The 56,757-nt window shown below is 46.7% G+C and overlaps 1 non-coding gene and 1 pseudogene across 2 annotated transcripts; one reads left to right on the top strand and one right to left on the bottom strand.

Moving 5' to 3' along the window:
* Positions 1 to 19,256: 19,256 nt before the first annotated feature.
* On the bottom strand, positions 19,257 to 33,483 carry LOC122678235 (annotated as a pseudogene). The gene is made up of 3 exons (XR_006336043.1): positions 32,661 to 33,483; positions 24,277 to 24,279; positions 19,257 to 19,266 (listed from the first exon to the last, which is right to left on the bottom strand). The product of XR_006336043.1 is annotated as a clathrin light chain A-like (transcript).
* Positions 25,291 to 25,362, top strand: TRNAC-ACA. Its single transcript has one exon. It is a non-coding gene; the product is annotated as a tRNA-Cys (tRNA).
* Positions 33,484 to 56,757: the final 23,274 nt, after the last annotated feature.

The following is a 56,757-nucleotide window of genomic DNA, read 5'->3' as shown; positions in this document are numbered from 1 at the left end:
GAGTGGATTTAATGTTTCAAACTTGGGTAGGAATCTAATGGAAAAAGAATTTTGCCATGAGAATTAGTGTTCTTGAGTTTCTCATCTAGGCACTATCTTATGAAGACAGTACATTGAGGCAGTACATTTCAATCACTCTGTGCCTTGGTTTCCCCATTTATAAAGTGATCATGACAGGAAATTCCAGAAAGAAAAATACTGTAACGTTAGACTATTTACAGTCGTCCCTGGTGGCTCAGATGGTAAAAAATCTGCATGCAGTGCAGGAGACCTGGATTTGATCCCTGGATCAGGAAGATCCCCTGGAGAAGGGAATGGCAACCCACTCCAGTATTCTTGCCTGGAAAATACCATGGACAGAGGATCCTGGTTGCCTACAGTCCACGAGGTCCCAAAAAGTCTGATATGGCTAACACTTCAAACTATTTACACTGATGAGGGCAAAGACTGAAGGGTATATATAAAATTAACTTATTCCCATTCATTGTGGCTCAGTTTCTTCTTCGGTAAAGTGAAGAGAAATGATAATAAGAGAATAAATTTTGACTAAGTATTATTTGCATTTTACCACATTGGACTCAAGTGTCTCATAGGATTTTGTGTTTTGGTTTAGTTTTCCCATCAACTCAAGGTTGTTGTGAGGCTAGAGGAGTTAATGTCAGTAACATGAGTGGGGATCCCCAGATTAAAGGTTAAGTGAGTCCAAAGCAGAAGTAACTTTGCCCAAAGTCACAGCTCAGCCAGAAGGAGTAGAGAGCCTGATTGTTTATTTAGCAGTGACTTAGGGACTCAAGGACTCTCCCCGATTCCACGTCCATCACAATCCACAAATACCCCTTCCTCTCATTTCCCTTTTCTAGGTCTTGGTTCCTTCATGTCAAATCAGCACTGTGGAGAAGGTAGTGAGAGATCAAGAAGGAACAGATCAGGAGAACAAGATTAACACGAGGAAATGGCCACTTAAGTTATTCTGACTTTCTTGCCCCCTGACAGCCTAGGAGAAAGGTTGCCCTAACCAAATGTTTGATTGCCAGAATCATGCTGCATGGCTTGTGGGATCCTAGTTCCGGGACCAGGGAGTGAACTCATGTCCTCCAGTAACAAAAGTGGGGAGTCCTAACCACTGGACCACCAGGGAATTCCTAGAATCCATCTATTTCTGAAGGTTCATTTCTTTCAGAAAGCCTGCTGAAGTTAACTGGAGCAGAGGGCTAGATTCCCTGGTCTTAACTTATATAGGATGTTTTTTTCTAAGACCCTAGGATATTTGTTCCCCAAGCTGAACCTTGACCTGTTTGCCATATAAACCTTTTGCTATCTTTTGTATTTATTCACTGTTCATATCCGGCTCTCACTATATTCTCTTTATGACTGTCCACATCGTTTGTCATCTTAAGTGGGCAAAGACTGTATCTATCTAATTCTCATTATATAATGGCCAATAAAAGTGATAATCACTGTAATAGACTTGGAGAGCATAGTCTAACAAACACCAATAATAGTTGTAGTGAAAATGGAGTGAGGCCTCAGACCTAGTTAATTAACAGGTAATCACTTTAAGAATATTTTTTAAAGCATTCCTTTAATAATTGTGCACATATATTTTATATGTGTAGAATCTTAGAGATGGAATGAGTGTCAGAGGTCATCTATCACATCCTTTCTCTCAGTGCTCCCAGCCTCTTCTTGGACCCTCATGATGATAAGGAGGTCACTGCTTTGCTAGACACCTGTATTTTTTCAAAATTTTAAAAAGTATATTACATCTACAAAAGAGCATATGAAAATATACATGTATCAGATGCAGAACAATAATAAAACAAAGTCCTTAAGTACCTACCACCCAGGCAGAGAACAGAAATTACCATACTCTAGAAGTCCTCTTTTGTACCTCCTGATTCATCCAAATTCAATGTTTAGATCACCGTCATTATAGAAAGTTCTTCCTTATATGGAGCTGAAATGTGTTCCACTGACATGACTAGCCATGACTCCTGGTTCTGGGCACTGGGGCTATGAAGATTAAATTTAATGTTTCTTCTGTGTGACAGTTCACCAAGTTATTTGAAGACAAGTATTATGCCTCCATTAGCCATTGCTGGAAAAAAAAAAAACAAACCTCCTTAGTTCCTTTTCTCTGCAAATGTGGCTTCAATAACTAGACACTGTCCTTCACAGACCTGGTCTGAGCAAAGTAGAGAGTAAAACTATTCTGCCGCCTTTATTCATATGCTCTCCACCCTCCTTTTATTGGCGGGGGGGAGGATAGGATTGACTTTTTCAGAGGCCACAGTACACTGCTGAGGGGGTGTGTGTGTGCTCACTCAGTCGTGTCCGACCCTTTGCGATCCCATGGACTGTAGCCCACCAGGCTCCTCTCTCCATGGAATTTTCCAGGCAAGAATACTGGAGTGGGTTGCCATTCCTCCTCCAAGGGATCTTCCTGACCCAGGGACTGACCCGTGTCTACTGCATTGGCAGGTGGATTCTTTACCACTAAGCCACCTGGGAAGCCACATTGCTGAATAGGACAGTCAGAATACTCATGGCTTTCTTTTGGGAACTGTTACCCAGGACTCTTCTGTTAAGTAGTTTTAAAATCTAAATGCCAGACTTTAAGTTACATTAATTCTTGTCAATCTTTATTTGACCTGTTTTGATCAGCCTGTCTACATCATCTTGATTTATTAGAGTATATTATGGTGTCATTTGTTGATAAACTGTATTTGGGGCAACTGTATCTGCATCTGAAAAAATGCAGAATATGCTGAAAGGCCAATGTTAAGCTATTCTAAACATAATCAAGTATTTTCTAAATGGTTCAGAAGTCACTGCAGTGTCTCCTCAATTATGATACCTTTGATCTGTGAGATGCCAGTTAGCAGAGTTGCAGGTAATGGGATTCCAAACAGCAGAGTGCCTAGTGCATGGGAGTCTGGCAGAGAGTTAAAGCCCCTGTGAAAGCAGAGAGCATCAAAGTGAAGCTTGTCATTATGTTGGCAGCAGGGAGGTGGGGTGGGAGTTCATGTACAGTAGTTGGACAACATAAGGAACTGGAAATCTATCATATTTTGGCATCAATTCAGAAGGCGGACTTCTAGATACATGTACTGCCAGGATATTTTTCTCTCAACAATAGATTATTGTAATGGGCTTGGCTAATGTGCTTGCAGTAATGCATTAAGACCAGGTTCATTGGCACAATTAAAAAAAATCACCATCATTATAATAACAGGTCTTGATTTTGCAGCAAAAATCTGGGCTGCTAATACTTTAAGGAAAGAAGAAAAAATCACGACTTGGAAGGAGAACACCCTAGCACACACCTTCTTCTGGCTGTTAGGAAAGCACCTGGGGCACAGAGAATAGGCACTGCAGAAGCACACACACGCACACACAAGTGCCATCTTGTTCACCTTCTACATTATGCAGATGCTGTTTGCAGACCAAGTCCTCTCCTGCCCCTGCATGTCAGTGAGGCCCAGAACAGTGCTAGTTTCTCTTATATTCCTCGTGGAAAATATTTTGTTCTAAAACTGCCCCTGAATCCCTGAAACTCTAATTGAACCTGAATGTTTTAATTGAACCTCATTACTTGAACTGCATGAGGGAGATGTGGGTCCCTTGCGTCTGAAATAGTGAGGAGACAGAACTCAAGGTTACACAAGTGAGTCTCCTGGTGCCAAAATCCACTGCCTCTGGGAACCCAGTTACTTGTGGCAACTTTGAGCTTTCGCCTCCCCTGCTCCTCCTTGACTCTGTGTAATTCCACCCTTAACTGCCTTCCTTTTCTTTTTTAAAGTTAAATTTTTTTTTTTTTTTTTGGCCACACCGCGTGGCATGTAGGATCTTAGTTCCTCGACCAGGGATTGAACCCATGCCCCCTGCTTTGCAAGTGTGGAATCTTAACCACTGGATCACCAGGGAAGTCCCTCTTGATGCAGAGAGGGAAGTTGGAATTAGATGGAAATCGTGAGAGCCTTTCTAGCATTGGGGAACTGCCACCAAATAAGTCACTTATCCCCATAACTAATGCCATTCACTGGCTAGGGTGCCTGATTCTTCCTTATTCTGTAGAACATGGATGATCAAATCATGGGGTTTTGTGGACCAAATGTAACATGCAGCAGCACTTTCTGTGGATCTGTGACATCCTTCCTACAACTCCACAGAACCAAAATCAAGTATCACATAAAGAGCTCAGCCTTACAGTTGTTAGTCTATCTTTCCTTCTTAGATGAAATTGGTCTAAGCATTGTAGGCTGCCTGGCCAAGCTCATGAGGATCATTCTTTGTTAGAAGAGAATAGGATAGACATTTTTGTTGCTGTTCAGTCGCTAAGCCATGACCAACTCTTTGTGACCCCATGGACTGCAGCACGCCAGGCTTTCCTACCCATCACCATCTCCTGGAGTTTGCTCAAACTCATGTCCACTGAATCAGTGATGCTGTCCAACCATCCCATCCTCTGTTGCCTGCTTCTAGGAGGTGTCAATACCAGGTGATATACCACCTTTACAAGTACCAGTAGGGCAGAAGGGATGCCCATTTCTGGAAGACATTTTTCTAGAAAACATAACTTCTTAAGTTTACATATTTTTCAAAGCAGTGAATCTATTTTAATTTTTTTATCCATCCATCATTCATTCTACAGTCTGTGCAGCTGTTACTATATACCATGTCCTATGCTAGACTTTGGGGAAGCAAAGTTCATGGAATGTGGTCTCCTCTGACAGAAATAGCTGTTTCATTAGCTGCACTCCAAATATGTGTATGCTCAGTCACTTCAGTTGTGTCCTACTGTTTGCGACCTCATGGACCGTAGCCAGTCAGGCTCCTCTGTCCACGGAATTTTCCTGTCAAGAATATTGCAGTGGATTGCCATGCCCTCCTCCACTGGATCTTCCTGACCCAGGGATCGAACTCACATCTCCTGTGTCTCCTGCATTGCAGGCAGATTCTTTATATGACTGGGGAAGCCCAGTCATATACTGTACAAATAATTAAAGGTATGAACCACAGATGAAGCAAGCCAAATTTGTTAACAGAGTTTAATGCAATAAAATATAACATAAACAGTTTCATCTAATTCATTAGATTCTATGTGTTAATTTGCTCAGTAGATACTGGCTGAGCACTTAACTATGAGACAGGCACTGTGCTAGTCATTGGGGATACACAGATGATTGAAACACTGGTCTCTGCTTCAAAGAGCCGAGAATCTAGTGGGAGAGGTAAAAACATAAGCAGACAGCCTTCACACAGTGCAGGGGCACAGTGCAACAGACAGTTTGGTAATCTACTCAGTAATTCCCAACTCTGTCTGTCTGGCCAGCAGAACCCTCTTCCCATTATAAAATCAAAAATACTTTCCTACAAGGAGATCCAACCAGTCCATCCTAAAGGAGATCAGTCCTGGGTGTTCACTGGAAGGCCTGATGCTGAAGTTGAAACTCCAATACTTTGGCCACCTGATTCGAAGAGTTGACTCACTGGAAAAGACCCTGATGCTGGGAAAGACTGAGGGCAGGAGGAGAAGGGGACAACAGAGGATGAGATGGCTAGATGGCATCACCGACTTGATGGACATGAGTTTGGGTAGACTCTGGGAGTTGGTGAGGGACAGGGAGGCCTGGCGTGCTGCGATTCATGGGGTCGCAAAGAGTTGGACACGACTGAGCGGCTAAACTGAACTGAATGTAACCCTCCCCTTGTAACTAGGAAGAGGGCATGCTACCAAATCCTACTCTGAAAGTCTACTGGAGGAGTACTGGAAAGGATTCTTTATATGGAAAGAGATATTCCCAGAGGGGCTCTCCTATACCTTCATCTTCTGTTCTGGACTGAACTGTATCCTCCCGAGTCCCACAAATTCACGTGTGGAAGTCCTAACACCCAGTGTCTCAGAATGTGACTGTATTTGGAAATGGGGTCTTTAAAGAGATAGTTATATGGGCTTCCCTGGTGGCTCAGTGGTAAAGAATCTGCCTGCCAATACAGGAGATACGGGTTTGATCCCTGATCCGAGAAGATCCCACATGCTGCGGGGCAACTAAGCCCGTGTACCACAACTACTGAACCTGTGCTCCAGAGCCTGGGAGCTGCAACTCCTGAAGCCCACTCACTCTACAGTCCATGCTCCAAAACAAGAGAAGACACTGCAATGAGAAGCCTGTACATCGTAACTGAAGAGTAGCCTCCACTCCCTGAAACTAGAGAAAAGCCCGAGCAGCAAGGAAGGCCCAGTGCAGCCAAAAATAAATAAAATAAAAGATATGATTACATTAAAATGAGACTGTTGGCGTGGATCCTTATCCAAGGTGACTGATATTCTCATAAAGAAGAAGAAATTTGAACACACACACAGAGGAAAGACCATGTGAGGATACAGGGAAAAATGGCCATTTAAGATGGAAGAGAGAACTCAGAAGAAATCAACCCTGCCAACACTTTAACCTTGGACTTGTAGCCTCCAGAACTGTGAGAAAATAAAGTCCCATTGTTCAAGTACTCCCTTCTGTGGTACTGTTATGGCAGCCCTAGAAAACGAATAGATCTTCCCTGAATTTGGATGTTGTCATGAGTTTGGATCCGCTGCAGTCATCTTGCAGAAGGTCCAAAAGAATTGGTAAGATGCTAACTTAGTCCCTGACATCACTGAGCCAACTCAGGAACCACCTACTTCCGGACATCTTGTAAAGAAACAATAAGCCCCTATTGTTTAAGCTGCTTTATGTGTGGGAGTTCTGTTACACAAACCCACAAAAGTTGTAGTTGATACATTCATGGATAGAGGCCTTGTGTGGAAATAGGGCACTGTAAGGCCAAGGAGAGGAGTCTAGATAACAACCAAGCTTGGGTCTTTAAAGATGTGCAGAAATTGATCAAGTAAATGACCGAAGGGCACTTCAGAAAGAGAGGATCATAAAAAGAGCAGAAGCCACCAACTATAAGGGAGAAACTTGGTAGCAAGAAGACTTTGGTGCTGTAGGAACCCAAAAGTAGAGTCAGGAGGGGCAAGACTTTACCTGTGGAGGTTGGCAGGGGTTGGATCGTGGAGTAAGTCTTTTTTGTTTTTTGTTTTGGTTGCACTCTGTGGCATGTGGGATCTTAGTTCCCTCACAAGGGATGGAACCCACGTCCTCTGCAGTGGAAGCACAGATTCTTAAACACTGGACCACTTGGGAAGTCCCATGGAGTGGATCTTTGATTGCTGCTAAGAGCTGTGACTTTCTTCCTGTCAGCTTGGCTAGAAGGATATGAGTGGAGGATAAATTTGAGGGGTCATAACTGGAAGTGGGGATCCCAATTGAGAGTTTTATGAAAGTTCGGGAGAGAGAGAGAAGAGAACAGAATTAGGGCAGTAGAGTTGAGATGGAGAGGAGGAGCTGATGCCAGAAAGCTGAGGAGACAAAGAGTGATGCTGCTCAGTCAGTGTGCTGTCTGAACAACTAGGCATAGACTACTGTCTAATGATTAGAATTATGCTGCAGCTGAGAATAGAAAGCTGATCTTTATCCTAAATGCCAACCTTTGTCTAATTTGTATCATTTTTTAATTAAAAAAAAAAAAAGCATATTACCTACTTCCCTGTTGTCTTCAACAGAGTCTGCTTAGTTGCAAACTAACCTCTTGATGACTCATAGTCATCATTATCAGGCATCCTGGTGTAGAGGAAAAGGGCTGTGTTAGACATCATAAAATCTGGGTTTATTTATCAGTGTGACCATGGATAAGTCACTAACCCTCTCTGTGTATTTTTTTTCCCCTTGACACCTACTTCATAGGCTTGCTGTGGAGTTGAAATGAGATAATGTGTGTGAAAGGGCTTGATAAACCATCAGGCACCAGACAATGAGGCATTATAATCCTTTCTCTAGAGTGAAGTGATATACAACACAATACTGTGTCTATTTTTGAGTCCTATTGTCCTTGGCTCTTAAGCTGTTTGCTGTCTCTTTGCTCTCCAAGCACTTCCCTCCTTAGAAGGCCTTTCACCCACACCCACCTGGTCCCCCTGGGACCATGGGCTGGGAAGCCAGAGGTCAGCCTCTCAGGAACTGTGTTCAGTGTAACTCAGTAAGGCTCCGTGTGTAGCCCTAAGGATCTGACTTTGGTTCAGGAGCTCTGTGCTCGCTACTCTGTGCGCTTAAAGGCCTTTTTCACTTCTGAATTTGGTACTGTGTTCCACAGAATTGACGGTGTCAGAGGCTGATTTCCAGTTAAGCGAGGTGTAACTCTGGTGCTTTTATACTGCCAGATGAACGGTTCAGTTTCTCTCTTCTTGCTTAGTTAGTTCTCTTTTGTCTCTCTGTAACTAGTTTTCTATGGTATCACTTACAGATTTATCCTCACCACTGACTCACACTATATGACATAAGTTAAGACAGAAACCTTGACTATAACTTTTCAACAGAGAATATTCTTGGCATGCCCATTTTTAAAGACTTGGGGTCCCTGAGTTTCCTCCTCCCCTCCTTTGTCATCTAATGGGGGGGTCTTTGTTTTAGCATGTTGGGGGACTTCCAGCCCTCACATCTCATAAAGACGTGGATGGGTCATTTAAATGGTGTACAACTGGAAGACTGTTAGTCACTCAGTGGTGTCCTACTCTTTGTGACCCTGGGGGTTTCCCTGGTGGCTCAGACGGTAAAGAATCCACCTGCAATGCAGGAGACCTGGATTTGATTCCTGGGTTGGGAAGATTGCCTGGAGAAGGGAATGACTACCCACTCCAGTATTCTTGCCTGGAGAATTCCATGGACAGGAGACCAGTGGGCTACAGTCCATGAGGTGGCAAAGAGTCGGACATGACTGAGCAACTAACACTTTGGAGGAGTGGATGTATAATGTGGTAATTAAAGCCTGCACTTTTGAGTTGGCGCACACAAGATCAGGTGTGTTGCACACTTTCTCTGAGTTTCAAATTCCTTATCTGTAAAATGAGAGGTGTGCCTTGTTGTGAGGAGTCAATGTAGTAATTCATTTGAAGCACTTAGCATAGACTCTGGTACAAAGGAAGTGCTCATTAAATGCAAGGTGGTGGTTACTGATTAGAGAAACTAGTCCTGGGAGATAGTAAGTACAGGGTCTGACTTCCTTGGGAGAAAAGGAGAAGACAGGAGGTGATAGAAGATGGGGAATAAAGGATCCTAGAAGAGGGTTCTGTGTTTGGGTAGAGTGGGTTTTGACCCATTGGATTTCAAATTAACCAAACTCCTGGGATCTGACCAGGCTAGGCTAGGTTTGGGGTGTAGAGAGAAGAGATATCTGGGAAGTTGAGGTATTTATTACCTTTGTCAGGGACCCTAGTCACGTCTGAAACTTCAACTTTTATATCAAGAAACTCTCCATTGCATTTTTTTAAATCCCAGGTCCTTCACTTCCTCTCCCACACATCTTTCCTTCTGAGTCCCCATCTGGTTACTCTGTGTGGTGGATTAAAGATGACCACAAATTCTTGGATACTCCTCCCTGGAGAGATGGGGTCTATTTCTCCTTCTCCTGAGTGCTAGCTGGCCTATAACTGCTTTGACCATCAGAGTGTAGCAGAAGTGATACTGTGAGAGTTCTGGGCCTGGACTTTGAGAAGATTTGCAGCTTCTACGTTTTTCTCTTGGACCTCTGAGCTACTATTTAGGAAGTCCAGTCCCTCTGCTAGAGAAAACATGTGCAAAGACCCTGAAACTACATGGAAATGGAAAGGCTCCCAACTAAGATCAGTCTTTCCAGCATCTCTGGCAATATACCACACATATGAGAAAATTATCTTGGACCATTGAGCTGAGCTGAGCCCCCAGCTGAATACCACTGGGTAATGCCATTCAATGCTTTGTGGAGCAGAAGAATCACCCAGCTGAGCCCTGTCCAAGTTCCTGATCCGTAAAATTGTGAGATATAATAAAACGGCTCTTGTTTTAGACAGCTAAATTTCGGGGGGTTTTGTGTGCTAAGTTGTTTCAGTCGCGTCTAACTCCTTGCAACCCTATGGACTGTAGCCCACCAGGCTCCTCTGTCCACGGGGATTCTCCAGGCAAAAATACTGGAGTGGGTTGCCATACCCTCCTCCTGGGATGGTTTATTATATAGCAATAGATAACAAAATCAAATACAGACAAAATGTTAGTATAGTTTATTTGCAATATTTTGAATGGGCACAAGGAATTTCAGGGATAAAGGGCTCCCTAGGATCTTTCCATCTAAATATTCTTGGAGATCATTATTAGAATATGGAATACAGTCAATCACATACTGTTAGTGATTGAAGGCCTGAAGTTCAACTGACCTGTGAAAGGCAACTGACTGAAACTCACCTCACTTCTGCAAGACTCTACTACTCAAATCGTTTCATGTTTAGGTGGAAATAAATGAGGGAAATATATGGGAGAGAGGAAGTCCTCCTCTCTCTACCCGCTGACTACCGGAAGCAGGGGGAAGGGATCTGGGCTGAAAGAGCAGGAAGGAGGACTATAAAACATAATCTCAGATCTTGACAGTGTCATTTAGGGTCAGCTCTGTTTTCCTACTTAAAAGTAAACAAATAAAAGCTTCACCAAGCCCAGGGAATCTTGAAAGGGCCAATCATATGCACAGTCCAGGATGGATAGGCACCAGCCTCAACATTCAGAGCCCCAAATCAGGAAAAGTAAGTCATGGAGAAGTTCTTTGCTCAGATTACCCAACATGTCAGGAGTAGATCTGACTCTCTTGGGCTCTTTTCAAAGACAGAGTTTTCTACTGCACCATGATGTTCCTTCATCCTTGCTGCTGAGGACAGAAACACATTTAAATCATGATTATCTTGTGGTTTTCTGGAACCCTGATTCCCAGAGAGTCAGCCTTCTTTTCTGGGTTATGGTCTATCCCTCTAAGAAAGTGAGAAGGAGCAGCTGTGTTTCACTCTCTTTGAAAATGCAGCACAGAGGAGTGGGCTTACACAGAGCTCAAAGCTCAGAAAGAGACATTCTAATGAGGCGGGGAGAATTTCAAAGGGGCCAGGTGTCTGTCCTCAGGCATTTATATTCAAGATGAAGACATGGCATCTGCTTCCTTCAGTGAGTGGGGGAGGCAGGAAGCCACGACTAAGTGAGGTCTGAGCAATTGCAAGGTAAGGTTGCCCCTGGAATCAAGGAGAGGAGTAGAGAGGCCTAGTGAAGAAGGGCTCCTGGAGGAGGTGATAGGCACGTATGTGGGAAGGCGGAGAGAAGGAGACTATCTAGCAGCAAATGTTTTGTGCAAAGTTTCGGAAGCAGATACAAGCAATGCTTATGTTCAAGACATGATAAGAAAACTGCTAGAGATAGAGCACAGCCCTTGCCGAGGAGGCAGGAGAGGTGTGATTAGAAAACCGGAAGGAGGGAAAGGGTAATTAATGATGGCAGGAGGCCTGGACCCATAGAAGCTCTGTTCCTGATCTCTGGACCATGGGTGTGAGTTGTCTGGTCACAAGGCCAAACCTCCAGTTCTTTCCAGCTCAGTCTACATTCCCAACTCCCATTGGGATCTCCTGCCTCAGCAATAGTCACAATAGCACCCACAATGGCTGCCAGGTGTTGAGCGCTTGCAATGTGCCAGGCACTGCATTGTGGGCATATCCTGTGACCCCCGCTGGAAACACTAAGGGGAATCTGCACTTCATACATGAGGAAACGGTGAAACTACAAGTAGAGCTAAGAGCCTGTTGAGAGAGGCTGACAAATTTCCCCCTAAATCCCTTGTCTCCCGTAGGTGGCAGAGCCAGCAAGGAGCCCCGGCTGTGTTTTCACCTTCATCTGGGGAGACCTTCTGAGGGCTGGACTCTGTGCCACTGTGCGGGTCACCTACTCACGAAACCCGGTGATTGCGTGGGTCACTGCGGAGACTCAAGAGTGGCACAGCAGGCTTAAGAGCTGACGGGGGCCCTGTGTGCCCTCCCTGCTCCTCCACGACTCCTCTCCTACCTCAGGTAAATCTCAGTGCCCTCATCCAGGGAGAAGAGGGAGGGAATGAAAGGACAAGGAGCCGGCACTGCCAGTGGAGAGGGAAGAGTAACGCTGTGCTCTGGCTGATCTGCCCTCAAAGGATCCCAGCTCCCAGAATCTGAGGAAGAATCTGCCTTCAGGTGAGGTTTATGCATGTCTGCCCAGGGTTATGTGTTGTATAGATATGCATCCATACAGTAAGATACAAAGATGATTAATAATCTAGGAATTCCTGCCTCTTCAATGCCTTTCACATCTCGATTTATTTAAGGAGCACTTGCTGTGTGTCTAGCAGTCTGCTGAAGTGATGAGGGGAGGAGACAGAATAAGTGAAGGGAAAGTTAAGTTTCTTGCCCTCAAGGAAGTTTTGTACTGGTTGGGGATGTATGATTTCTAAATATTAGATAATTATAAGACAATGCCAAATAATATATAATTACATTCTCAGTTAAATATGTGCATGTGTGCTAAGTTGCTTCATTTGTGTTTGACTCTTCGCAGCCCTATGGACTGTGGCCCACCAGGCTCCGCTGTCCACTGAATTCTCCAGACAAGAATATTGAAGTGGGTTGCCATACCCTCCTCCAGGGGTTCTTCTCAACCCAGGGGTTGAACCTGTGTCTCTTACGTCTCCTGCATTGGCAGGCAGATTCTTTACCACTAGCACCACCTGGGAAGCCCCAATTAAATATGGTCAAATGTCAAAATACATGTCACAAACATACTGTCTGGGAGAAGCCAGGGTGGGCTTCAGTGACTCAGTGTGGATGGCTTACAGAGACGCTGAGCCTTTAATGGTGGGTGGGAATCCGAAAAGTGGAGGGGGGTTAATCAGAGGTGATGTGGAGAGTTGGTGGGGAGTGGGCATTAACAAACATGGTGAACAAGTGTGGTGACTGTGTGAGCTTGGGAGGTGAGCAGATAGGCTGAGCCACGGGAGAGTGCTGGGCAGAAAAGAAAACTCTGGGGTTGGACAGATCTGGGTTAAAGCCTGACTATCCAGGGAACTGGCTTGTAAGACTGGGACATTACTTAACTTTTCTGAGCCTTGATTTTCTCACAATATGATAATATCTGCCATTCAAGGTTGTTCTAAGGATTAAATGCAAGTCATCATCATAGAGCCTGGCACAGAGTAGAGCTCTCAAAAAAAAGTTATTATTACGATTAATTATTATTAACAAAATAATTATTATTACAATTATTTTGAAGATAAACTTGCACAGGTGAGAATGACCAAATTATGAAACAGTGTCTTGCCTCAAATTCTGGCATCAGTCCTTTTTAGTTGGGCTCACTTGGGCAATATACTTAACGTCCGTGAGCCTTAGCTCCTTCATCTGAAAATAGGAATGACTGTGGCCTCTGTCTCACAGGGGGCTGTAAGGATAAGATGACCTGTTACCTATAGAACACTTAGGAGAGCGCTTGGTACCTAACAAACACTAATAAATGTTGGCTATCATTACAGCTAATCCTCCCAAATCCAGCAAGGGTTTACCATCCCCATATTGTTGCTGTGGAAACAAAGGCTCAGAGGTGAAGTAACTTGTCCAACGTCCTCCAGCCAGTCACTGGTGAGCAGAACTTTGCCTTTTCCATGAAGGAAGCACAGAAACAGTCCAGGTTGCCTTCCTCATGTCCCCAGTGGAAATGCAGCTCTCCGACTCCAAACCTCTCAGGGCTTCCAGTATGGAACTTACTACAGTGAGACTAACACCTCGGTGACGCCCTTGAGGGCAAGGCTGCTGCCTTACTCATCTTTTGTGTACACACACCTGACATCAGTCAGGCCCTGGCAGGTGATCAAGAATGCTTGCTGACTTGAGATGAGGTGAAGTGACCTGGGTTGGAGCCCTGGAAAAGGCAGGGCTGGATGTGAGCCTGTATCTGGGCTGTTGGAGGAAAGAATCAAGATGACTCCAGGTTTCCAGCTTCAGTGAGTAGGAGAGGGGTAGACCAGTTGGCCGAGAACTGGAAGTCGCCAGAAGCTGATGGTTTGGGTTTGAGAAGAAAGTAGGCAAAAGGGAAGATACAAGGTCAGGTTTGGGCAGGTTGTGATGGAGAAAGAGACCCTTTAATTAGGATTTGGAGCTATGAAAATCCACTGGTGGCTCCCCCACCCCGTCTCCACATGGACTGGCTTGTGACCTGATGTCAAGGTCCCTGCCCTGGACTTGTAACTAATGGGAGACATGAGGCACACCCAGGAAACCACAGTGTTTAGAACACTTATGCAGCCACCTTTCAGAGCCCAGAAAAGGGTTTCTGGCCATTGTGGTGGGGATGAGGAGCCCTGGAATGCCAGGGATGGGGGAGGTCAGTCTAGGTGAGCTTCCTGGAGGAGGAGGCAGCGGCTCAGGTTTGGTCAGGAGGGGCAGTTAGCTGCAAAGGAGGGAGACAGAATGTGGGGTGGGGTGCTCACTGCAGGGAAGATTCTGGGCCTGGTCCCAGCAGGGGAGCTGGGGGAGGAACATACCACAGCTGTTGTGAGGGGGCCCGAATGAGATCTCTAGGGAAACAGGACGAGAATAACCACTGTAATGCCCAGCACCACCCTCTGCGTGCTGCGTTCTCTTCTGCGGGGGCTTGGCTTTCTGCCACGTGGAAACCCCTCACTCTTACTACCTCTTTCCTCCCTTCCCTATCTTCCCACAGGACCACCAGTGGGGGAGAGTGGGCCTTGCCAGCTGTCTCCTCCCCACCTCAGCCCATCACGATCAGATCCCCTCCTCCTAGGCCTGACAGGCAAACCAGGCACCCACTTCTCCGTGTCTCCTGGCTGCCCCCAGCCCTCACCCTCTCTCCTGAGCAGGATGACAGTGATAGAGCCAGATACCCAGAAGTGAAGGGTGTCCCCTCTCCCTCCTTCCGGGGCTTCTGGCCCTGCTCCCCGGTCTCCCCAGCTCCTCTCTCCTCTCTCACCCAGCCCTGCCCCGCTGAGTGCCCTCAGCTCTCCGCCTGCCTGGCACTCCCTCTGCTGTGGGAGGGCCCAGCAGCTCCCTGCCGTGGCCTGGCCGCTGGGAGCCCCTGTGGGGCAGGGGAAGCTCGGCTCCTGGGATTTCCCCGGCCCCTGGCCAGCAGGAAGTCTGCCCTTGGAGAGGGAACCTTGCTCTTGGCCTCTGGCCAGCTACTCAGCCAGACCAAAGTTCAGGGGAGGTGCCTGGGGACTCCCGCTGATCTCTCCTCTTCAGGTTCGGGGTTCAGGCCTCAGAGGCCCAGAGAGCAGCCCCAGGTCAGGGTGGGGACCGGACGGAGGCACTGGAGGGCGGTGGGGGGAGCCCCGCATCAGCCCACGCTGGCTTCGGTCCCCCAGGCTGCGGAGCAGTGGGGAGGGGGCTCCCTGGACGTCTCTCCTCTCCAGGCTGGCTGTGTGTGCCAGGCGGGTGCGGCCTGGGCACAGAGCCCTGATAAGGGGCCGCAGCCCCGCCGCCCCAGCCCGTGGACTCCTGGTGGCCCGGAGCAGAGCGGCGTGCGCGCCGAGTCCGCCCCACGCTTGTCCTGGTCCTGACACTTCCAGGAACCAGAGGCAGGAAAGGAGGTGCCTGGAAGCCTTTCTCTGGTGCCTCAGTCTCCCTCCCGGGGCTGTGGCTGATGGAATGGGATAAACCCTGAGAGTGAGGTTAGGGGGAGAGCGGCCTCCTTTCCCAGGGGCTCTGGCGGGCAGAGGCCCCCTCTCCTCTGGGAATCTCTCTTCAGCCCTTGCTCCCAGGTTGCCCTGTTCCCTGGCTCCAAACGAGCCCCCGGGGACCCCTCAGCAGCAAACACAACAGGGAAAGAGCAAGAGCCAGCCCCGGGGGAGCAGGGTGGACAACACGGGCGACTGTGCACACTCCCCCCGCCCACCCCTCCGCGTCCCCCACTCCTCCGCCCCTCAAACCCGGGGGGCGGGGGCGGCGTGCCCTTTCCAGAGCTCTTCTTCGGGCCGGGCGGGCTCAGCCCGCAGCTCGGGCAGAGGTAGGAGCGGGAGGGGAAGGCGGAGAGAGAAGAAGGAGGAGACCAAGCGGGCAAGCTTGGGGGGAAGGAACCACCGCGGGGCCGGCGCAGGGGTCGGAGTCAGGCGGGGCAGTCCTGAGGGCCGAGACCGGGGAGTTTCCAGGGATGAGGGGAGAAGCGGAGCGCTGGGCCCGCGCCCCCTGGTGGTCAGTGCTGCAACGGCAGCCACGCGGTCTCTGACCCGCGGGTGTGGCCACCTGGGTGGTCTTTCCTGGACGTTTGGACGGAGTGGCGGGCACAGCCCTGCACGCGACCCAGGCAGGGTCCTCACTAGCAAGAGCCGGGCTTGAGAAACTGCACAGGAACCAGGGTCTATTCCAGTGCCCGTCAACCCTGTCCACCTCATTTTCTCATCTGACCAGCAAGTGGTGCATCATCATGCAATCTTCGAGGCCCCTTCTGGCAGGGGCCTTGCGACATCCCAGGTCTAGATGGACCTGATCTGGCTCCCTGTTTCTGCTCTGATCTCAGACTCTCTTACCGCTCTTGCCTCAGCCACACTGGCCTCCTGTTCCTGGAACACACCAGGCACAGTCCCCCCAAGGGCCAGGATAACTATTCCTTAAGATGTCCATTCCATCACCTCCTCCCAGTCTTTTCTCAGAGGTCTTCTCTTTGATGAAGCCTGCTCTGACCTCCTAATATTAAATTGAAACCACTCTCCAGAGCTCTTATCCCCTAACACACTGTACCATTTCCTTATTTATCATGACTACTGTGTCGTGTCCTTCTCCTTCTATTGGAATGATGAGGGTAGAGGGTTTGTTGGACTCATGCATGGATGTATCCTGAGTACCTGGAGCAGTGACTGGCAGGCAGTAGGAGCTCCTTAATCGCTTGTTGAATATACCACTGAGGAGGGCTGAGGCCAGACAGGTTTGGATTGAACTGTGTCCCCCAAATTAATATATTAGAACCTCAACCCCAATTTGATGGTATTTGGAGATGGGGCATTTGGGAGGTAATTGAGTTAGATGAAGCCATAAGGGTGGGGTTTTCATGATGGGATTAGTGCCCTCATAAGAGGAGGAACCAGAGAGCTGCCTCTGACTCTGCTGTGTGAGGATGGAGCACAAAGGTGGCCATCAAAAGCCGAGAAGAGAGCTCTCACCAGGAAGTGAATCAGCTGGCACACTGGTCTTGGACACTCTGGCCTCCAGATCTATGAGGATCTCGTTGTCTAAGCCAGTCTAAGTTGTCTAAGCCAGTCTCTGGCTTGCCCCCGTTCCCCCCTGAGTGGCTTGTGGGATTTTAGTTCCCTGACCAGAGATTGAACGTAGACCCTTAGCAGAGTACAGAATCCTAATTCCTGCCAGGGATTTCCCTCTGGCATTTTGTTATGGCAGCCTAAGTAGACTAAGACAAAGGTTTGCCTTAAGAGCTCCTAAAAAACTAAAATAGGGTTTTATCAAAAGGATTACATTGTTGATGAGCTTTTATAGCTGGTAGATAAGGTGAGGAGAAGGCAAGGATTGTGGAGAGAGTACAACACAGCTTGGTTCCTGTGCTCACTGTCACTCAAGTTACCTACATCAGAAATTCTGAGTGTGCTCCTGGGAACGGCAGTTCTGAGAAATGCTCCTCAAGAAAGGCAGAGATCAGAGAAATTTAGGAAATGTAGAGACTGACCCCTTCTGAGGTATTCATGGTTCCTACTCCAGTGGGAATATTACATTCTTCAGTCTGGTATTTCACAACATGTGTGACCATGGGATTGACATTCCTTCTGTCTTATCAAGCAAGAGCCTTAACTGTTCTGCTAAATTGGCATTCTGACATCACATACTTTGGAGATACCGACTGACAAGATAAAGTTGAACTCTGAGCATGGCATTTAGGGCCTTTGTAGTCTCTCCAGACTAGTTTCAAACATGCCTGATATTTCACCCATTCCATACAGTTTTCTATGTGCTCACAGCTCATTTAGTTTCTCCCACTCCCGCTGCCCCTGTCCAAACCCCTTCCTGGACCAGTTCAAGTGCTCACTTCCCCCTCCGGCCTGTGTGCATTGTCTTCCCTCCTTCACTGTATCTGTTCTATTCAGCTCTGTCTCACTTGTTTTGTTTTATGTTGCCTGAGCCCCTCTGGGCTTACTCCTCCCGGGCAGGTATGAAGTTGGCTCACTCTGCATCCCCTGGGCCTGTCTCTTGAGCTGCTTCAGTGGACACAGGATGGTTGGAGTCAAACAGAGAGGATTCTCACAGCTCTGCGCCTGCAGCCTGGGGAAGGGACACCAGCTGCTCTCTCTGGTTACCCCTGTCCCCCCGCCCCCCTTTAGGTGTCTTCCTCTCCATGGACAGTTCTGCTCTCAAAATGCTGAAGATTCAGTATCCCAAATGTGACTGGATTTCCCCAAAGGGTAGCATGGGAAGACATGCACAGATCATTCACAAAATAAAAAATACAGCCTGCAGAAAAACATTTGATGCTTTCAAACTGTGGTGTTGGAGAAGACTCTTGAGAAGGAGAAGACTCTCCTTGGACCACAAGGAGACCAAACCAGTCAATCCTAAAGGAAATCAACCCTAAATATTCATTAGAGGGACTGATGTTGAAGCTGAAACTTCAGTACTTTGGCCACCTGATGCAAAGAGCCAACTCATTGGAAGAGACCCTGATGTTGGGAAAGATTGAAGGCAGGAGGAGAAGGGGATGACAGAGGATGAAATGGTTGGATGGCATCAGTGACTCAATGGGCACAAGTTTGAGCAAGCTCCGGGAGATGGTGAAGGACAGGGAAGCCTGATGTGTTGCAGTTTACAGGGTCGCAAAGAGTCGGACACAACTGAGTGACCGAACAACAGCAAGAAGCATTTAAGAACATGCTGTAACTTACTAGTAGTCATAGAAATGCAAATTAAGCAGTGAGATCACATAGGGTCTGTGTATCAAGAACTGTGAAATATTCATACCATCTGCCTCATTACCCACATCTGTGATGAATCCTAACAACCCTCCCCAAATATTGGAAACATTTAATGCCCAACAGTTATCCACAATATTCTTTTGTTGAATAACTTTCTTGATTGTAGAAAATAATACACAGAAAGTATACGATAATGAACATACAACATAGTGAATTATTATCAAGAAGTACTCAATGTAAGACTCTAGGGTAACAAGATGGAACACCCTTGTACTCCAGGAGTCTCCATGTGTCCCTTAAAAATCACAAAGTCCCCATCTCCAGAGATAAGCACTTCCTTGCTTTTCTGCAGAGTTTGACCTCCTCAGTAGGCGTCCGCAAGCATGCTGGTTACTTTGCCTGTTTGGGGGAGTTCACACAAGAGAAGGCACATAATTGTGTCCTCTCTGACTTCTTCCACTCAACCTCACAGGAGGCTCCCCCCCCCCTTTTTTTTTTTTTTTCCTATTTTACTCTTTCCCTATTTTTTTGTTCTTTTTTTAAAAAAATGAAGTCTACTTGATTTACAATACTGTGTTTGTTTCAGATGTACAGCAAAGTAATTCTGTTTTTTTCCAGATTATATTCCAATGTAGGTTATTACAAGATACTGAATATAGTTCTCTGTTCTGTACAGTAAATCCTTGTTGCTTATCTATTTTATGTGTAGTAGTTTGCATCCCTCTCCCCTTTGGTGATCCTAAGTTTGTTTTCTATGTCTGCAAGTCTGTTTCTGTCTTGTATGTAGATTAATTGGTATGGTTTTTTAGATTCCACATAGACATGGTATCATATAATATTTGTCTTTCTCTGTCTGACTTAGTTCACTGAGTATGATATTCTCTAGGGTCCAGGAGTTTTTTCTCGTGTTCCCTGGAGCCAGGTGCATGCAGGTAGTTAGGAGCAGAATCACTGAATCATGGGGATTATGAGGGAGAAGGTATATAAGATCCTGGCCTGGTGCCCTGCACACAGTAGGCACTTAATACAGTTTCATCCTTACCCTCCCTCTATGACATGGGCCCTGCTCCATTTCTAAGGATTCTCCACCCTTCCAATCACAAGGCTGATCTACTTCCTGTCCTGCTCCCACCACCTGGAATCCAGATTCTATCCACCTGGTCATCAGGGACAGAATATTCTCAGCATTTTATCCTCTTCTCTTTGCATGGTTCCTCACTCCTGTGAGGGTTCTTAGGATTTTCTTCCAGAATAAGACAGGCAGAGCTCATCTCTCTGTCTCCCACCCTTCATTCTAGAATAAGACCCTTCACTGCCCAGGGTTGCCCAGGCATTTCAGGAGGCAGTCTTCACACAAGGATAGGGAAAGGTTTAATTTATATTTCAGAGGAGGATGACTACTGTTCAGACTCTTGGACAGTTTCTCAAAGAAGTCAAGGCAAGAGAATGAAGTCTGGAAAGTGGAGTCCAGAAGAGAGTGCAGGGGTGGGAGGCTGGGGAGGTGGGGAGGCAGGGAAGCCTCCTGACTGAGGGAAGCGCAGTGGTGGGCAGGGCAGGTGTCTGCAGAAAGAGCCTTGGTGCTTTAATCCCCTCTTTCTTTCATTCTCTGTCCTTTAAAAATGACTTTTACGTCCCCACTGGTCAGTGTCTTGGGCCATTTTGCAAGGTGAGTCTTCTGTGATTATCACCATTATATACTGGATCTGAGGAAGAATTCCTGAAAATCCGTCCAGGTTAAGGGATGGGTCTTATCAGGCATACTTACCAAGAGAAGTTGGCAGGAGAGAGGAGGCAGTGACGCTGGCTCTCTCACCATCCCGTGGGAAGGAGTGGTGGGGCCTCGGCGACTTGCTGCTGACACGGGTGGGGCTGTGTCCCCGAGGAAGGACTCTGCTCCCTTCTTACAGGGCAGGGGGAGACAGCAGCCTCGATGGGGAGGGCACAGACCATAAGAGACTGGGTTAGGTGCCAGTAACTTATAAGAGGTTTCTGGGAGTGCAGGCAGCCCCGCGCCAGCGACTCGGGAGACATGGGGCATTTGTAAGCCCTCTGCCCCAGAGATAGAGCTAATGGTCTCATGGAACATTGAGTGTGGGCGGAAACTCTCCCAGGAGGAGGAAGAGGAACCCCGATATCACTTGGTGTGGTGTCTAGGAAAACTGGAATGAGCTCCAGAATGTTCAGTTCGGTTCCTGACTCAGAGGCCTGGGTGACAATCAGCCAATGCGAACTGAGTCCGTGGATGAAGTCCTATGCTCTGGTGTGGGGGAAAACCAGACTCTTGGCTGGCAGACGCTGTCCCCTGTTCTGAGCCTGCACAGGTCCTGGGTCTTGGCCTTGCTGGGGCAGGCGTGAAGCAGGTGCTCACGGGGTTAGGTCAGGGGTGGTGGGAGGAGGGAGCCTTGGCTGTCAGAACCTCTGGGAACTGGGTGGTTGGCAGGCTGAGGAGCAGAGTTCAAAGCAGGCAGGCACCTCTGAGCATTGGCTGGAGTCAGGAATTCCTTCTGGGGAAAGATTAGCTCAGAGGCCAAGGCCTTTATCTTCAGTGATACCTGTTACAGGAATTCTCTTGTTTGTTTCGGGTGGAAGCTGAGTCATCCGCATAGCCAGCAAACATTTATTCAGCACCCACTCCCTGAAGGGCTGTGGGAAGCCTGAGGTCACAAGTGAAAAAGACTGCTGGTCTCAGGGCTTCATTTGGTTGGGGAAAACCTGGGTAGACAATGGGCTCCCTTATTCCCCTTTTGTCCTTTCCCCTTATGCTGTCATGCTCCTGGTAAATTTTTATGCTTGAGAAGTTCATTTTTTTTTTCTTTTAAAATTAATATTAAGGCCACTGCTTTGGCCATCTCTAACTTCCCCAGCACACTCCCATGCCGACTCAGGAGCCTGCATGCCACAGCACGTTGGACCAGTCTCTTCCAGTCTCCTCCAGGTTACACCTGCCTTGACCTCTATCAGGCACAGAGACTCTGGCCACAGCCCTGGGAGCTACATTTCTTCCCAGTCCTGCGTTTCTTCCCCGCCCTCTCCTGGTGGTGGCACGCGCTTCACCTGCCCCCTTCAGGCCATCTTGCACACCTCCAAGAGGGTTTCCGGCTTTATTTCAGTTTTCACATGTTCTGCTTTCCTCTCCTAGATGAAAGAAAATATATTGCAGCCCACACAACCTGCGCTAAAATGATTTCTGCTTATACCTCCCTGCTAGACTATGGACTCCTCTGGGACAACAACTTTGCTTTCTGTGTTTGTGTTCAGGGTGCTGCCCACAAAGGTCCATCTAGTCAAAGCTACAGTTTTTCCATGTATGGATGTGAAAGTCGGACCATAAAGAAGGCACTGTGGTGCTGGAGAAGACTCTTGAGAGTCCTTTGGACTGCAAGGAGATCAAACCAGTCCATCCTAAAGGAAATCAGTGGCTTCCCTGGTGGCTTGGGCGGTAAAGAGTCTGCCTGCAATGTGGGAGACCTGGGTTCAATCTCCAGGGAAGATGCCCTGGAGAAGGAAACGGCAACCCACTCCAGTATTCTTGCCTGGAGAATTCCATGAACAGAGGAGACTGGTGGGCTGGAGTCCATGGGGTCACAAAGAGTTGGACACGACTGAATACTTTCATTTTCTCTTTCAAAGGAAATCAATCCTGAATATTCATTGGAAGGACTGATGCTGAAGCTGAAGCTCCAATACTTTGGCGACCTGATGTGAACAGCAAATTCATTAGAAAAGACCCTGATGCTGGGAAATGTTGAAGGCAGGAGGAGAAGGGGACAACAGAAGATGAGATGGTTGGATGGCATCACTGACTTAATGGACATGAGTTTGAGCCAGCTCCAGGAGATGGTGAAGGGCAGGGAAACCTAGTGTGTTGCAGACTGTGGGTTGCAAAGAGTCAGACACAACAGAGCGACTAAACAACAATAGTGTTTTTTGTATAATACAGTGTTGACATGTTGGAAGGCCTCCCTTCAGGAAATCACAAGCGGCAGTTTGATCTTGAGCCGCCAGGTGGCACTGGGGCCCAGGCGCTGCCGGGAGGCAGGGCGTAAGGATGCTTTGAGTCAGGCTTTGGTTCCCTGTTGGTTGCAGGTAGTGCTGTGGAAACCTGGAGTCTTTCCCTTTCACTGTCAGACGGAGCACGGGGGCTTAGAACAGAGACAGTGGGAGACGTGGTGAGTTGATGGCTGGGGCGGCAGCACAAGTGTAAAAAACTAAGTCCTGGGCAAAATGAGCTCATTTTGAGTGAGAGATCCATGATCTGGGTGAGAAATCAGGGGCAAGGTCTGGACGCGGAAGAAGCCTAGGCTAGGGGTTAGAGTAGGGGAACCTGGGGGTGCACGTCTCAGATTAGGCTGGGTGAGAAGAGTGGGGCAGGTTACCAATGGGAATGGGGGACCATTGAAGAGCCTGTGTTTCAGATCCAAGCTCTTGATACAAATGAGAAATTTCTGAGGTGAAACAGCATCAAAGTGGGGGAACTTCTGCCCTACCCCTTGAGACAGACTCTAAGAGGTGAAGGCAGATTTCCCGGGCAGGGGCTTTTCTGGAGCTGTGGTTCATACAGGGAGAAATGCCCTGCTCTGGAGAGAATATTTCGATCCGTGGATGTAAGACTGCTTTGAAGGATGGAGAGAAGACCCCATATCAACAGCAAATCCAGTGGCCACAATTATGTATCAGGCAGCTTTTCCATCCTCACTTCTGCACCTCTCTGAGCTGGCTTTTTTCTCTGTAGAGTGGGGCTCCCCACCTCTCAGGTCAGTTTGGAGACAGACTGAGATGAACAATGGGCAGTGCTTTGGAACCTGTAGGGCACTTCCTAGCTGGTTCTTATCTTGATCACTCACAGCTGGGCACCTGCCCGCTTTTCCCTCTCCTCCTGTGGGTCCCCGGGTGAGTCACCCAACCCCTCTGCACCTCTGATTTCTCATGATCCCAGTGATGATGTGAACAGTACAGATTTCATGAAACTGTTGTCAGGATCTTTAAAGTGGCTCCTGGAAATGGCCTCATAGACTGTTTTCACTTCGAAGTTTCTTGATTTGTTCTTCTGGAATCTTGAAATATTGCAGGTGTGCATAGGTGTGGGTACTGATCAGCATCATCTCTGTATCTTTGGGAAGTTACATTTGAAAGCGATTTCCTGGAAGGCATGATTATATACTGCACATATGGCCATGGAACACATCTAACCTGTGGAACACACCCAGCCGATGGTTTGGATTTAGGTGCTCTGTGGTTGGCTTGATGGAGGCCTCTAGTGTCACACAGATTTCACATTAACCACCAATTCCCACAGGCTACTGATATTTTCCAAGTCATTAGAGCTGAGGCTCCTTTCTTAGGCATGATGCCACCAGACAGTGGCCTAAAGGAGATAGCCAGAGAATTGATTAGCATCACTGAGACTCCCTTGGCAGCAACTTTTCAAATTCCATAAAGATGCTGTGGAAGAACTGCCTTCCAGAAATTAAAAGACCAGAGCCAAAGTTGGAGCCACCCACCCCCATCCTGCCCGCCCCCCACCCCACGCCCTCCCCCCTGCCCCCGGGAGATCTTCAGAATGTAAAGGTGGATCTGTCATTGCAGGAGTTGAACTGATCAGGAGTGATCAGTTCAACTGAACAGGTACAATAAGCCTACTTTTCATTTTTTCTTTGAAGTAAAAAATGCCAAATAGGACTCTTGCCACCTTGGTGTGGTCTGGTCCTTTATGATGACCTTGGGGTCCCAGGAGGACTTGCCACAGTTACTTTTGATTCTGTGCACTTGGGACCATGGTTTCCTCCATGACTCTCAGTGAATCTGTCTCAGCCATTGGGACAAGCTCCCAGTTCTGCATAAAGACCTGGCTTCTTTCTGCTAGAACTTCTTTCTTTGTAGACCATCTGCAGCCCCTAAGGCTGCAGTCTGGAAGGTCTGGGACTGCCGTGGATGGATGGCCTGCCATCAGGGAGAACTTGCTAAGGCCTGAGCTGCACAGTAATCAGAGGCTTCCAGCGGCTATGTGGTCAGCACTGTGTATTCCTGGCCGGGTTACCTCAATAGAAACACTTCTTCTTGAAGCCATGGCATGTCCCTCTTCCTACTGGCCAACAGACCCACTGACTCACCTCCGTAGACTTCCTTACCCTACTCACTGCAGAGTGCTGCATTTCATTCCACTCAGGGTTTCCTTCCCAGTATTTTCCACACAACTGAGCACCACAGACACCAAGGTTCTCCTAGCGTCTGAGGAGCTGGGGGTACTTAAGACTGCAACACTCTTCTACTTGGCCAATGTCCTTCCTCAAAACCTTATCCCTGCCCTAAATCACAGATGGCTTCTAGCCATTCAAGTCCTTGATGGCAGGGTGGGAGAGGAAATAAACAAAGAAAAAGGGCACGTTGGAGAAATATATTTCCTATACATAAAGTAGATAGATAACTCTTTCCCACAGAAACTCTTACAAATAAATAGGAAATAGGACTTCCCTGGTGGCTCAGATGGTAAAGCGTCTGCCTACAACGCGGGAGATCTGGGTTCAATCCCCAGGTTGGGAAGCTCTCCTGGAAAGGGAATGGCAACCTACTCCAGTATTCTTGCCTGGAAAATCCCATGGACGGAGGAGCCTGGTAGGCTACAGTTCATGGGATCGCAAAGAGCTGGACATGACTGAGTGACTTCACTTCACTTTTTCAGACTAACAATAGATAGAAAAGTGTGGGGAGACTATGGAGAGTCAGAAGAATAAATACAACTGGCCATTTAATGAATACTAGAATTTTAAAACTTGCATGAAAATTTAAGGAATGAAAATTAAAACCATGAGCTATTTTTGCAGACATTGGTAAAGTTAAAAAATTTTAACAATACTGAAGGTTGACGAGGGTTTAGGGAAACTGATACTCACATGCTCTCGAGTTTTAATTTGATACAAAAATTGAGAAAAAGGTGACATATTTATTAAAATATATAATGTGTATAGCCTTTGCCCCATCAATTTACCCTTTAGAAAAACAAAGATCACAGTGATATATACACAGCCAAATTCACTGTAGCAGTTTTCAGTAATAAGAAACAATCCAAATGGCCACCAATAGGGAATTGTTTAAAGAAGGAAAGAATGTCACTGTTAGGACAAGTGAGTAATTCACTGTTAGGAGAGGTGATACAACCAGATGTATCACCAAGTGAAGATGTCCAAGATATGCTTGTCAATGGAAAAAATTACAAAACTATTCTATAGTCTCATTTTTTGCAAAAACATATATATAGATACACATGTGTATATAGATGCATGTACAGGAAAAATCTATACTATACCCAGGTTAACTGTACTACTCACTCAAAGATGAGGAATTGATCAGGGTTTGCTTATTCACTTTCTGCAATGTACACTTCTATATTGTTTGAATCTTTTATAGTGCTTTGTCACTTTTTGGTAAAAAAAAATATTGTTATTATTTAAAGAGTAGTTTAGGTTCATGGCAAAACTAAAGTGGAAGTTATAGAGATTTCCCATACACCCTCTGTGCCCCCTCAATGCACAGTCTCCCCCATTTCAACGTCCCCCACCAGACTGGACATTTGTTACAACGAATGAACCTACATGGACACATCATAATCAGCCAAATTCCGTAGTTTACATTGGGTTCTCGTGGTGTTGTCCATCTGTGGGTCTGGACAAGTGTGCGATGTCCGGTATGTACCCTTACAGTATCACACTAAATATTTCCACTGTCCTAAAAAACCTCTGTGCTCCACCTGTTCAGACCGCAGTCCCCACTAACCCCTGTCAAACAATGATCATCTTACTGTAGCCACAGATTTTATCATAAATGGGTGTTGATACTTTCTTTTGGGCTTAAAGAAAACCCTAAGGGCAAACATTTACTTGATTACTCCATTTACAAAGTAGGAAGAGAAGTCTTATCCCAAAACAACCCTGATGGCATCTGTATCTTGAACTTCTAGCCTCCGAGAGTGAGAAAACAAATGTCTGTTGTTAAAGGCACTCAGTTTGTGGTAATTTGTAGTGGGATCCCGAGCTGTCCAATAGGCCCATATTTTTTCCCCTGGTTGTGTGAAACAGTTGCATTTCCTGTTTTGTGATCTGTTTGTTCCTGCCCTCTGGCTGCATAATAAAACTTACAAGTTTTGCTCAGATTTAGTGGTGTTTCTTTCCTGTGAGTGAAGACTACAGCATTTGTGTGGACAGATGCACTATTTTTTTTAAAGTTTTTATTTATTTTTAAGTTTTTTGGCTGTGCTAGGCCTTTGCTGCGTTTGCATGGGCTTTCTCTAGTTATTGTGAGCATGGGCTACTCTTTGTTGCCATGCATAGGCTTCTCATTGAGGGGGCTTCCCTTGTTGTGGAGCATGAGTTCTAGGCACGCAGGCGTCAGTAACTGTGGCACGCAGGCTCAGTAGTTGTGGCTTGTGGGCTCTAGAGCGTGGGCTCAGTTGTTGTGGCTCACGGCCTCAGTTGCTCGGTGGCATGTGGAATCTTCCTGGACCAGGGATCAAAGCTGTGTCCCCTGCATTGGCAGGTGGATTCTTATCCACTGCGCCACCAGGGAAATGCACTATTTTAAAATAAATATTTTTTGTTTTTATTTTCATTTGGACAAGGGTGCTATTGATACACATTTACATTTTTCTTTTATTGCAAACAAGCTTCAGTGACTGAAACTTAAAATCCAGAAATGAGTTGGTGAAGGAATTAGTGAGAATCTGTCTTCAGTTGTTTTCTATCCCACCTTTTAAAAAGAAAATTAGGAAAATGTGATGCCACGAGGGGGCGCTCCTGGAAACCTTGTCTAGTATTAGAGCCAGCCATTTATAAAAGCAGCATCTCCTGGAGAATGGATTCTGGAAAATAGGCGTTTTTATGAAGGATTTGTGGCCTCACTGGGCACATGCACAGGGCTGCCCTTACTTAACCCAGAGTCCTGAAGTAGGAACACATCCCCAGTGCTGTGACAGCAGGCAGGCTCAGATAAGTTCAGGTATTTGTCTAGAGCACTCAAAACAAGATGGGATCCAGACCTAATAAGTAAATATGATGGCCCACCAGGGAGGATTTATAACCTCAAGGACACTGGCCAGCACTGACAATGCGGGTCACTGTGTGTCCTTGGAATTCAGGGTCATAGCAATCTGCCCGCCAGCAACGTGCTTCTGGTTGGGTCAGGAAGTTTCAGAAAGTTCCTGAGTGTGGGAGAAATAATCCCACCCTGATCATCAAGGGTCTGTGCCCAGCAAGCCCCCTTGTTGGGGAGAGAACTTGTTAATGGGAAGGGGGTGTCTAGGGTCCGTGGCTTGATACCTGTCCCCAGACTGGAGAGTCTTTTATTGCAAATAAATAACGTGGTATTTTACTTTATATAACATCTTTGACATAATTTTGTCACATGAGTGTGTCACCAAAACTATCCCTTTTATTGAAATATTGTGAAGATTTAGAGCTTTGGGACGTGAAGTACTGGGGATGACTGTGGACTCTGAGATCTTTCCTCTTGGGGTAAGGGGAATCCTGAAAACAGAGTTGAGAAGATGAGGCCAAGGAGGAACTACTCATGGGAACTGCAGAGGCAGGAAGGTGAATATTTATTAGGTTCTGGGAAACAGGGCTGGGAAGAGGGCTCAAAAGGAGAATGGCAACAAACACTGAGTGTTTATCTAATGACACAGAAATCATTATACCCATTTTACAGATGAGGATACTGAGGCTCAAGAAGTTAAATAACTTGCTGAAGGTCAGACAGCTAGATTCTGGCATAACTGTAACCTGAATCCGATGCCAGTGCCCCAGGTCATTCCATGATACCAGGCAGCCTCTCAGAAACTGGGTCTCGATTCCCACCATACACTTACCAGCCCTTCCCTTCTTTAAAGCGGTTTCCCTCAAATAGAGAACAGCTACGGGCCTTTTGGGCAATTCTGAGATCAGCCACTGGGTGGCGACATTGTCTGACGATGGCTCAGGCTGCCTCCCTGGGAGGATGGGAGGAGGGAAGCCTGTTGGGGCTGCCCTGTACTGACTGCTTCTTGCACCATATTTACTTAGTTCTCCTAACAAGCCAGGGAAGGAGGACGTAGAGGATCTGCCCATGATTATCTAGCCCGTGGTAGAAGCAGGAATGCAATCAGTCTGTGTCTGTGTGTCTGTCTGCAAAGTCCTGCCTCCCAGCACCGGAACTGGGGTGGGCGGTGCAAGCGAGGATTGGGTTGGAAAGAGGGGCGGGGATGGGGTGTGGGGAAGGGGAAGGCTTCCACAGAGACAGCCGTTCTGTTCTGCGCTCTCAAGATACACAGGCTGGTGTGCAGGTAGGTGGGGGACCCACTGAGCCTTCGCCAGGGGTGTCTAGTGAAGAAGGAGAGTGGTGAAGGGTGACAAACCTTCACTTTGGTTATTGAAAGGGAGAATTAGGTTTTAAAGTGAAATAAAATACAGTTGGGCTTCACAGGTGGCTCTGGTGGTAAAGAATCCTCCCTGCCCACGCAGGAGATGCAAGAGATATGGGTTCGGTCCCTGGGTTGAGAAGATCCCCTGGAGTAAGAACTGGCAACCCACTTCAGTAGCCCTGCCTGGAGAATCCCATGGACAGAGGAGCCTGGCGGGTTAAGTCCATGAGGCCACAAAGAGTCGGAGGCTACTGAGCACACACAAAATACAGTGAAGACCACTCCTGGATCCCTAGGATGCCGCTGCGGTGCAGACCCATGGACCACCCTTGGGAAGTTGTCCTCCTGCCTTGGGAGAGGCTGCCTTTTCCTCCTGATAAACAATTGTCTGTGTTTCTGGGCAACGCTATGTGAAAATGTGTCTGTAAACTGAAATGTTAGATTCTCCTCAGACAGTGATGTATTAAAAACACCTGGAGCTGGCTTGTGAGACAGAACTGGTTTTGCTCGTCTTTTTCCCAAGTTGGTGCTCAGTGTCAGCATGCCGGTGGTTTGAAGTGAGCCACAGAGGGGATATCCACACCGTGTGCGTGCGTGCTGAGTCACAGGACACCCAGGAAGCCCAAAGTGTTCGTCACTCAGTGGTGTCTGACTCTTTGCGACCCCATGGACTGTAGCCCGCCAGGCTCCTCTGTCCATGGAATTCTCCAGGCAGGAATCCTGGGGTGGGTTGCCATTCCCTTCTCCTGGGGGTCTTCCCCAGCCTGGGATTGAACCTGGATCTCCTGCATGCAGGCAGATTCTTTACCGTCTGAGCCACCAGGGAAGCACCCACACCAGAGGAATTGGCAAATGCTGGAGACCAGGGGCTTCTCCTCCTGAAAAGCCAGCCCGGCACAGCCCTACCCTCAAGGAAGGCGGGTGGGAGCAGAGAGATGGATCAAGGGGCCCGAGGGAACCTGTGGATTTACAGCTTCCATCTGACGCTCACTCCAGGCCTTCAGTTTGTGAAGACAGTAGATTCTCCTAGAGTGGAATTGCTGCACAATTGAAATTGCTCTTCTCGTCTGTCTTCTTTATTGTTGCTGAGAGCAAATAACTGAACATGAAACACACATAAGCTGTGTCTCCACTGGAAGCAAGATGGTGGACACGGACTGTGTCTTTGGGCCCAACCTGTGATGGACACTGCTGGGTCCTAAAGAGGTGGGGCGCCTGCAGGGGACTGGGTGGCTATGGGGTTAGCTGTGGAGGGATGGGGCACATGTGGTGCTCACCTCGGGACTCAGCGGCTGCAGCAGATGGTGACTGGACAGGAAAGGAGGGCCCTGGTGCTCAGTAAACATTTGCTGAGTGGAAACCCATCAAGGGTGCCATGTGCTGCTTAGCTGAAAGCTGCTTGTCTTATTTAAGAGCATGTGTGACATCCCAGCATTCTCACAGGAGGGATGGGACAAGGGTGAGTCAACAGGGCCCCACTCTCAGGTGCCAACCTGGACTTGCACCAGCCGGAGAGTGGGGTCTCCTTGCCTACTTGCAGGGGGCTGGGGGTCTGCGTCAGAAGGGGAGGGCAAGAGCCAGTGACCTGGTCACATCACAAATGACTGACAGCTTGCTGAAGTGCCGTGGGAGCCCAGCACAGACAGCACCTGATTCCAGCTGGGGCAGGACAGGGCGGGGTCCCAGGGTGCCATCTGAGCTGCATCTGGAAGTGTCAGTGGGCACTGGGTAGGAGGGAAGGGTCTCACTCCAGGGAGGAAGAGCAGGTGTGCTGGCTACAGGCTGATGGGGTTCTTGCTTAGACCCATAAGAGAGGGGGAGTGACCCCTCAGATGAGGTTTTCCCCATTTACCTGCTCCCGCTGGGGCTTACCCTCACCTCTGTGCCCCCGATGCGAGAGTCTCAGAGATGTCAGCATGATCTCAGGGGCCGTGAGTGGGGATCTGCAGGGCCCCACTTCCTGTTCCTTGTGGGGTGGTAGGTACGTCCCGAGCCCCTGGGGTGGGTAGGAGGTTGTGCTGGCTGTTGTGGTCTGCCCTCCTCCTGCTGGATGGAAGAGAGATGCTGAGAACCTGTCCAGCCAAGAATCAGGAGGGACATCTTGTGATAAAGGAAGCCCAGAAGAAAGAGGCCTGACCAATGGCCTGGGGAGAGAGTCACCACAAACGGAGGCTGGATGCAAGCCTGGGGTGGGAGCAGTCTCTGCACCAGGGGTGGTTCTCCAGGTTTAAAAGGTAATGTACTTGGTGTGACTGATGGGATGGATGTTAAGACTAAGATGAGACAAGACCCCGTGAAAGCAGGACCATGGGATTCTCTAGCAGGACGGTTCACTGCCCCAGGAAGGAGGGAAGGTCCACTAGCCTGCAGCTCACAGACAAGTGAGGGTCTTTGGGCTCTGGGAGACCAACCAGCTGAGGCTTCTCAGGCCACCAGCCCTTGCAGGTCTGGGCTGGGCTGAGGGTGCAGATCTGTTTGTGACTTGCTGAATGCACAGGGAGGTGGGTGTGGTTGGACAAGGGCTGCCCTGGGGCCTCAGAGGACGCTGACATGGAACCAGAGGCCAAATGATGTGGGGGAGGTGAGAGGCTCTCCTGGGACAGGCCTGGTCTCCCTCCCTGTCATGCAGCTTCTCAAGGTCTGAAATCTCCCATCTGGAGTGTGAGATTCACTGCACCAAGAGGGACCTGGATCTGGAAAGACCAGTGGTCTGAAAGGGTGGGGATCTGGTCTAAGGTCAGGCTCTGCCATGGACTGACTTTCCACACCTTGGGGTTCACCAGTTAACCTCTCTGGAGCCTCAGTTTCCTCGTCTGAAAAATGGGAAGGTAATCACAGCAGTACTTATCTGCCTCTCACAGGTGAAAGTATTTTTGCACTGGAAAGTAACTAGACAGGTGGGAGGCGTTGACGGTGGTTTAGCTCCCGGGTGCCCCTGATGGGCTGGACACCAGGGGAAATGTCTGTCATGTAGATTCCGCAGGAAGAGGTGAAGCAGTGCCCCGTGTATCCAGGGGTCGGACTTCTCCCATCCTTAGTCCTTTAGAATTCAGTCCAGGGCTGGGCTCCCACCTCATGGTCATGGGCATAGGGGCCTGTCTCAGTGACTTGAGCAGAGGACCTCCCATTGCCCACTTTTGGTGGCTCCTCACCCACCAGAGAGGTTTCCCTCAGGCTATTCAGCTTCCCCAAATGGAGGTATTTTCCAACTGTCTCATGCAGAACCATGCAGCTGCTTTTCTTTTCTTTTCTTTTTTTTAAATTATTTCTCGGATCAGAAATTTATTCTCTGAATAATGCACAAAAGCATAGGTTGAGGCTGCCTTTGGGAGGTCTCCCTCCCTTCCTCTGCCGCCACCTCGCCTCCTCAAATGCCAGGGAGAACACAGTTGAAGGAAACATTCAATCACAATGATCAACTCTAAAGACAGAAGGTTTGGTCCAAAAGGACTCAACATAATTAATCCAGTTACCGTGAAGAGCTTCACTGAGTAGGATTAAGATGCTGCAGATGTAGTGTTGCCGCAGGGAGGCTCTTCAGTGCACCCGGGGGGCCTGCTTGAGGGAGTTGAGGACAGAACGCATGCGGGAGACGTCTTTGGCCTGCTTGCTGGACTTGGGGTTAAAGTCACACAGCCGGGCCACCCGTTCCCACTCAGTGCCTGGGGATGACTCCTCAATGGCAAAGGCTTCTGCTGCTGCCCTGTTGTCGGCTTTTGTCTTCTGGAGCTGCTCGTCCTGCCTTGCATACCACTCGTCCAGCTCCTTTTTTGCTTTTTCTTTCCGCTCCGCTTTCTGCTTCTGAGAATTGGCATCAAGGGCTTCCAAGCGGCCGTTTGCTCTTCTCTCCATTGTCGGATACTTTCAGGCTCTGACTGCAATCGATCCACTTGTGAAATAGCTGCATAACTGTCTGTCGGCCCATTACTCTCCTGATAGTGTTCTCCATTCTTCACTCCATCAACAGCATCTGGAACCCCCGGCGGCTCGCCGTGAGGCTGGAATCTGTGGGCACCACCGTCCAGGATGGCGAAGGCCTTGTCGTTCTGATGCCCGCAATCTCGCTCTCCTGCTGTGCCAAGAAGGCCGCGGCAGGGTCCTCTTCCCCGGCCACTGCGTTCCCCAGGGCGGCGGGACCGCCAGCGGGGACGCCGAACGGATCTAACTCAGCCATGGCGGGAAGTTCGACGGCACCGACTTTCAGAGAAACACCAACCGACCAGCAGACACGACGTCCGGCAGCGGCCGCTGTGCTCGCGCCTGCTATCAGACACAAGCTGGAGGAGGGAGCTCTTCTCTTTTTTTTATTCTACGTATGGCAAATCACATTACAGACTTAAAAAAAAAAAGTCCTCAACAAGCAAGACATAAAAAATTTAAGTGCTATAAAACGGATTCTTCAGTGACTATCCTGAGACCATGAATATACTTAGCATTTTATCTCTGCTAAGTGTGTGTGGAGGTGAAGAGACAGAAGTCACTGGAAGGAGTGTCCCCAGCTTCCCAGCTGCTCTGCATCACCCTGACCCTTTTGGGGGCCTGTGAAGGGAAGCTCTGAACCCAGGCCCCAGAGGGAGGTCATGTTTCTTTGAGAATGAGATCTGTCCTGGGGTCTTGCTCTGGAAGGGCCAGAGTTGTCCTGGCTCTTCAGGTCAGCCTTGGGCTGTGGCCTTGCAAATGTGCTGTTGGCATCAGTGATGGAGCTGGAGAGTGGAGAGGGTGCAGAAAGAGGCTGCCTGAATGGCCTGAGTGTGACCCCGACAGTCGGAACCCACATCACATACAGCTGTGGGAGAGCTTCTGACATAGGACAATCCTTGGTGTTTGTGAGTGATGGGTGTTCCTACCTTTGGGTCACTTCCTCACTGATCCCTGCCTCTTCTAACCCAGGTGGTCCTGTAGGCCCCTTACACTCAGGTCCCCAGACTGTGCTCCCCTTCTTGCCCTGAGTCTCCAAAGGCCCAGCACCCTCTCCCTGGACACCTGGGTACTTTGTTGCCATCACCCCTCACACCCAGTCCTTTGCCAATGATTCTACTGCAGTCTTGTCTCTCCACCCTGTTGTCCCTGCCCTCCATCCCTGCCCTGCCCTAGCCCCCCTCCTCTGCCTGGATTTTACAATGTCTCCTGTCTGGCCCGGTGCCCCCAGGGTCTCGCAAGAGGTGATGCCGCCCTGATCAGTCCTCCTAAGGCATCCTCTGATCCCGTCTCATCTCTGTTCAAAGATCTTCCCCGATTTCCAGTTATCCACAGAATTTATTTCAGTTGACTCAGCCTGGCTTTACATCATCTGCACCCTGCTACTCAGAGTGTGGTCCTCAGACCAGCAACTTTGGTATTGCCCAGGAGCTTGTAGGAAATGCAGAACCTCAGGTCTCCCAGAGTTACTGAGTCAGAGCCTGCTATTGTGTGCACACTCAAGTTGGACAAGTGCTGCTTTATGATTTCTTTAAAAAAAAACACATACAGGGGCTTCCTAGGTGGCTCAGTGGTAAAGAATATGCCTGCCAGCAGGTGACGCAAGAGACACAGATTCGATTCCTGGGTCGGGAAGATCCGCTGGCTGAGAAGTGGCAACCCACTCTGGTATTCTTGCCTGGAAAGTCCCATGGACAGAGGAGCCTGGTGGGCTACGGTGTATATGGTTTTAAAAACTGTACTGAAACATCTCAGTCTCTTGCTGGCCCCAGTTCTTCTCTCCAAAGGCAATCCCTTCTATTATTTCTGGTTTTAGTTTCAGTGCTCAGCCTTTCTTATGGTCGGCATAAGTCCACGTAACTCTTATATCCGCGCATGACTACTGGAAAAACCATAGCTTTGACTGTACAGACCTTTGTCAGGCAAAGTGACATCTCTGCTTTTTAACATGCTGTCTAGGTTTTTCTTTGCTTTCCATCCAAGGAGCAAGTGTCTCTCCATTTCATGGCTGCAGTTACTGTCTGAAGTGATTTTGGAGCCCAAGAAAAGAAAATCTGCTGCTGCTTCCACTTTCCCCCCTTCTATTTGCATGAAATAATGAGGTTGGATGCCATGATCTTAGTTTTTTGAATGTTGAGTTTTTTTATTTTATTTTTTTATTTTTTATTATTATTATTATTATTTTTTTCCAGTGGGTTTTGTCATACATTGATATGAATCAGCCATGGATTTACATGTATTCCCAATCCCGATCCCCCCTCCCACCTCCCTCTCCACCCGATTCCTCTGGGTCTTCCCAGTGCACCAGGCCGGAGCACTTGTCTCATGCATCCCACCTGGGCTGGTGATCTGTTTCACCATAGATAGTATACATGCTGTTCTTGTGAAATATCCCACCCTCACATTCTCCCACAAAGTTCAAAAGTCTGTTCTGTATTTCTGTGTCTCTTTTTCTGTTTTGCATATAGGGTTATCGTTATCACCTTTCTAAATTCCATATATATGTGTTAGTATGCTGGCTTACTTCACTCTGTATAATGGGCTCCAGCTTCATCCATCTCATTAGGACTGGTTCAAATGAATTCTTTTTAATGGCTGAGTAATATTCCATTGTGTATATGTACCACAGCTTCCTTATCCATTCATCTGCTGATGGGCATCTAGGTTGCTTCCATGTCCTGGCCATTATAAACAGTGCTGCGATGAACATTGGGGTGCACGTGTCTCTTTCAGATCTGGTTTCCTCAGTGTGTATGCCCAGAAGTGGGATTGCTGGGTCATATGGCAGTTCTATTTCCAGTTTTTTAAGGAATCTCCACACTGTTCTCCATAGCGGCTGTACTAGTTTGCATTCCCACCAACAGTGTAAGAGGGTTCCCTTTTCTCCACACCCTCTCCAGCATTTATTGCTTGTAGACTTTTGGATAGCAGCCATCCTGACTGGTGTGTAATGGTACCTCATTGTGGTTTTGATTTGCATTTCTCTAATAATGAGTGATGTTGAGCATCTTTTCATGTGTTTGTTAGCCATCTGTATGTCTTCTTTGGAGAAATGTCTGTTTAGTTCTTTGGCCCATTTTTTGATTGGGTCATTTATTTTTCTGGAATTGAGCTGCAGGAGTTGCTTGTATATTTTTGAGATTAATCCTTTGTCTGTTTCTTCATTTGCTATTATTTTCTCCCAATCTGAGGGCTGTCTTTTCACCTTACTTATAGTTTCCTTTGTAGTGCAAAAGCTTTTAAGTTTCATTAGGTCCCATTTGTTTAGTTTTGCTTTTGTTTCCAATATTCTGGGAGGTGGGTCATAGAGGATCTTGCTGTGATTTATGTCGGAGAGTGTTTTGCCTATGTTCTCCTCTAGGAGTTTTATAGTTTCTGGTCTTACATTTAGATCTTTAATCCATTTTGAGTTTATTTTTGTGTATGGTGTTAGAAAGTGTTCTAGTTTCATTCTTTTGCAAGTGGTTGACCAGTTTTCCCAGCACCACTTGTTAAAGAGGTTGTCTTTTTTCCATTGTATATCCTTGCCTCCTTTGTCAAAGATAAGGTGTCCATAGGTTCGTGGATTTATCTCTGGGCTTTCTATTCTGTTCCATTGATCTATATTTCTGTCTTTGTGCCAGTACCATACTGTCTTGATGACTGTGGCTTTGTAGTAGAGTCTGAAGTCAGGCAGGTTGATTCCTCCAGTTCCATTCTTCTTTCTCAAGATTATTTTGGCTATTCGAGGTTTTTTGTATTTCCATACAAATTGTGAAATTCTTTGGTCTAGTTCTGTGAAAAATACCGTTGGTAGCTTGATAGGGATTGCATTGAATCTATAGACTGCTTTGGGTAGAATAGCCATTTTGACAATATTGATTCTTCCAATCCATGAACACGGTATGTTTCTCCATCTGTTTGTGTCCTCTTTGATTTCTTTCATCATGAATGTTGAGTTTTAAGCCAGCTTTCTTACTCTCCTCTTTTACTCACATCAAAAGACTCTTTGGTTCCTCTTCACTTTGTGCCATTAGAGTGGCATCATCTGTCTATCTGAGGTCTTTGATATTTCTTCTGGCAATCTTGATTCAAGCTTGTGATTTATCCAACCTGGCATTTTGCATGATGTACTCTGAATAAAAGTTAAATAAGCAGGGTGACAATATACAGCCCCGTACCTTTTTCAATTTGGAACCAGTCTGTTGTTTCATGTCTGGTTGTAACTCTTGCCTCTTGACTTGCATACAGGTTTCTCCAGAGGCAGCTCAGGTGATCTGATATCCCCATCTCTTGAAGAATTTTCCACAGTTTGTTGTGATCCACACAGTCAAAGCCTTTAGCATAGTCAATGAAGCAGACTTTTTCTAGAATTCCCTTGCTTTCTCCATTTTCCAACAAATGTTGGTAGTTAGATCTCTGGTCCCTAAATACAGTTTGTACATATGGAAGTTTTCAGTTCACATACTGATGAAGCCTAGCTTGAAGGATTTTGAGTATAGCCTTACTAGCATGGGAAATGAGCACGGTCGTATGGTAGTTTGAACGTTCTTTGACATTGCCTGTCTTTGGGGTTGAAATGAAAACTCAGCAGTCCAGTGGCCACTGCTGAGTTTTCCAGATTTGCTCACATATTGAGCAGCACTTTCACAGCATCATCTCTTAGGATTTGAAATAGCTCAGCTGAAATTCCATCACCTCCACAAACTTTGTTCCTTGTAGTGCTTCCTAAGGCCCTCTCGATTTCACACTGCAGGATGTCTGGCTCTAGGAGAGTGACCACACCTTTGTGGTTATCTGGGTCATTAAGACTTTTTTTTGTATAGTTTTTCACCTATTCTTAATCTCTTCTGCTTCTGTTAGACCCTTACTATTTCTTTATCATATATTTGTGGGTATACTATTTTATTAACATTTACAATTTTTCAATAGTGAGCTCAAGTATATGCTAGTCACATGTTCAGAGTTTTGAAATAAAGATAGAAAGGATAGACAGCTTTAAGGGTGCAACATATTTAACACTGTACAATATATTCAACAGTTAGACAATCTGGGGAGTGATAGAAGTGTACGCGTAGGAGCACAAGCATAGAGACAAGCCCTGAGCTGGAGGAAAAGCCCATTACTCAGGACTGAGCAGAGGTCCTTGGTTGCTGACAGAATCTCTCCTTGACTTGGGACTTGAGATGAACCGAGGGAGTCTGTCAGTTAACACAAAAACAGTTATCAAGATAGATTGGCTAGAGTCAATTTGGATTGCAAGGGCCCATTTGAAATGAGCGGGGTTGGCTGGAGGCTGGAAATATTGCAACTGGAGTTTAGGATCTATAAACTAGAGCAGCCATCTTATAAAAATCACTGGCTGACTTCCAAACAGACTCCTTGAATGCTTTTCCTAAGCAGGGCCATATTGCTTTAATAAGTGTGGTTTCCTGATATATTTTAGTACCTGTTAGGGCTAGTGCCCTAATTATGCTTATTTAAAAAAATATTTATTTTTATTTATTTGGCTGTGCCAGACCTTAGTTGTGCCACTCAGGATCTCTACTTGCAGCATGTGAATGCTTAGTTGAGGCATGTGGGATCAAGTTTTCTGACCAGGGATCAAACTTGGGCTCTCTGCATTGGGAGTACAGTCTTGGCCACTGGTTCACCAGGAAAGTCCCTAATTATGCTAATTTTTCAGAATATCTTTAAATGTTCTTGTCTCTCATATTTCCATATAAGGAACCTGCTTGTCTGGATTTTTTTTTTAAGTCCTAATGATATTTTTTATTAAGGTCATATTAAATTTATAGGTTAACTTTAAGAGTTAGTATTTAATTTTCCTATTGGAGAGCATACTATGTTTTTCTATTTGTCCAGGCATTATTTTGTGATCTTCTGTTGAATTTAAATTTTTGTATATAGTTGTTTATTTTCTGTTATGATTATACATAAACATTTTATTTTTGTGATGCCATAACATCATTCTAGTTGTTAGTATCATGTAATAATCTATTTATTTTGCTATCTTAATTTTATATCTTGCTTTCCTGAGGGTTTTTTTTTTGGTCATCTTCTGCAATAATTTTCCTATGAGTTCAAGTGAAAAATTAAATAGTCTGTAAATAATAAAATAACTCTCTTTTGAAATTTTTGTACCTCATTTCTTTCTCTGGTCTAACTGTGTTAACTAGTGTGTGTGTGTGTGTGTGTGTGTGTGCGCTCAGTCATGTCTGACTCTTTGCAACCCCATGGACTGTAGTCTGCCAGGCTCCTCTGTCCATGGGATTCTCCAGGCAAGAATACTTCAGTGGGTTGCCCTTTCCTTCTCCAGGGGATCTTCCCAACCCAGGGATCGAACCTGTGTCTCTCATGTCTCCTGCATTGGCAGGCGGGTTCTTTACCACTACTGCTACCTGGGAAGTCCATGTTAACTAGTATGTTCACAAAAAGGTAGGAGTGAAGGAATATGAGCACAGTCGTATGGTAGTTTGAATGTTCTTTGACATTGCCCATCTTTGGGGTTGAAATGAAAACTCAGCAGTCCAGTGGCCACTGCTGAGTTTTCCAGATTTGCTCACATATTGAGGAGCACTTTCACAGCATCATCTCTTAGGATTTGAAATAGCTCAGCTGAAATTCCATTACCTCCACAAACTTTGTTCCTTGTAGTGCTTCCTAAGGCCCTCTTGACTTGAGACCAAAAATCTTATCAGGAGAGCTACAAGATGTTCACATAGTAGTGAAGCTACATCTGTGTATCTGTGTGGTCTGCAAGCTGTTCTCTCTCTCTCATATATAAATAAATTTATTCAGCTGTTTCTCATAGATTATTAAAAATATTCTTTATCAAGAACAGAGAGATGGATCCTTAAAAAATTCAGGTTCCAGTTCTTTCCCAACTGCACATCTGGAGTCCATAAAGCATACAGGAAAAGGGCTAAATCCAATGATGACTGAAAGGCTGGGGAAGAGCCGTGCTATTACTAATGTTTTCATCTCATCTCTACAGACACGTCCTGTGCCTTGAGGGTAATGCAGACGTATGTCCATAAAATTTCTCCACTGCAAACTTTTAAGTATAAGATGAAATGATCACTCAATGCCATATGCTTTAAATGTTTTAAAAGATACTCTTTTAAATAAAGGACAATAGCTAACTAGTTTGGTCAATTTTGGCTCTTAATGCAAATGGGCTAATCAATAACCCAGCCCTAGCTGAGTCTGCTTTAATCCAAGATACATTTAGGGGAAAGAGTTTTTGTTTCATCACTGTTCAAGGAATGGAAAAGACCTCACGGTTAGAGCCGCTGGGACCCACCCAGCTCCCCGCCCTCCCTCTCCTGCGGGACTATACACAGTCTTGTGACGGTTGTTCTCGATCTGCTTATAGTTCGGCTGACGCCTGTTTGCTTGAGGCAGGAGAAGCTGCATTTTCTTTGGGGGGCCTTCCAGTCCTCAGTGGTTGTTTTGCAACTAAAGTGCACAGACAGACAGCAGATGGGCAGATGGCTTCTGTGTCCCCCTTGCCCTCTCACCTACACAACTCTCAGAACTTTGAAGAGTGCTGTAATGGCAGAACAGTGGAAGTGCTCTGGAAGCACAGAGGGGCCGGCCTAGATGTAACTGCATCTCAAAAAACAAAAAACAAAAAAAAATCAGGACAGCCTGCCCAAACTACTCACTAGCCCCACAAACTGCATGACCCCAGTGAGGTAATTTAGCATTTGTTGACTAGAAAAAGGAAAGAGAATTCAGATGGTAGAAGCCACTAAGGGAGCAGCTGTTTCCTTGCTGAGAAATGTAAATAGGATCATTTTCTTAGAGGCTGGGGATGGAAGAAAGGGCCAGAAGTAGTGAGAGGAGAGCAATTTCTTTTCTTTTTTTTTTTTTTTTTTGAGCAATTTCTTTTAAACTGCAGAGGTTCTCATATCCCTGAATTAAGAGGTCAGAGTTCTCTGTTCGGGGGGAGTGGGTGGGGGTTAGGACTGTGAGGACAGTGCGGTCTGAGACAGAACACGGTCCTGGAGCTGCTAGATGCCTACTGATACTTCTTAGTTCTGAAACCTCAGGCAAGTTAGTTAGCCTCTCTGAGCCTTTGTTTCCACAAATGCACAATGAGGGTCGTGTCATCTACTTAATGGGGTCCATGTGTAAAGCCAGATCCCAGACATATGTCACAGTCCCTGGTGCTTAGCAGGGGGTCTTCCATTGTATGACCCTTCCTGCCTCATCAGGAAACCCCATAGGAAGCATTTAGGTTGTGAGGCTGAAATGAGATAACCTATGTAATACTCCTAATATAGACCTTGCATATGGTAGAAGTGCAACACATATTTGTTCTTTTTTTTTCCCCCTCTAAACCAAGTCCTTTTATCTTCTCACTCACCCAGCCAACACTGTTTACCTATAGTGGTCATTGTCACCACCTTCATGTTGTAACTTTTGGTCTTAAGTAATTTATCCTCTTATTGGGTTCCAAAGTTTTCATTATTATGGATGGTGGTAGTGATGGTGTCTCAGAGGTTAAAGAGTCTGTCTCCAATGCGGGAGACCCGGGTTCGATCCCTGGGTTAGGAAGATCCCCTGGAGAAGGAAATGGTAACCCACTCCAGTATTCTTGCCTGGAGAATCCCGTGGATGGAGGAGCCTGGTAGGCTACAGTCCATGGGGTTGCTAAGAGTTGGACACGACTGAGCGACTTCACTTTCACTTTCTTTCAGTGATGGTTTAGTTGCCAAGTTTTCTCTGACTCTTGCAACCCCATGGACTATAGCCTCCCAGGCTTCTCTGTTTATGGGATTTCCCAGGCAAGAATACCAGAGTGGGTTGCCATTTCCTTCTCCAGGAGATCTTCCTAACCTAGGGATTGAATCTGGTTTCCATAGTTGCATGCAGATTCTTTACCATTGAATCACCAGGGATGCCCTTTCATTATTATAAGTAAACCAAAAGGAATGCCTTTGTGCATACCTTCTTCTGCAGGATGGGGTCTTCTTTGGGGTTAAATCCCAGATGTGGAGTTACCAAGGAAAAAGTAGAAACATTTATTTGTTTAAATGTTTCTGACACATCAAATGAACTACCAAGAAGTTTTTTACTCATTTAAAAACTGAATGTGATATATGAGAGCACCTGTCACACTGTCCCATTGCCACTGGCGTGTTCTCATTAAAGAAAAACACCTGTTACTTTGAAAGGCAAAAATATGATATCCAGTTTTCTTACTCTGCTTTTGTTTGTTTACATGTGCTAATAACTATCTTTTATGCTTTTTGTATCTATTTTTTCTTTACGTTTTATCTGTTCATATCCTTTGTTTACTTATCAACAATAAAGGCAGTATTTCTCTTACTGATTTGTAAGAGGGAACTGAATTTTTTAAAGGTTTCTACAAGGATGTTCACCACGTGTAAGAGATGGAGGGGAAGATGGGAGCATAGGAAAGTGTGTAGTTTCTATGTGACCACAACTACCTCGGATCCCAGGAAAACATTTTCTTTTTAAACTGTTGGATCATGATAAAACTGTCAGTTATGAATCAAGGAAACAATACCGTCTTTTATCTTTTCCAGTGTCTATTTACAAATTTTTCATCAAGAGAGAAAAGTATAATATACATGAGTAACCTGTGTCCCTGTGTCAGACACTGGTCAGAACGTGTTCTACTTCATTTAATCTCCCACATAACACCTCAAAGTCAGGTCTTACCCATTTTACAGGGGAGGACATTGAAGCTCAGACAGGTAAAGCCACTTGTCCCTGGATATAAGTCTTTTGCCCAAGACTTCATGGTCATTATGTGGCAGAACCAGAATTTGGGACCTGGTGGGTCTGACTTTAGAGCTCAGTCTCTCTTCATCACAAGGAGGTTTTGGGGGTCAAGGGCAGAGGCCAAGTCATTAAATTGGAGCCTGGATCACCCAAGGTTATGCAGCCTCTGCAGCATAGCCACCACTGCCTCCTTATACCCCACCCTGAAGAGCTTGGAAACAGCTTGTGACCACAGTAAAGGTCACCAGCAGAAGACAGACCAGGGTTCTACTTCCCCCACACCTCCCCCACCTCTGCAGATGATGCCACAGCTCAGCTGTCCCTGAATGATGGGGCAATGGGAGGCTGTCCTGGCCCCTCACTCACCCCACATGTCCCCCTCAGCCCCAAGGAGAGGAAGGAAACAGGCTGGTGTTTGGGTAGCGGATGGAGAGAGGGCTTGAGATTATGATCATTCTTCTCTGAAGACACAGGAACACAGGATGCTGGAAGATAAGACATTGCCCTTAATGTGGCAGAGGCAGCAGCCAAACAGAGCAAGGGAAACAATGCCTTTTGAAGTAGAGGTTTCATGGTGATTTTGCTGGGGCCCATGTTCTCAGAAAGAAACACACCAGCCACACCGCAGAGGCTGTGGGGATTGTCATGCTCAGGAAGGTCCTCTTTGGGAAGCTTTAGGAGAAGAGTCAGGAGCTGAGTCAATGATGGAAGAAGAGCTCTCATCCTGCAGGGTGGGGATCCTGAGTGGGAGGGTAGCTTGGGGAGGTGTCAGAGGTCATGACAGGACCATGTGTGCCTGGGGACTTGAGGGCAGGAGGGTCACAGTAATGTAGACTAAGGGCAGTTCAGTTCAGTTGAGTTGCTCAGTTGTGTCCAGCTCTTTGTGACCCCATGGACTGCAGCATGCCAGGCCTCCCTGTCCATCACCAACTCCCGGAGCTTGCTCAAATTCATGTTCATTGAGTCGGTGATGCCATCCTACCATCTCATTCTCTGTTGTCCCCTTCTCCTCCTGCCTTCAATCTTTCCCAGCATCAGGGTGTTTTCCAATAAGTCAGTTCTTCACATCAGGTGGCCAAAGTATTGGAGCTTCAGCTTCAGCATCAGTCCTTCCAATGAATATTCAGGACTGATTTCCTTTAGGACTGACTGGTTAGATCTCCTTGCAGTCCAAGGGACTCTCAAGAGTCTTCTCCAATACCACAGTTCAAAAGCATCAATTCTTTGGTGCTCAGCTTTCTTTATGGTCCAGCTCTCACATCCATATATGACTACTGGAAAAACCATAGCTTTGACTAGATGGACTTTTGTCAGCAAAATAATGTCTCTGCCTGTTAATATTCTGTCTAGGTTGGTCATAGCTTTTCTTCCAAGGAGCAAGCATCTTTTAATTTCATGGTTGCCAATTGTGTTTTATCTAAAAATGACCCAACCTTCCTTAGAGGGAAGATGCCAGGGTTTCAATGAGATAATGGATAAGAAAGCAAGAACTGGAATGCTCTCCACTCACGTGAGGCTCCTTTCTTTTATCTCGTCTGTCCCAGAGCCCATGCCCCATCCCCAGGTCCTGTTCAAGTCATCATCTGTCACACCAGACTGGTGTGATGTCATCCTGGAGTTCAAGGCCTCAGAGAACAGAGAGGACCTGAAAGTGACCTGAAAGAGCCAGGGCAGGGGCAGCTGGAGCTGAACCTGAGCTGAGAGAGGCAGGTGTCTGCAAGAATCAAGCTTCGAATGGAGGTGTCCTAGTAGTTCTGATTCTTCTGCTTTCTCCAGTTAAATTATTTTTATGGCCTGTCTCCCTGGCTTGTGAACCTCACTGTACACAGTAGTAAGAGGCTTCTTTTCTTCTAGAGGTTGTTCACCCATTCCCTAGGGATGCAAGACAGAGGGTTCCTGCAATAGCTGGGGGACAGAGAGGCTGAAGAGCGACTCACAGAGGACCAATGCTGCTGACATGAACTGCATGGTCATTCTCCCAAAGCGCCCAGCACTACACTGGCCCCAGTTATAAATTTCCTTAGTAAGTACCATTGACTGCCTGGAAAGAGTTAAAGAGACAGCTGGGCCAGGAAAGGCAGAGGACCCAGACCTGGGGGAGGGCAGACCCAGGAGAACCAGGGCTGGGCACAGCTCCCAGCTCCCATCTCTCATGGGTCTCTGTCCTCTCAAGACCCCTGGTGGCTCAGCTTTGCACAGTGAGTGGCACTGTCACGGTCCCTGTGATCCTCTTGCACTCCGTACCTGAGTCATACATGGAGTAGAGCTGGAACCGGGAGTTTGAAAACCCGTACCTTCCCCCAAAGACTGTGAACTAAGGGCCAAGGCCACACGCATCATCCCCAGTGCAGAGATATTCCTTGAGCAGCAAAATGCAGGAGAAAGAGAGCCAAGGGTTCAGTGTTGCGCCGGGGGGTGGTGGGGTGGTGGGGGTGGTCTGGGGCAGGAAGGAGAAGTACAACCTGCTTTTTTCGTCTCCATCTTCTTTCCTCTCCCACATACCTTTCAATGGCACAGTCCATCTCCCGGGATCCACAGCACAGCCACAGGCCCACTACGATGACTGTCAACATTGGCCTGTCCACGTGAACTTGTTTCCCTTCCACCGAGAGAATGAAGAAGGTTAAGGCAAGACAGAACTTGAGATACCCATTGCCAAGGGGAGACAGAGAGAAGACAGGTGGAAAGGTCTAAAGGGTCCTGATTCAGAAGCTGAAGAGGGAGGAGGGTGGCAGGTTCATTCACTCAACCAGGTCCCAAGCTTCTGGTGCCAGGGATACTGAGATGAACATGACTGATGACCCAGGGGGAAGGCTGAGAAAACACCAAAATCTGCCAGCCAGAGAGATGGCAGTGCATAGCGGTGTGCACCTTGTACACAGGTCTTCATAGAGGGCTTTCCGGAGGAGGTGATGCATAAGCTGAGCCTTGAGGAAGGAGTAGGAGTTTGTTATTCAGGGTGGGCGCAGCCTTCTGGGAAGCAGAAGCATCACGTTCAGGGAATGTCTGTGTCAGATCGTCAGCCCTGGGGGTTGCCATCACCCCCCTGCAGCAATCAGGAGAGGGACAGGGCGGGGAGGAGCCAGGCGAGGAGGACCGGAGGAAGGAAGGAGTCTTTCTCTGTGTCCCACTGGGTCATGCTGAGTTGAACTTTATCTGAGAGTCCAGGATGGAGCTCAGGGGAGGGTAACAGGTAACTTTAAGTGATGCTTATACATTAGCTTCTCCCAGAAAGTCCCAGTGGAGGATGGGTTAGAAGGGCAAGACTGTACGCAGGGTACCAGGTCGTTCACTCATTCAGTGGGATCCTGACTGTGAGCAAACTGCCAGAAGCTCTGCTTGGGACACAGATTTAAAGACAAGACGTGGCCTCTACCTTTAAGGGCCTCCAGGCTCTGGAGGAGACAAACCCACAAATAGTGGGTTCTCAGTGTGGGGTGGTCATGGACAGCTCCTTAGAGTAGGTGTGCTGAGGGCAGGATGGCTACGGAACCTGCAGGGCTGTGTACAAAACGAGACTGAGGTTCTCTTTGTTCCAGCTCTAGTAGGAGCAGAACCATAACCAAGTCCAGGGTCCTATGTGACTGTACTGGCACACGTCCATGACTCGGCTGTGACCTCGGGGAATCTTTCAACAGGAGTAAGGAAGTGAAAGACTCCTGATTTGGGAGTGCTGATGGTAGAGGAAGAGCATTTATGGGGGCTCAGAAGCTTGCAATTGCAGGACACATTCAGGGAGGCCAAGCAAGCAATTCAGTGTGAAGGGTGTGCGCTAAGAAACATGAGCAGAGGGGCTTCTGAGCTCTGACTGCTAAGAGATTCCCTCAGATGACGCAGACAATTGACACAATCCAATTCACTTTTCCTAAAGACCTCTCTAGACACACAATGAATGATGAATGGGTGTGGGGAGAGGTACTGGAAGGCTGCTGCCTGGACCAGCAGGGGCAAGGGGTGAGAGGAGAGCATGGCCGTGAGGGATGTTTAAAAGCAGAAGCAAACTGGTTGTGCTTCTCAAGCTCCTCTTTGGGGTGACCTGGTGGAAGACGATGCTAAGAACACACTGGGGAGAAAAGCCCAGAACCCATACTTCAGTGCCCTGAGCTCTCAGAGTGCTGCTTCCCTCTGGCTGGTGCCCTCACCATGGGAACAGACTCCCCCAAGTCTGATGTGGCAGTTTTCTGGTCCACCGGGTTGCTGACCACCCAGGCGAGGCTAGCACTGGGCTGGTTCAGCGGCAGGCTCACAGGCAGGCTCTGGGAGTTGCCAGCTGGTCCCAATGTCTTTCTCCACACCAGCTCCCTGGGGAGGCCCTTGCTCTCCCAGGTCACCTTCAGGTCCTCTCTGTTCTCTGAGGCCTTGCACTCCAGGGTGACATCACACCAGTTTGGTGTGACAGATGATGACTTGAACAGGATCTGGGGAAGGGTCATGGGCTCTGGGACTAATGAGATAAAAGAAAGTAGCCTCACATGAGTGGTGAACATTCCAGTTCTTGCTTTCTTATTCATTATCTCATTGAAACTCTGGCATTCGCCCTCTAAGGAAGGTGGGGTCATTTTTAGGGAAACTGCCCCCCCTCAACAATTTGCCAAAGATAAATACATAGCAGTGACAATAAGGAAGGGAGTCACTGAGTTAAGTCCTACAAAATTTCACTAGTTTGAGCAAGTCTTAAAAATATCTCACAAGAAAATAAAGCCTGGAGCTCACCTATCCAAGTCTTGTTATATTTTGAAATTGGAGTCTTTCCTAGAAGGATAAGAAGTCCGGAACAGAAGGGTTGGCCCTTGTGCTGATTCTCCTGCTGAGATGATGTCTAGGATGTCCACTGGGAGACAGGGCATCAGGCCAGCTCTGGGAAGCCAGAGAGAGTCCATGCTTCTCAAAGTAGAGACATTTGTGGGAGATATAGTGGTAGTGACTAGGAATGACAACTCCAGGTCTCATTAGAACTTGCCACTGAACTTTAGGCACAGACAGGAAGCTAAGTGACAGGTTGGCAAGTTAGTCTTAGAAGTCACACGGGGACCTGAGGCTGTCAAAGTCACTTTCTTATAGCTGATATTTTCCTATGTAACAGGAACTTTAGGGAAAGAAAGAGTTGCCAAATGGAGGTCTTAAGAAATGTTGCAGTATAAACTTTCTCCTACATCTAATCATAATTTTGGAGCTGGATCTGGGGAGTCTTTGTGAGTGAGGCTGGTGCTGAGTGAGAGGAGAGGGGCAGGTGAACTAACTTCACACAGATTTCAAAATATGGTAGGTGAGTGCGTGCATGTGTGCTCAGTATCTTCAGTCCTGTCTGACTCTGCGACCCTGTGAACTGTAGTCCTCCAGGCTCCTCTGTCCTTGGAATTCTCCAGGCATGAATACTGGAGTGAGTTGCCATGGCCTCCTCCAGGGGATCTTCCCCACCCAGGGATTGAACCCACATCTCCCGTGCAGGCAAATTCTTTACCACTGAACCACCAGGGAAGCCCATGATAGGTGAATAGAGACCTCCAAATAAGTTCACGACCAATCCTCAGAACCTGTGATTATGTTAGGTTACATGGCAAAGGGGAATGAAGGTAACAGATGGAATGAAGTTTGCTAATCAGCTGACCATAAAAAAGGTTTAAGCCAGATTGTTCTGGGTTATCTGGATGGAACTAATGTAATCACATGGGTGCTTGGAAGTGGAAGAAGGAAGAAGAGGAGGAGGTCAGAGAACTGCAGTGTGAGAAGGATTGATTCCACTACTGCAGGCTTTGAAGTGGAGGAAGGTAGTCTGGAGATAACGAAGGTAGGCAGCCACTAAAAGGCTAGAAAGACAAGAAAATGCCTCCTCCTCCAGGGGAGAAAGGAACACAGGCCTGCCAACACCCTGACTTCAGCTCAGTGAGACTGTGTCTAACTGCTGCCCTACAGCACAGGAAAGTAATATATTTATGTTGTTTTATGCCACTAATTTACAGTAATTTGTTATAGCAGCAATATACAACTAATACACAAATTAAATAAAGTTAGTCCTATGAAGACGTGTTGTGGCAAAAATTCCGTCTCCCCAAATTTCCATTCTCCTCTCCCAAAATGTTTAAGTGATTTTTATCCCTGGTGTGAATCTTAAGTGGTGGGCTCTCCATTTGTGGTGAACCCACTAATTCCTAATTTCTAAGGATAAAATAGAATCTGAAAATTGGGATATAAATGAAATTCTAAAAAATTGGCCTATGTGACACTTCTAGAGACAAAAGAAGGAGGGAAGCCATAGGATGGGGTGAGAGGTTGTCACTTATGATAGACAGTGAGATGGAAAACCCTGTTAAGTTCTATTCCTCCAGTTAACCTGGTTTTAGCCAGTACTGCCCACTGTCCTCAAAGGTCAAGTTCTCAGATCTCAGGAACAAGATATTGGGCACATGGACCCTCTGCTGGTACTTGTCCTGGAAGCTGACCCAGGTTGGGGTCCAACTCGCAGCAGGACTCTGTAGTTTGACTTAGGGCAGAGGCCCCATGGTTCAGCTTCTTGATTCTTGATCACGTGAAACAACACAGAATCTCCTCAGATCCCCTCCCAGGGAAGATGGGCTCCAGAATCCTCAACTCCAGGACCAGGTCCTCCAGAACTCTTGCTCCCAGTGCTGCAGATGCCTAGGGCATTTAAGACAGTAAGTGTAAATGTTTTCTCATCAAGAATAAAGAAGAACTACAGAATCCATATTTTAAATGAAACCCTTAACGTTTTCCCTAGATTTCTGAAAGGCAGCCTAGTACAATGAATTTGAAGCAATTCTGGAACCAAGTCCTGGTCCTAGTGAAGTGTAACCTTGAGTAGCACACGCCGTGGGGTGTAGGATGGACTCCTCAACACGACCCACAGAAGGCTGACTGAGAAGAGCTGGATGAGCCTGTGCTACCAGGTCCCTCTGAACAGGTCATGAAACAAATGCCAAGGCCAGCAGATCCCCGCAACACAGTGCCCTATCCCTCTCTCACCAGACACAGAACTGACCCAGAGCTTGATTTTGGACTCTTGCTTCCAGAATGGTGAGACAATAGTTTTCAGTTATTTTTAGTCACCAGTTTCTGGAACATTGTTATGGCGGCCCTAGGATCCCAGGAAGGTGGCACTCGGGGACTACATGCCGACCCTGTGAGAGCTTCCTGGGAGCCAGGGCTGGACTCTTGGTAAGAAAATCAGTGAGGTGTAGACTCTGGAGTGAAACAGACCTGGGTTCAAGTCCCAGATCTACATTTTACTGGCTGAGTAATACTTAGCAATTTCCTGTATCATCTAAGCCTTGGATTCCTACATCTGAATAATGGGGTGAGAATCGTGAATATTTATGGAGTTCCTGGGAGGTTAAATAAGATGATACTTAAAAAGCACCCAGGAGTAAGTATTTAGTTGCTATTATCATTACTATAATTAGGATTATTTTTAGGTGGATTTTGATGATTTCACTGTCTGGAAATCAGTGAAATGATTTGGGTAGCCCATCCCCCCCATGACTGTGATTCCAGTCCCTACATTTCAGCAGCTCCATCAGACACTGAGTATCTAGTCATCCTCAGGACAACCCCGCTAAAGCTGACAATTACTAATGATTATCCCCATTTGAAGGATGAGGAAACTATTTCAGCTACACTGAGTCACTATTTAAATTTTAAACAGATTATACCTTCACATGGTTAAAAAAGGAGGGCAAATAGAGATTGAAAATGAAGTTACATGCCACTGTGACTCCCAGTGCCCAGTTCCCTTTTACACAGGCTGGCACTATTATCGGTTTCTTGTGTACCATCCAGAGACAGTCTACACATTTATGAGCATGTACAAGTTATCTGCACATACATGAACACACTCAGCACACACTGTTCTCCTCACCTTTTCTCATAACACCATATGCAGGAGCCCACTCCGGGTCTGTACACTTGGACGTGTCTCATTTAATGGCCACAGATGTTCCACGTGGGGCTCTGTTTCTGGACTACTTCTCACCAGTAGTTAGATTATTTCTTTCTGCTCCAGACAATGCTACAGTGAATATCCTTGGCTTTGAGTCTTTGCACACATGTGTATGTACCTCAGGATAAATCCTTAGGTGGATCTAATGGGTCAAAAGCATGTACATCTGAACGTTTGATGGATAGTGTTAAATTACCCTCCAAAGGGTTTCTTGTCTACACTCCTACCAATTATGTTTAGGTTTCCCTAAACACATAATGAACAAATTTTCCTCTTTGCCAAATTGGTAAGGGTTTTAATGAACATTTTTTATATAAATGAAGTTAATCATTGTTTCATGTTATTTTCATTTTAATCTTCTTTTCTGTCAACTGTGAGCTATAATATCTGCTTATGTCCTTTGCTGTGCAGATTTTTCCCCCAATTAGTTTATAGGAAATAGACATTTGTAGAAAATTTGTCCTGTTTCTAGCATAAGTAATAGAAATATTTTCCAGTTTACTTTTTGGTTTTGTCCGTGGATGATGTGCCATACCAAATTGTTATTTTTATGATGTTAAACATATTAATATCAGCCACTTTTAAGGCTTCCTGGGTATTATGTCTTGCATAAAAACTTTGCCCCAATTCAAAGGTATGTTTTTAATTCTCTAATTCTCTCTCGTTTTCTTCTGGAACTTTTAACATTCAATGCTTATGTTTTAATCTTTGACTCATTGACATTTATTAGGTGTGAGACTAGGTGACCTAGGACATCAGAGCTGTCAAATCTCGGATGTCAGAGTCAGTGAGACTTGAGCTGAGTCCAGGACCTCCTATGTGGACTTGAGCAGTTATATAACCTTTCTGCCTTCAGTTTTCTCGTCTGTGAAGTGGAAATAATAACACTTTTCTGTCATAGAATTATTATTAGAATTTAAGAAGAGGAAAGCTTACAGCACAGTTAGAAAGCTTACAGTTAGACAATTGTTTCCTACGTGTGAACTGCTCTCATCACTGTGAGAAGACTCCTGAGCAGGCACTCCTGGGGTCTGAACCAGGCATCCCCACTTCCCAGGGTGGACCCTTCCCTCTCCACCAGCTGACCCTCTCAGGGGTCTCTTCCTGGGGTACAGAGCTAGGCTTCAGGTAGCTAGACACCCATGGGTGCAATTCCATAGAAAGCCATAGGGAGACAGCGTCCAGCCAGGGCCTCCTTCTTTACCAAAGCCCCCAGACTGAAAAGAAATTCATGCTGTGTCCACAGCAGCTGGAATCCACAGCCTCTGTTGACTCCCACGTCACCAAGTACCTCAATATATCTGCTGCCAGGGACAGCAGGGAAGATGGAAGGAAGGACAGGCTACATGTTACTCCAAGTTGGGCTGAAAAATTTTATGTTATTGACTCTATTTGGTGTGGGCATTATCCCTTCCTTTCCTTTGTAATTATAAACATTCTTTGTGTTCATAAAATCTAATTATATGGATTATGGAGTTGACTCAAGTCAAAATTCTAAGTGTGCCTCCTCCCCAAAGTAAGCACTGTTAAAGATGTGTATACTTCCAGACCTTTATCTCAGTTCAGTTCAGTTCAGTCCCTCAGTCATGTCCGACTCTTTGCGACCTCATGAATTGCAGCACGTCAGGCCTCCCTGTCCATCACCAACTCCCGGAGTCCACTCGAGTTGGTGATGCCATCCAGCCATCTCATCCTCTGTCGTCCCCTTCTCTTCCTGCCCCCAATCCCTCCCAGCATCAGGGTCTTTTCCAGTGAGTCAACTCTTCGCATGAGGTGGCCAAAGTACTGGAGTTTCAGCTTCAGCATCAGTCCTTCCAATGAACACCCAGGACTGATCTCCTTTAGGATGGACTGGTTGGATCTCCTTGCAGTCCAAGGGACTCTCAAGAGTCTTCTCCAACACCATAGTTCAAAAGCATCAATTCTTCGGTGCTCAGCTTTCTTCACAGTCCAACTCTCACATCCATACATGACCACTGGTGTTATCACAAATACTATAACCTATGTAAGCATAGGATATCTGTTTATAAATTCATTCCAGCATTTCTGTGGTGTGTATAGGTGTGTCTTTGACTCTTCCTTAGAATGGGTTGTAAGACCCTGCTGGTTCCCTCATTAACTAATGCCCAAAATAAAAGTATCCTTAAGTTAGCATCACAGTCATCATGGTCAGCATTAATTTAATGTTGAAATATACAATTTTGGGGATACTAACCATTAAATCAGAAAAACAGATCTTTGTTCCAATGGGGGGAGGATGCAATTGGACTTCCCAAGATACAGCATTTCAGTCTCAAATGTAGCACCTTTCTATGAGATTGTCACAAGTAATTCTGACCAAATAGTTTGTCTTATTCTTGCTCTCCCCACCAACCCCCCATCCACCCCACTAGTGTTGGTAAGAGGGGGTCAGCACCATGGAAACAGGGAGAAAGAAGCTGGTATTTTCTGCTAAAATAGCAAGAACAATAAAACTCTGGCCAAGGCTATTAGTTAATGGTTTCTTAACAGCTCTAGTTTGCTTTCCTGAGCGTGGTTTGTAGACCAGTTTTCCACACACTGTGGGTAAGGAGATGGTGTCCTTCAGCAGGTGATCTGAGGATGATGGGTCCTGAAACCACTCCTAGGAGCAGAGACAGACAAAACAGAGGGCCAGGCTGGATTCCCAAGAGGGGCTTGAAGGGAGCACCCCTCTCTTTAAAGGGCTGAGAAGTGACCGAAGGATGGTAGGGAGTCTCTTCTTTGAAGATGTCCTAAACAGACTTATCCCTACTGTAGTTTGTCCTCAGGCCAAACCATAGGGAGGGAACACAGCCCTGTCCCCAGAAAACTGGATTAAAGATTTACTGAGCATGGCCCTGCCCACAAAGCCAGAGCAAGACCTGGTTTTCCCCACAGTCAGGCCCTCCCACTAGGAAATTTCGATAAGCCTCTTATCCTCATACATCAGAGGGCAGACAGAATGAAAACCACAATCACAGAAAACTAACCAAACTGATCACATGGACCACGGCCTTGATTAACTCAACGAAACTATGAGCCATGCTATGTAGAGCCACCCAAGACAGACAGGTCATGGTGGAGAGTTCTGACAAAACGTGGTCCTCCAGAGAAGGGAATGGTAAACCACTTTAGAATTCTTTACTTGAGAACCCCATGAACAGCATGAAAAGGCAAAAAGATAAGACACTGAAAGATGAACTCCCCCAGGTCAGTAGGTGCCCAATATGCTACTGGAGAAGAGCAGAAAAATAGCTCCAGAAGGAATGAAGAGGCTGAGCCAAAGCAGAAACAATGCCCAGTAGTGGATGTGTCTGGTGGTGACATGGACCAACAGACTGGTTCCAAATTGGGAAAGGCGTACATCAAGGCTGTATATTGTCACCCTGCTTATTTAACTTATATGCAGGGTACATCATGCGAAATGCCGGGCTGGATGGAGCACAAGCTGGAAGCAAGATTGCTGGGAGAAATATCAATAACCTCAGATATGCAGATGATACCACCCTTATGGCAGAAAGTGAAGAAGAACTAAGGAGCCTGTTGATGAAAGTGAAAGAGGAGAGTGAAAAAGTTGGCTTAAAGCTCAACATTCAGAAAACTAAGATCATGGCATCTGGTCACATCACCTCATGGCAAATAGATGGGGAAACAAAGGAAACAGTGAGAGACTTTATTTTTGGGGGCTCCGAAATCACTGCAGATGGTGATGCAACCATGTAATTAAAAGAGGCTTGCTCCTTGGAAGAAAAGCTATGACCAACCTCGACAGCATATTAAAAAGCAGAGACGTTACTTTGCCAACAAAAGTCCATCTAGTCAAAGCTATGGTTTTTCCAGTAGTCGTGTATGGATGTGAGAGTTGGACTATAAAGAAAGCTGAGCACCAAAGAATTGCTGCTCTTGAACTGTGGTGTTGGAGAAGACTCTTGAGAATCCCTTGGACAGCAAGGAGATCAAACCAGTCCATCCTAAAGGAAATCAGTCCTGAATATTCATTGGAAAGACTGATGCTGAAGCTGAAGCTCCAATACTTGGGTCACCTGATGCTCCCACCTGAAGGCGGGAGGAGGAGGTGGGGACAGAGGATGAGATGGTTGGATGGCATCACAGACTCAATGGACATGAGTTTGAGTAAGCTCCAGGAGTTGGTGATGGACAGAGAAGTCTGGCGTGCTGCAGTCCATAGGGTCACAAAGAATCAGATATGACTGAGCGACTGAACTGAACTTGTTCTTGTGAACCAGCTGAACCAGCTTGGTGATTTCGCTTTTTCAACTGAACAACTGAGCCTCAGTAGGTGGCACCTAGTGAGACTCATTGCCACCTACTGAGGCTCAGTTCAACTTGTTCAACTGAACCGGCTTGGTGATTTCACACTCTCCACACCTATATTCACTTGAAACCCTTACCTGTTTCCCTGGGTTAATAGCTCAGCCTAGGCTGCCCTGCTCACCAATGTCAGCCCGTGATCATGCACAGAAGTCATGCTATTACAACAAGACTTGGTGAAGCTTCTCCTGCATTTGTTGGCTATTCTCTGGCATAAATCCTGTCGAAGGCAAGTTTGGCCTTAAAGATTTACCCATCTGAATGCAGAGTTGCAAAGAACAGCAAGGAGAGATAAGAAAGCTTTCCTCAGTGATCAATGCAAAGAAATAAAGAAAACAATAGAATGGGAAAGACTAGAGATCTCTTTAAGAAAATTAGAGATATGAAGGGAACATTTCATGCAAAGATGGCACAGTAAAGGACAGAATGTTATGTACCTAACAGAAGCAGAAGATATTAAGAAGAGGTGGCAAGAATACACAGAAGAACTATACAGAAAAGATCTTAATGACTCAGATAACCGTGATGGTGTGATCACTGACCTAGAACCAGACATCCTGAAGTGTGAAGTCAAGTGGGCCTTAGGAAGCATCACTACAAACAAAACTAGTGTAAGTGATGGAATCCCAGCTGAGCTATTTCAAATACTACAAGATGATGCTGTGAAAGTGCTGCATTCAATGCCAGCAAATTTGTTCAGTAACTGAACAACAAAACAATATGTGGCTTTCTCAGCAGCTCCCAATGTAAGTTATACTCTCTACACACAGGGCAATCTCACCCTGCCCCCCACAGAAGCTAAATCACACCCAGCATTTCCTTTAAACTACTGCCGGCTCTGCTCCTGCTATTACAGAAGGGCCGTGGGAGAGATGTATACCATCCTCCTGGCCACAGCCTCAGCTGCCTCAGACTCACTGCCACCTACTGAGTCTCAGGCTCTGGTTTCTCTCCCCAGACTGAATACCCACAACATCTAAGAACTCTCTACTCCCATACTCTAGAGAATTAACACCGTCTTCTTAGCCTCTGGGAGTTCTTTCCAGAAAGATTTCACTGAGGCTTCCCCCTCAGCTGTTCAGATTTTCAGGTTGGATCTGCAGGACTGACTCAAAGACCGTGCAGTCAAGGTATTTGGTTACTGAATATTAAATTCACTTTATGGGATGTTAAACCTAAGTCCTGAAGAGCAATGCAACCTGAAAAGTCATACAACAAATCATGAGTCAGAGTCTGGTAGTGATGTCAGCATTATGTTTGTATGAGATGCTGTCTTTGTCTCTTTCAATCTAAAACTAGTAAAACATTCATAATTCCACAAAGGTTCTTCTGCCCAACATACCAGGATTCCAGATATCCACACATCTGTATACACAAAAGTGAGTGGATTGGAACACATAGAGGAGGCAGAATTCGGAGACCAGCAGAAGGTCTCCCAGAAGAGATCCTAGACCCTGCGGCAACAGTGACTGAGCCCGCAGCCTCCAAGAACCTGGTAGTAACAGCAGATGATGCACATGACTCCTTCCAGCCACAGAGGCCCCATGGCCACAGGTAACTGGGCAGCAATGGCAATTGGCCCACAACTGTGGTCTTTCCAGTCTGG

This window comes from Cervus elaphus, chromosome 20 (assembly GCF_910594005.1).
Source record: "Cervus elaphus chromosome 20, mCerEla1.1, whole genome shotgun sequence".
Taxonomy (NCBI): domain Eukaryota; kingdom Metazoa; phylum Chordata; class Mammalia; order Artiodactyla; family Cervidae; genus Cervus; species Cervus elaphus.
Note: the sequence above shows the minus strand (reverse complement) of the source record. Positions and strands in the feature narration are given on the sequence as shown.